The sequence below is a fragment of the Tenrec ecaudatus genome, chromosome 12, assembly GCF_050624435.1.
Source record: "Tenrec ecaudatus isolate mTenEca1 chromosome 12, mTenEca1.hap1, whole genome shotgun sequence".
Taxonomy (NCBI): Eukaryota; Metazoa; Chordata; class Mammalia; order Afrosoricida; family Tenrecidae; genus Tenrec; species Tenrec ecaudatus.
This window is the reverse complement of record NC_134541.1, coordinates 21,368,369-21,440,457: the sequence shown is the minus strand read 5'-3', so window position 1 is coordinate 21,440,457 and position 72,089 is coordinate 21,368,369.

Here is a 72,089-nt window from a genome sequence, read left to right as displayed (position 1 = left end):
TGGAAATTGAGCCATGGGGGACGGGGGTTTCAGTTCTAGACCTGAAGGTCCCAGGAGTCTCTATTAGGCCATCACTTGGATGGCTTTGAGTTTTGTTCCACCGCTGCTCCCATGCCGTCCAAGACCCATGCACTGGTGTGCCTGCTATGAACACGGCGCGCGGGGTTTGCCACCGCGTGCGAACCTAAAGTCTGACCGTTGAAACACATCAAGCGGCCGCGTGGAAGAAGGCCCTGCCCTGTGCTCCTGCAGAGATCATGCTCCAGAAAGCCCTGTGGAGCAGTCCTGCCCTGTCACACACATGCTGATTGGCTGGTGTGTGTGCTATGAATGTGGGGATGGAGAGGAGCAAGATGGTCACCGGGCCTCTTCTCCTGTGTCTTGGTTTTCCAGTGCTCTGGAGGCAGACAGCAAACAAGGACACGAATATGATATTGCAGCTGGTAGTCAGGACCCCTGGCGGCACAGGGGCTGTGCACTGGGCTGCTAACTGCAAGGTCCAGACGTTTGAAACCTGTGCTGTTCCATGGGAGACAGATGGGGCTTTCTACCCCAGTACAAAGTCACTCTCTCAGAATCTCACAGGAGCAGTTCAACCCTGTCCTAGGGGGTTGCTCTGGGCCAGCATCGATTCAATGACAGTGATTAAGGGCTACCGAAGCCTTGACTAAGTGCCCAGCTGCTAACTGAAAGTCTGGTGGTTGAAACCCACCCAGAAGCTCTGCAGGATAAAGACCTGGTGATGGACTCGTGAAGATTTTACCAACCCAAGCTCATTGCCATCAAGCCAACTCGGTCGCATAGCAACCCAATAGGGTCTGCCCTTGGAAGCTCCTGTGGGCTTCCAAGCCTGTACATCTTTATGTGGGTAGAAAGCCTCATCTTTCTCCCACCCATAAAGATTACAGCCTAAGAAACCCTCTGGGTGCAGCTCTGCTCCAGGGGGTCCCTGGGAGTTGAAATGGTTTCGACAGCACCTCTCACCACCACCACCATGAAAGGCTAGGTAGTCAAGAGGGTAATGTGACGAGGAAGGCTGGGTGAGAGGACTTGGGAGGAAGGATGGCCCAGGAGGGTCTCTGAGCAGGTGGTGCAAACAGCTGACGGAAGAAGGGTGTGAAAGGCAGAGGGAAGGGCAGGAGCGAAACCACTGAGGGGGGAAGATGCTGGTGATGCACAAAGCAGAGTGAGAAGACAGGGGTGGCTGGAGAACAGAGAGGGAGAGGGAAACATGGAAGCCAATATGTCAGGAAAGCAGACAGGGATGGGATGGGGTTGAGCCTCGCAGAGCAGTATGGAATTTTAGATGTTTTATTCTGAACGAGCTGGGCATGTTGGAAGGGCTTAAGCAGAGAGGGACATGATGGAAATACAATAGAAGGGGCAGCAGACACTCAGGGCCTTTGGTGCCCACTGAGTTGACCAAGGGAACCCTAGGGGCCTCGTGGGTTCCTTGTCGGGCTGCTGACCGCAAAGTTGCCAGTTGGCACCTACCATCTGCTTCGGAGGAGAAAGATGAGGTGTTTTGCTCCGTAGCGATGGGTTGCATTGGAAACCCAAAAAGGCCGTTCTACTTACTCCATCCTGCGGGGTTACTTTGTATAGGAATCGGCTCAACGGCAGTGAGTGGAGGTTGGCTGGTCCCCACTAAAGTCTCAAGGGCCAGTCCTTTGGGAACTATGACAGAATGTTCCTTGTCTTGTCATGTAGCTGCTCAAAATCTACTTGTCTCACACATGGAAACACTGAGGGAGGTGTGGTCTGTTTGTGAGTGCTGGTTCCCCCTGAGCCAGGATGGTACCCTCACAGCCCAAGAAACCTCACAGGAGCCCAAGGAGGTGAGTGCCCTTGGTCTGGTTGAACGTGTGAGGAAACTGAGGCACCGAGAAGTTAAGCAAATTGCCGAACATCACCCAGTGAGCCGGAACCAGAGCTGGGACTCAAGCATGGGCTGTGTTCAGAGCATGATCCTCCCTACTACCTTCTGCTGCCTTCCCAGTGTGAATCCTCTCCCTGAGGTTGCACAACCCACTCAGACCTGAGCCCCTTGTCTCTCTTGCTAGTGAGCCCCACAGGTGGTCTGGGGGTGGGTTAATCCCAGGCAAACTGCTCAGCATGATGGATAATAAATGGCATGAGCCCCACCACTCAGTGCAAACGCTGTAGCTGAAGTGCAGCATTTGTGCTTACAGTGGGGTGTGCATCCATTCTCCCCTGTGCAAGGGATGGGCTGGGGCAGGGGAGAACAGAAGGGAGTCTTCCCCTTTGAGGACCAGCAGCTTGCATCCTCCCAAAACTAGAATCTTCCTTCTGCATACATATTTTTAGAGACATGCTTCGACTGTGTATACACACACACACACACACACACACACACACACTTCATGGCAGGCACTCAAATGTGGGTCAGATGGAAACTGCTATTTCTAAGAATCCTTAACCAGGGACACTTAAAGCCTCTGAAAACCTTCCCAGGGTCAAGCCCCCTGAGGCAGGCGAGTGGTTGATCCCAGGACCAGCCCCGGGGGATCAAAAGCAGGACCCCGAGCAGAGATTGAGGGTTTCTAGGCCCCCGTCCAAGCGGTGCTGCTGCTGGTTGGTAACCTAGAAAAAGCAGAGGGCAGCCCACAGAGAGCATGGTTCTCTCAGACACCTGTGAGTGTCCTGCAGTCTGGTGGCTGCATGAGACTCTCCCCACCAAAGAGGTCCTCTGCTCACAAGGACCAGAGAGACCAAGGAAAATCCGGGCCTCCAGGGCCCATGCCTGAGACCAGGGCAATGTCCTATTCCTGCCAAGTTGGCCAGATAAAGAGGTCTGCTTCCTGCCACTGTCACTCCAGCTTGTGTGATGAGATCCCAATTAAACAGGCACACCCCCCACCATTCTTCCTCCCTGCCTCCCTTCTCCTCCACCTCCTCCTCATCTCCGTCTCTGGGCTCTCCTCCCTCCCAGACCTGGCCCTCCAGCCTCTCCCTATGTGTCTCTTTAAAATCTCCCCACCAAGACCTGAACCAGTCGTGCATTGGTCAGTAGCAGAGTGCCCTGGAGAACCATCGATGTGACACCACCCCCCCACACTCCCACCTCGAGGATACTGGGGGACCATCCCCGTATGCAAAACAGCAGGCGCCTGGATTCATAATTGGACCTTCCAAAATGTAATTATGAAAGATGAAATGCTCCTCTCAATGAGAAGGCTGTAAATAGAATAATTAATTTTGTGTTTGCTTGAACAATTCTGTATTATGGACCTTACAGTGGAACTGAAATTAATTAAGTGCACCAGGATTTATGGAGGAGGTGAAGAGAGAGGGAGAAAAAAAAAGAATTAATCCGAAGTAAAAGATAGATGAGTTTGGGAGTGTAATGATGTGTTAGCCTGGGGTATTCGCTAACAAATTTACTAGGCACAGCCTGGCTACAAAAGGCATGCGTTGACAGAATTATCTCAACTAATACAGCCCTGGTCAAGGAGCCAGTTCGAGAGAGGTGGATGGGTTGGACAGGCAAGACCCTGATGGAGCTGGGGATGCTGTTGACTCACGCACAGCAGATGTCACCATCCCCACCAGGCAGGGGGAGAGTGCAAAGGACCAAAGGATCACACAGAGGTAAATCACAGTGTGAGGGCTGGCCAAAGGAGACAGTTCCCAGCATCCCTGGGCCCCCAGGAATATTCAGTGCTGCTCAGAAGATTGCGCAAAGTTCATTTTGGCCTGTCTGTCTCTTCCACTGCCCACAAATTCCTTCAAGAATGTAGCCCAGTGCCCACCTTGATAGGTGAATGGATGAAGACTGGGCCACTCCAATGACTAGAGTCAAGAGACTGAACCCCACTTCATCAGGGGCCTGGCAGGTGAAGGGAGAAGAGAAGTCATTTGATTGGTGGACTGATGAATTGGCTGAGCATCAAAATACGTGCTAGGTATCAGGCCACAAGCTATTGGTCAGCAGTTTCTGAACTATTCTTTAGGACCTAGAGGTTGCTCAAAGACTAATATGAAGACAGTGGTGTTACCCAGCTCCTAGACCTGGCCAAAAATAAATCCAGAAATTCAAGGTGGGTAGGGCAGGAGGGGTGGGGAGGGAGGGGGGGTGTCAATATTTTGTAAAGTCCATTATCTTTTCATTCAACTTTTTCAACATTTTTACAACTCATTTTATTGGGGGCTCTTACAGCTCTTATCACAATCCATACGTGCATTCCTTATGTCAAGCACTTGTACATATGTTGCCGTCATCATTTTCAAAACATTTTCTTTCTACTTGAGCCCTTGGTATCAGCTAACTCCCTCTAAGCCTCATGAACTGTTGATAATTTATCTTTTTTTTTCATGTCTTACACCAACCACTGTCTCCCTTTACCCACTTTTCTGTTGTCCGTTTCCCTGGGAGGGAGTTATATGTAGATCATTGTGATTGGTTCCCTCTTTCTCCCCCAATCTGCTCCTTACTCTCCTGGTCTCACTACTCTCATTACTGGTACTGAGGGATTTATCTGTCCTGGATTCCCTGTGTTTCCAGCTCTTATCTGTACCAGTGTACATGCTCTAGTCTAGCCAGATTTGTAAGGTAGAATTTGGGTCATGATAGTGGTAGGGAGGAAGCATTAAAGAACTAGAGGAAAGTTGTATGTTTTATTGGTGCTCTACTGCACCCTGACTGACTCGTCTCTTCCTTGTGATCTTTCTGTGTGGGGATGTCCAATCGTCTACAGGTGGGCTTTGGGTCTCCACTCCACACTCCCCCTCATTCAAATTGATTTTACTTTTTGTTCTGGGTCTTTGATGCCTGATACCTGATCCTATCGATACCTCATGATCACACAGGCTGGTGTGCTTCTTCCATGTGGGCTTTGTTGCTTCTCAGCTAGATGACCATTTGTTTATCTTCAGGCCTTTAAGACCCCCCAGGTGCTATATCATTTGATAGCCGGGCACCATCAGCTTTCTTCACTACATTTGCTTATGCACCCATTTTGTCTTCAGAGATCCTGTTGGGAAGTTTTTACCAACTTTTTGAAGTCCCCTTATGTTTCCAATACCACACACGTCTTCTGTAACCTATTTTCCCTCCCTGTGAGCCAGCAGGGGAAGTGATAAGACATGACTTACAGAACTAGGCCATAAAATGCCGTGTGACATCCACCGGCCTTTCTCTTTTTCTTTTTTTTTTTTTTTAACAATTTATTGGGGCTGATACAATTCTTTTCACAGTTCATACATATACATACATCAACTGTATAAAGCACATCTGTACAGTCTTTGCCCTAATCATTTTTTTCTCTTTTCTTCTTTTACATTTTATTAGGGACTCATACAACTCTTACCACAATCCATACATATACATACATCAATTGTATAAAGCACATCCATACATTCCCTGCCCCAATCATTCTCAAGGCATTTGCTCTCCACTCCTTTCTCTTTTTCTTTGGGTGCTCGCCGTGCTGTGAAGAAGCTCAAATTAGCTCACCTGGGGAGTCTATGTGAAGACATGTGGAGAGACACTGAGACCCCAACCAATGGCCTTTATCAACATTCCTGGTGAGTGAGCCTTCTAACTCCAGCCCCAGTCTTTGAGTCTTCCAACAGATGTCATGAAGCAGGGGCAATCTGTCCGCACTGTTGTAATGGTTGTTAGGCGCTGGCTAGTCAGTCCTGACTCACAGCGACCCTCTGTCCAAAAGAACAAAACACTGCCCAGTGCTGTGCCACGCTCACAAGTGCCCGGGCTGAGCTCATTGTTGCAGCCACGGTGCCAATCCCTCCTGTGGAGGATCTTCCTCTTTTTGCTGACCCTCCTGTTTACCACGCATGAGTCCTTCCCTAGGACATTCTCTGCCCTTGCTTCTAAGGAGCGTCCTGGCTGTCCTTCTTCTAAGATAGATTTGTTAGTTCTTCTGGCACTCCGTGATATATCCACTACTCTTCGCCAGCCTATAACTCAAAGGCATCAATTCCTTTCTCGTCTTCCTCATTCATTGCCCAGCTCTCACATCTTTCTACTGTGCCCTGTCCAAATTCCTGACTCATAGAAACCATGAAAGACAGTAAATCATGGTGCGTTAAGCCACTGGGTGGTGGGAGGGTTTCTTGGGCCGCAATAGATCGCCAGAACAGGCCCCGCTTGACCAGTATGACCCGTCTCATCTGTTCTTTGCTTCGGGACTCCATGTCAGATTGCCTTTTTGCAGAAAAAGGCAGGGATTCGTGGTTTCAAGGATTCAAAAAGCTCACTGGTCTGGCGAAAGACGAAAACTCATTTGGAAGCAAATATCCCTAGGGTTGAATCCCACTTCAGTCACTTCCTGACTACGTGACCTTGTATCATTCAAGCCACCTCTCTGAATTTCCTTCTTTTTGTCGGTAAAGGGGAGCGGCAGAGCACAGACTCACAGACACATGAAGAAGGTGTCACAAAAGCTATGAATGTGTCCAACCCTGGGAGCCAGGGAACTGCACAAGTTACGTGGACGGCTCCAGAGTCCGAATGACCCGGGTTCAGAGTCCAGCTCTCTGCTTTCTGGCTGGGTCATCACCTACAACTCGTTCCTCTAACCCCCCGTTTTGCCATCTGCGTCACGGGGGGAGATGATTGCACCTCCTGCCTGGGGTAGCCCACACAAGATGCGCATAGTAAGTGTTCAGTAAATGAGCTTGTGGAATGATGGCTGCCCGTACCACATTGTTCCTCCACTACCCCTCCATGAGCTGAAAGTTGCTCAACCCTCATCGGCATCAAATCAACCAACAACACTTCCCAAGTGCTCTTCTCTGAGCAGGCAGGCGTGTGGACTGAATGGCACTCCTGTGGAGTCCCTGCATCCCTGCCCCTCTGTCAGAGGCAGATGTGCAGGCAGCTCTGGGTAGCAAATGCCTGCTCCTATTCCAACATCTGCAGGCAGTGAAAACACAAGCAGGAACATCGTCAGTGGGTCCACGTGTAGTCGATTCATAAAGCTTCAGCAACAAAATAGGCAACAGGGATGGTTTCAACCCATAGACATGTAGTGTCTCATAGTTCTGAAAGAAGGACGTCCAAATCGGCCTGTCCATCAGGCCAGGGTCCCTCCCAGCTCTCTAGAGGAAGTCAGACTCTTGTCTCTCTCAGATTCTGCTAGCCTAGGTCTTTCTTGGCTTGAAGATGCATCTGAACCTCTTCGCTTTCTTTACAGAGCCTACACGCGAACTCAGTTGGGACTCCCCCTACATCGCTATGGCCTTCTGTTAATTTTCATCTTCAAAGACTGTTTCCAAGCAAGGTCACCTTCACAGGTCAGGGGTGAGGATCTCAACTTATCTTTGGGTGAGGGGACTCCATTGAATCCATAACTCTATCCCACGTCTGCACCGATGCTGTTTGTCACACCACGTCCCCTGACCATGAACTTGGTGATCATGTTGTGGTGGTTGTTGTTAGGTGCCGTTGAGCTGGTTCCAAGTCAGAGTAACCCTGTGGACAACAGAACCAAATGCTGCCCGGTCCTGTGCCATCTTCCCAAACGCTCTTATATTGGACCCCATTGTGGCAGCCGCTGTGTCCGTCCGTCTCATCAAAGGTCTTTCTCTTCAGCCTCCCCACCCCTTTTCAGAAGGAAAATAAATAGATAGATATTCAGTGCCCCCAACCCTCTGTAAGGGAAACATTTGTTCTATGGCCCTTAAGCCAGGATCAGGTGTAGGCATCTGCTCCTATAGTGCCCCTGATCTTGCCCGTAGGCCCAAGGTGATGGTGTCGCCCACCTTGGGAGACATTGCCAAGCCCCAAACTAGGCAGGCCCCAGGCTGGGTCTACGACCTCCACCTGGCCTGCAACCAAACTCCAAACCACCAGACAGATTCCTCCCAGCCTGGCCCCGCTCCAGGTGAGCATCCCTCTTGCAGACTCCCACTGCCCAAGGTGGTAATAAGCAGGCATTTAGATACCTGCCGTGGAGAAAGGTGATGGATGGCTTTATTAGCCCACCGAGGCGAAGCTGCTGACAGTGAAGGACTCCCCTGTCAGGGGAGCGTCCCTCACCCACAGCCCCCTCACCGGCCAGGCTGACAGCCTGAGCCCCTGACAGATGGGCAGCTCCTAGGAGACTAGGAAGCTGTGTGAAGCCTGGCTGTCCTCCTTCCTCATGTTGTGTCAAGTCTCTTCCCAGGCCCCAACTTTATAAGGCTGAGTCCCACCAAGTCCCCAGGCTCTAAAGACAAACAGCTGGCCCTGCCCACGACCTCCTTTGCCTAATTCTGAAGGCTGAATTCTCCCTGAGCTCGAAAACATGATGCCCCCGGAGCTGCGCAGTGTGGCAGCCCTGCTGGCACCGAGGGTGGCATCAACGTGCCGAGTTCCGTGCCAAGGTTTCCACATGCTAGACCCCATTCACCGCACTAACAGCGGACTTGTGTACCCACTTTGAAGACTGGTACACTCAGGCTCAGCAAGGTGAATGGAATGGCCCAAGGTGACATCTCTGGACTTGAACTCACGTCTGCTCAACTCTCCGAGCCCTGTCCCCATCCCTGCGACCATGCAGAAAGGTGTCACCTTGGGGTACTTCCTTCCCTTCCTCCTCCCTCCCACACTGCTCAGACTAGACTAGGAGACTCCTTCCTTGGCTCTCAGAGACTGCCCCTCCTGTACCATGCTGCCCAAGCACCCTGGGAACTCCTTCAGACTCTCTGGTCTCTCGAGGTCTGAGAGAACATCACCCTCCCATTCCACAGCTCTGTCACCCATCACTGATGCTGGGCCTGTCTGTCCTTTAGAAAGCTTATCTGGCCACCACACCTCCACACCCCCACATACCCCCCAGAGTCGTCCTCCCATCAAACCCACGCTAGATCTGGCCCACCCCTCAGACACCTCAGAATCCACTGCCCTGCAACCTTAAACCTCAATCCCATGGCCAGGCCCACTGCCCTATAGAATCCCATAGCCAGGGCCACTGCCCGACAGAATCCCATGGCCAGGCCCACTGCCCTACAGAATCCCATAGCCAGGGCCACTGCCCTACAGAATCCCATGGCCAGGCCCACTGCCCTACAGAATCCCATGGCCAGGCCCACTGCCCTACAGAATCCCATGGCCAGGCCCACTGCCCTACCGAATCCCATAGCCAGGCCCACTGCCCGACAGAATCCCATGGCCAGGCCCACTGCCCGACAGAATCCCATGGCCAGGCCCACTGCCCTACAGAATCCCATAGCCAGGGCCACTGCCCTACAGAATCCCATGGCCAGGCCCACTGCCCTACAGAATCCCATGGCCAGGCCCACTGCCCTACAGAATCCCATGGCCAGGCCCACTGCCCTACCGAATCCCATAGCCAGGCCCACTGCCCGACAGAATCCCATGGCCAGGCCCACTGCCCGACAGAATCCCATGGCCAGGCCCACTGCCCGACAGAATCCCATGGCCAGGCCCACTGCCCGACAGAAACTGGCCTGCCCACCTTTAGCTCCAGCTCCTTCCCTGGCACTTTTACCCTCCAGCCACACCGGACCTCAGGACCCTTCTTGTGCACAGCCAGGCCACTCAGACACGTCCCTCCGCCGAGAAGGCCCTTCTTCCCCTTGGACACCCTGAGACCATGCGGTTGTCACCTAAGCTGGTGTCAATTTAAGGATTAAGATTGCATGGGGTAGAATCTAGGCTGTCAATCTGGAGATAGCCAATGAGACTTTTGTGTGGGCATGGCCTCCTGAGAATTCTGGGAAATCTGGTACTTCCTCCTTGGAGGTGGAAGATATCTCTCTCTCTCTCTTTCTTTCTCTTTCTCTTTGCTACTTCCTGGGAGACATTGCAGAAGACGAGCCACGTGGACACAACCAGACCTTGGAAGCCAGAGAAGTCACAGAGAGACCCCTGCCAGCACTGAGAGGCTTACAATGCCACTGGACCCAAAGATTTTCTACCCACTGGTTTGTGATAATTCTGCATTTGGCTTCATTGCATGTGTTTTGTGAGTCTGAAGAGGACTTTATCGGCTATATGAGCTAATATCAGACTTATGGGCTTGGACTGGACTGGTCTGGGTTGGGATGTTTGCTCAATTTTCAATTGCTCTTATATATAAATCTCTTTCTTATACATGTGTGTCCATGGATTGGTTTCTCTAGTCTACCCAGACTAACACAGACCACAAGTTACATGTTGGAGAGCTCCAGGTTTCTCTCGTAAATAACTGATCTCTTTCACCCAACATAGTGCCTGCACACTGGCCTTGCTCAATAAAAATGCACTGAACGAATTAATGAACTGATGGATAAGTGGCTGAATGAGTGGGGAATACATCCATGGACTCTGTACTCACCCAGCAGCCAGGCCAGCACCGCTCCTCCACTGTGTTCACGGCAGAGGGATTCAATGGAGGAGTTGGCACGTGACTTCTTGCCCAGCTTCTGCACTGCAGGCCGGCCAGGCCTGCCTGCCAATCACACCGTGGAACGGGAGAGAAGGTGGGGCTCCCACAGCACATAGCTCCTCCCCGTCAGTCATCCCGCCAGCAGCAGAGGGGAGAAGAGTTTCCCTCTTTTCCCAGAGGAGATATGTGGGGTCCCCCTCTCCTGCCCTCACTCGCAAGCTCAGCTCTCCTTTCCTCCTGCATCCCCGCTAAGAAGCTGGCCTTGCGATCAGAACCACCAGGCCGAGATCTGACGCTGAACCAGGCATGTTGCTGGCATTGATTCTAACCCATATCCATCCAAGGCATGGAGTGGAACTGCCCCAGTGAGATCCAAGGCTGCCACTTTGATGGAGCCAGATGCCACAGTTTTCTCCCCGGGATGACCTGGTTTCAACCCATTGACCTTTCAGTTGGGTGCTGAGTGCTTAACCACTGTGCCACCAGGGGTCCTCCTCGGAGGTACTGTAGAGAACCTCTTGTGCCCACTGTTGCCTCCAACCACCTCTGTTGCCTTGGTTCTGATATGGAGTCCTTGCAGTCCAGCTCTCCTGGAAACAGGCTGACCGGTTATCGCTTTCTTGGGGCCTACACACCAAGGTAAAGGTCACTAGAGAAAATCCATTCCAACAGAGCGGGTCTGGAGAGAGAGAGGCAGTCCTAGCAGGCTGCAGCAAGAGTCGCAAACCCACCGCACACTTGCAAAAGTCTGTCCACCAGACGGTCTCTCTCCATTAGCCAAAAGAGATCGCTGACTTTGTCAGGCATCCAAAAACTAAATCATTCTCTTGAGGTTTGCTTTGTTTTCACTCTTGATTGTCGTTTGGGTGGAAGTGTGCAGAGCACACTCATGTCCTTTTCAACAATGTACACACATTTTACCGCACGGTGTCAGCTGTGGCCCCTGTAGGGTAACAATCCTGTTCCCACCTGCCCCCTGGGTTCCCGCTTCCATCCGTCCTTCTTTGCTGCCCTGCCTTCTTTGTCTTTGTTTGTGGGGAAAGGCTACCCTTCGGGCTGGTAGAGTTCATTGTATTTAGAGCCCATTCCACCCCCCACCCCCCTGTGTTTTTTCACCTCAAAGGACCTTCCATTGCTGGGCTAGAAGCTTATCCCTGGGGGCAGCTTCAAGAGTATCAAAGGGTCACAGAGTCAAGGGTCCCGCCCGTCTCTAGCCGACCAGTGAAGTCTGGTCTTGGGTGTGTCTTTGAATTTAGTTCTACAATATGTTGCATCGCGATCATCGCGATCCTGATCAGAGCTGCTTAGTAGTGGCCGCTGGGCACTGCCTATTTCTTCGGCTCTCAGAGTAGTGGGGGCACTGGTTTGCATGGTTCAGTAGTCCTTTGGATGAATTGTTTTCTTGAGTCTTTGATTTCCTTTACTCTTCTTTGCTCCAGATGAGGAGGGACCAATAGTCTCACCTAAATTATTCTTTTCTTCAATGTATTTTGGCAAGAGACCTACTAAGCGCCCCTACAATAGATTGCTGTCGGGTGTCAGTGTTAGAACCTGAGCTGGAGTCTCTGGTGTCAAGTGAGGAATGGAGGGAGGAGAGGGAAGGAGGGAAAGAAGAAGGCAGAGGGGGTGAGGGGGTAAGAGAATCAAAAGAAAGGTAGAATCTATTCGTAGTTTAACAAATGCCACACCGGAGCAGCGCAATTTCCTGCATATTTTTTCATTTGATCTGCATAGCACAGCTGGGAGGTAGTCATCACTTTATTACAGCTAAGAGAGTCCTCATCACATCCAGAAAGCGGTACAGCTGGGTTTGCTTCCTTGCCTCTTGCTCCCACCTTAAGCTTCCTCCCCAGTCTCACTGGAATTGAGTCGCATAATCAGTACCCTCCCTATTTTATAAACCCACGAGCACTCAATTCCAAGAAGGTATTGACAGTAGTCAGAGGCCATTGCTCTATCACTCAGCCAAGATTCCTTCCGTAGCGCTCCGGCTCCCCCTCCCCTCTTCAATATTACGGCCCTCAGGTTTGGCCAGTCTCCACGCCTTACAAAGTGTCCCCCATCAGAAAGCCAAGGTAAGCCTTCTGCATGGCACTTGCCTGTGTCTTCAGAGCTGGTGTGTTTTGTGTGGTGTGTTTTTTTAATGCAGTTATTTTTGCCATAAGGAAAATATGATTAAAACATCTTTTACAGAATGCATTAATTCCCAGGCAAAGATAAAAATTCCATTTGACTCAAATAGATTTTCCATGGTGAGTTAGCACTGCATTGAGGGTAATGGATAGGGGAGGGGGAGGCTTCTAGCCCATAAATCAGCAGCAGGGGGAGGAGTAGATGGAGGGGAGAGGGGCACTAGTAAGATCTCAACCTGTGAGAGTGATGCCCCCACTCTCCCCCCCACCAAGTTCTTAATGACCTCATCAGGGGTACAAGATCGATTCCCACCCTTGTTCATCTATCCCTTTCTGCATTCATTATTTTAATAGCACTCACAGGAAACCGCTCAACGTCCGCATTAGGCGACTGTTAATGGGGAGTTGGTTTGGGGAGCTCAGGAATCCAGGAGAAGTAGTCACCCTTGATGGTGGGCAGAATAGTATGAAAGGAGCAGATGTGATGATTGGGGACATGCAGGAAGAGGCAGGTGACAAGCAGATCCCTGTGACTGAGATGCCCCTTCACCATATAGGGAGACTTCTTTCCAATCAAACAGGCATAAAAACTGAAGCATGAGGATGTGAGTAAGTGGAGTCCTTGAACTGGATGGAACATGCTTTCTCCCCACAAACATTTCCCAGGGACTCGTCTGAGCCAAGCACCGTGCTAGGCTTAGAGGCTGGGGTATGATCAAGACTCGGGCATACCTCAAGGAACTCCAGTCTAGACCGATGAAGAAGCAGTCCCAACACAGTGAACTAAGTGTTGTGCTAGAAACAGACACGAGAGAAGAAGGAGGACATGGTTGGGAGGCTTATAAGAGGTAGTGATGTCTGATGTTTGGGGTGCGACATGAAGGTGAACAGGAATTTCCTAGTGCAGTCAGGTAGCTACTCTGTCTTGGCAGAGGAAACAGCACATGGAAAGAGTGTGAGACAGGCTGGTGTGTTTGGGAATGGCAGGAACATGAGAGCCATCGAGGGCAACGAACCGGCAAAGAGACGGGAGAGACTGAAGAAGCTGGCCTGAACATTGCATGACAGATAGGAGGATGAGGCAGCCTCCTGTGTCAGTGTGAGTCTGGGTCCTTTAGACAAACAAAGCCACCGAAACTCATGTATAACAGAGAGTTTTCTATAAAGGGTAAGTGTGCATCAAGAAAACATTGCAAACCAGCGCTGCCCAAACCCAAGTCCAACATTAACCCATCTGTCCAACACCAATCCACAAAGTCCTCCTCCATCTCACAAAGCACACTCAATGATGCCGACTGCAGGAGGAAAGCTGAATCAGTGAATGTGTAAGCATCTCAGCACTGGCAGGGGTCTCCACATGGCTGCTCCAGCACCCAGGGCTGCCTCAGGGTAGGTCCATGCAGCTTCTGCTTGGGGATGCCTTGCAGGAAGTCAGCCTTGCCAGCTGAAGCAGGGAACTGACTAAGGCAGTTGCACCCTAGTCCGACCATCACAAAGCAAGAGCCCCAAGCACTTGAAAGGCGAGGCTCATCGAGCCATTTATCTCACCATCCTATGTTTATCAGCCAGGTTGGCACAATAAACTAACTCAGTGTGGACAGGTGTTTTAGGCAGAGTAAAACCTCAAACTCAGGCCTGTTCTCAACTTGTGTGTAACAGAGTAAAACTGAGCTCTATATTAAGCAGATTAGAAACATGGAAACCGAATCGCATGTTGAGCAGCCTTATTTGAAATAATAATAATGATATGCTGAAGAGGAAAGATTCGGGGCAGGAGATAGTGAGGATGCTCTTTCAGCAGTCTTGGTGGGAGAGGACGAGACCTGAGCAAGAGCAGTGGGCTTGAGGTTGGAAAAGAGAGGTGGAGCCAAGAGTGTTCTGGATGGAGAAGGAAGGGTCAGGCCCCACAAGTAGACACACCCTGCCCCCCAGGAGGATGAGGAGAAACTGAAAAACAGGAGACCTGAGCATCTCAAGGGCAATAAGCCTGGACTAGGGCTGTGGGGTAGGAGTAAAGTCCTAGGAAGAGTAGTTGAAACAGAAGGCAGTGTAGACATGTCCCAAGGCCCAGTGGGATGTTGTTTTACTTTGGCTTCCCTGGGAAACAGAAGCTTGGGGGAGATGATCCCCATCAGAAGTGAGTTTTCTCGAGCCGGCTATTAGGACAGACAACGGAAGGCTCATTTCCACTCGGGACTCTGCACAACTGGGAGACTGTGTACCTCAGGTCTGTCCTCCAAAGAATAGGAGGCCGGCCATCAATTGACAGATGCCCGTATCCCCCACCCTTGGGACAGGTCATCGGGAGAGAACCAGTCCCTGGAAAAGGAGAGCATTCCAGGTAAAGTAGAGGGGCAGCAGAAGACAGAGTGGACTCACACGTTGGCTGGACTCACAATGGGCTCAAACGTAACCACAAGGGTGGGAGTGGCACAGGACCAGGCAGGGCTTTGTGCCATTGTACATGGGGGCATGATGAGTGAGAACCCACCTCACAACCACACCAACACACTCCAATGGCACAGGGGTCCCAGACTGCTCCCGGGCAGGGCTTGAAGAAGCTCCTCTGATTTGGGAGGCCTGCAGGGGACAGCTGCAAGACATAGTGCATATCTCTTGGGGGTGGGCCTGGGAACCCTTCACCACAGGCCCAGCTGCAGTCAGAGGTGGGACAGGGGGCTGAACCCATGTCAGGAGTAGACCCAGAGGCAGCGCCTTTGATGAAGCTGATGCATGAGGGGCAGGAGGGAGTTCTTGCTGAAGACATGAGAGGCCACGACCTGGTTCTAACCTCGACACTCCCCCCCCCCCCCAATCTCCCACTTGGACAATTCCCTCAGATTCTCCCAGTCTCTTGGATGATGAAAGGGGTGTTATCAGATGGCTTAGCCAACAATAACTTGTCGGACTAAGACAGCCAATAACCATCACAAGGCTAGAGGAGGCAGAGGCAAGGTCTCATGTCATCATCACACACAGCTTTAGTACCAAGGCATTCCTGTGCCCATAAGCCAGGGGTTCTCAGCCTGTGGGTCGCAACCTCTTTGGGGGTCGAACAGCCCTTTCACAGAGTCGCCCGATTCATCACAGTATCAAACTGACAGTGATGAAGTAGCAACGAAAATAATTTTATGGTTGGGGGGAGGTCACCACAACATGAGGAACTGTATGAAAGGGTCGCAGCATTAGGAAGGTGGAGAACCACTGCCTTAAGCAGTCAGAGCAATAATTCCTTACATACTTATTGTCTTCTAGGTATAAGCGCAAATACTTTGTACGTATTCTCTCATTTCATTCGGGGCGGGGGGTGGTGGCAGTGGATCCTATGTGTGAAGCCCTGTTATCCTTGCCAAAAGTCAGTGTGGAATATATGATTTTCCAAAATCCCTGGGCAAAAAAGAGGAGGAGCCAGAACTGGAACGAAGTCTTATAAATTCCAGCCTCCTGCTCCGCCTGCAAAGGCCCTCAGTCCACATTAGTGAGACAACTGAGGAGACATGAATGAAGCCTATAGATTAGGTCATCGTGCCGTGTGGGTGTTGTTCCTGATTTTCAAAGATTCTCCTGTGACTGTAGTTATGGAAGAAAGTGCTCTGGTCTTCAGGGGACCCACCTTGACGTTTCTAAAGGGACCGACAAACGACATGAGCTCAAATGTAACGTGGGGGAATCTGGAAAAGGGTGCCTAGGAATGGTTTGGGTCATTTTTGTTCACTTTCCTGTAACTCTGAAGTGGTTTCCAAATAAAGTTGTTTTTTCAAAGCACCTAAGCCTGCGAGGACTCGTTGTCTCCGTTTTTCAACAGAGCAAGAAAAAGAATTCCAATCCATTGCAAAGATCCAGAAGAAAGGGGCAAGAAAGAGAGCCTAGAAAGAGCCTCTAAGGAGCTGATGAGGGAAAGAAAAGTCATAGCCCTAAGGGCTCTCCTGGTGTCTCTCTCTCTCTCTCTCTCTCTCTCTCTCTCTCTCTCTCTCTCTCTCTCTCTCTCTCTCTCTCTCTCTCTCTCTCTCCTGGGAATCGATGCTTGCCATCATGCCCCTACCAAGGGATTGGGACTTTGAGCTGCCCCTCCCAGCTTGCCCCATGCACAGGAAACTCAGCTCCTAGGATCTTGGCTCTTGTACATCTTAAAGCAGAAGTTGACCTGCAAGTCTCTCCAGATGGTGCCAGTCCTTAAAACTGATGGAACACCATGAGTTTAGTCAACCTGATACACAAAGGATAGGCCCAGTTACCCACTCACTCACGCACATGTCCTGAGTTGACTCCTTGCCTTTCCTGTCTCATTTCCTCACTCCAACTGCTTTTCCTGAAATCAACTCCCAAATAAATGATTGGCCCCACACTCTCATCTCAAGGATTGCCTCTAGGGGAGCCCTTCAAAGATAGTGCTCAATAATGGTGCTTCCAAGGGGGGTTGTAAGCTTCTAAATCCAGGAGCGTCTGAATGGCTGGGCAAACTGCTCTTTTGGCTCATTGCTCTATCCCCGACCCATAGGGCCTGTGACAGATAAGATGCTCAGTATACATTTGTTGGCAGAGAGATTGGCCTTCCTGGCTGGGCCAGTTCCCAAAGGGGCAGACTTTGGAGAGCTACAGCCCTTTTCGGGGCACCAGGGGCAGCCCAGGGTGCTCAGGACTCAGACTCCTGGTCTGTGCACGAAAGAGGCCTGATTAAAGGGGCCAACGTGAGGGGTGCTGCCAACAGTCAGGAAAACGAAGCAGACATGCTGGCCCAGCCAGGCACTCCCAGCACGCCACGTTCTGCTCGACAGAAGAGCCCAGCTCAGCTGGGTACAGATCACCGTGGCAAGTGTGCCGACAGTCACAACACAGGGGCCATTGAAGTTAGTTTAGGAAAGGTACAAGAGCATGACAAATATATGTAATTTGTAAATTGGCCAGTCTTTTGCAATAATTTAGAGGCACTAGTTAGGCACCAGAGAAACCCCCCAATTACTGATGTTTAAGGCGGGCACTGTTGCTGGCTGAATATTTCATGCATAAATGAACTTCCACTAGGCCACCCGCTGCTTCTGATGAGGCTCTTGCGGGCTTTATTGCCCGGCACCCAGCAGGGTCCCGCCAATGGGCCCCATGACGGATGATGCATCATTTTGCAGCTTAAATAATGCAGCGTGGGATAGGATCGGTGCTGCTGCACTTTATTTACACATCAATTGAGTGGCCACTCTGAATATGAAGAAATATGAGAGAGGAAGTTGCTGGCACTGAATATTTCATGTCCGCGAGCCCTGCAGAAAGAGAATGTCCCCAGCCCAGAGCTGGCCTGGCAGAGAGAGAGAGAGAGAAAGAGAGAGAGAGAGTGTGTGTGTTTTGGAGAGGTGGGGAGGACTGGTATTAATAGTCCAGAAGATGAGGCAGGAAGCAGACAGGGAGCTGCTAACTGGAATTGATAAGCCCTCTATCAGCAGGGCATCGCTCAGCACTGGTTTCAAATCAGAGAAATATCTTGCTTCTGGCCTCCATCTTCTGGCACCTGGAAGCTTCTACAGAGAAGGGAGCTTGTTCAAAGGATCACACTCAGGTGCAACAAGCCATGTGAATGAAGCAGAAAGTAGCCAAGAGGGCAGGAAGGGGGCTGGCTCTCCAAAAGAGGCCCTCACCCTTTCTGCGGACATGGTAAAGAGGGACCATCACTGCCAAGCCCGTCCTTTCCCCTCCTGAAGAACCTCTAGGAACACCCCTCCCAAGATCCAATCTTTTCCCGGCTACCTTCTTAGCCTGCTGGAGCCCTGCTGGTGTAGTGGTTGCATGTTGGGCTGCTAACTGAAAAGACAGCAGTTCAAAGCCACCTGCCTCTCCACAGGAGAAAAACGGGGCTCTCTACTCCCCTAAAGAGCCAGTCTCGGAACTCACAGGGGTAGTTCTACCCTGCCCTATGGAGTGTCGCTATGAGTCAGCATAGCCTCAAGGGCAGCGAGTTTGGTTTGTTTTTGGTTTCTGAGCCTCTACCGTGGTCCAGTTCCTTGCTAAGTGCTGAGGATACCAAAGTGAGAAAAACATAGCCCTGTCTTCTTGGGGTTCATGGTCAAGTAGGAACAATACGAAGCTATACTGGGGACAGATATTAGTTATGCCTGATTGCTTAACAAAGTGCCTCAAAACTTAGCAACGTAAAACCACAAACATATACTCCGCTACTATCAAACACAGTTTCTGTGAGTCGAGAATTGGAGCTTTTACTTGGGGTTTCTCATCATGTGACGGCTCGGCTGGGGATGGAGGCTGTGATTCCACTGTGCCTTCCTCATTTGAGTGAAAAAGTGGTGCAGGTGATGGGCCGGAATCCTCAGCTTCTGTGCCCTGGCTGCCCCCCTCGAGCTGCTTGAGTGTCTTTATAACATGGCATCTGGTTTTCCCAAAGAAAGTGATCCCAGAGATCAAGATGGCAACCCACCATTCCATCCCGCCGCCCATTCGATGAGTCACACGGAGAAGCTCTGGCGCAGGAGGGAAGGGAAGCATCAGTACCAGCAGGTAAGGGGACTGGGTACCCTCGTGGAGGATGGGGCAAGTGGAAGCATATTTAGGGAAAGCTAGTCTGGCGTAAGAGCTTTGTGTGGCTTGCTGGAGGAAATGACATCTGGATGAACGCATTTAAGACAACAACTAGCTCCGAAAAGGGGAAGAGGGCAGAGCCTTCACCAGAGGGACCAGCGTGTGCATGGCCTGCGCAGAAGGGAGATTCGGGAAACTCACAAAGCGCTCACATTAACCAGGGCTTCAAGAGAACGCTGACTGTCCTGTTTGTTTATCCAGGGGATGCAAGGGCCCCTGAAAGGGCTTGAGCGGAGAAAGGGCTGAAGCACACCGTTTTTGTGGGTTGGGGAGCCCCACGTCTGATTCATCTCAGCAACTGGGGTTGGAACTGGGTGGTTTTGAGAAGGTTCTCTGGAAAGACGGAGGCATACTCCCAAGTCAGCCCAGGATGTAGCCTACTCTGAGGATTCGGATGAGGCCTAGCATGAACCCAGCATTAGAACTGGAGACCTGGGGAGGGAGAGGTCAGGAGAGAAACCAGCTCTCTCTCAAGTGCCAGCCTCCCCGTCACTTGCTGCCTATGCCATCTTGGACCAGTCATTTACCCTCTGCGGGTCTCCATTTTCTTATCTGAGATTGGGGGGTGGGGTGCGATCATATCACATGCTTCACACTGATTAAGATAAGACATCCAGTTTATGGGAACCATCCCGGAAGTTCCTTTGACATGAACGAGGCAACCACCTACGACAAGTTGTTCTCTCTGGGACCTAGATTCCCACCCTCACCCCCTCTTCCCAACACGTGTTAAACACTGCCTGGGCGTCTGCCCCTGAGTGGGTCTACCGGCCTCTCTGCAAAAAGAGGGCACCACCCCCCTACCCCGGAGCGACAGCCGGCTTTGGACGAGACAGTTGCTCCAACAGCAGCACACTCAGCTGGGTGAGGGTTCCGACTGCACTGTTCTCATTCCCACAAGGCTGCCCTTCTCGTTCCTAGCATGCCTCATGAGTTCTTGCGTGCATTTTGCTCTTCTTCGTCTGTCCGCCAAACGCAGGCTCTGTCGGGGATAGGGAGGGCCGTCTCTTTACTGCTATAACTCAGAGCTAGCACTGCTCTTGACAAGCAAGCTTAGTGGCTATATGTCGGGGGTGTGGGCCAGGCTGCCTGGGTTTGAACCCCAGCCTTAGTTCTGTGTAGCTATGTAGTTTTGGACAATACAATGCCCTGTAGAAGGAGGCCAATAGCAATCCCTGTCTCATTAAGAGGACTACACGCCAGGACCTGTAAAGCACTTGAAAACAGCATGAGACCACCGTACACGCTATAGAGGGGGTTGCGTTAGACATAGGTCTGCCCGTAATGCCCACAGACCGTGGGCTTGTTTGGACAATGCCGACAAAGGTCATTTTGCCATAAGTTGAATACTCTGGGGCTTTTCTTTCTTTTCTTCTTCATTATCATTGCCTTTCATGGTCAATATCTTTATAAACCCATCTCTATTTGCCTTTAGGCAGTGCCATGAGAAGGACAACCCCGGCCAACGGCATGCCGTAGCACGCATGCAGTACACAATGCACACAGAGAAGCAAGCACGGATGGCCCTCGGTGTGGCTCTTCATCAACCGGCCACGCCCTAAGTCGGAACGGCCTGTAGATGGATGCTAGGGTTGGAGCCAACGATAGGAGCTCCCTGGACGGCAAAGGACGATATAGATGCCGGTGCACCATCACAGGCATAACCTCACTAGAGTCGCCTCACTTTATTGCGCTTCCAGAGACTGTGCTTTCTCACAAACGAAGGGTCCGCGGCGGCAGCCGTGCTCGGAGCAAGTCTATCACCCTCGTTCCTCCGACAGCATTTCCTCCCGGGTCCTGGGTTACATTGTGAGAATTCTCACAGTATCTCAAAGTTGTTCAGATGCTGCTGCACACTGAACAGACTACAGAGTGCACGAGGCCGCCAAGATCCTCATCTGCCTCCTTGTCTGCCAACAGTCACGCTTGATGGCAGTGACTGGAACGACGCCTGCAGTGTCTGCGGTATGGCTCCACTAGCAGGTGCTCACCAAAGACCTGGTGACTTCTTAACGTGCTGAGTCTAAGAACATCAAAACGTCCTAGCTGAGGCAGAGCCTAAGGTAGGGGCAAAGACCTTCATCAGGGGGACTTCCTTGATCCGAACAGAGAAACCTTTGAACTTGAAAGAGCGGGGACGTTGAAGGGAGTAGGGGAGGAGTTCCCTAATGAAGCAAAGACTTGGTGGGGCCAAAGCAGGCTGTGTTGGTCTGGGTACTTTAGAGAAACAAATCCACCGAAACTCATGTATAACAGAGAGTTTTATAAAAAGGTTAAGTGCGCATCAAGAAAACATCCCAACCCAGTGCTGCCCAAGCCCACAAGTCCAACATTAACCCATATGTCCAACACCAATCCACAAAGTCCTCCCCCATCTCACAAAACACGCACTATGATGCCGACTGCAGGAAGAAAGCTGAGTCAGTGAGCGTGTAAGCATTTCAGCGCTGGTAGGGGTCTCCACATGGCTGCTCCAGCATCCAGGGCTGCCTCAGGGTAGGTCCATGTGGCTTCTCCTCAGGGATGTCTTGCAGGAAGTGAGGCTTGCCAGCTGAAGCAGGGAACTGACTAAGGCAGCTGCACCCTGGTCTGACCATCAGAAAGCAAGATACCCGAGAACTAGAAAGATGAGGCTCACCAAGCCATTTATCCCTCTGCCCTTCAATTAACCCCACCTGTGTTTATCAGCCAGGTTGGCACAATAAACTAACTACCTCACCATCTGTGGATACCCACCTCCAACACCCCGACCTGGGGTCGCCATCCCACGGACTCACACCCGAGCTGCACAGCTAAGTCATACATTATTGATTTGTCAAACGTATTTGCATATAAATAAGCATGATCATTCATGGTGGCCGAGAGGTGCCGCCTCCCTCGGCACCATGATTGCAGATGGATAGCTCCACTCAGACACAGCCAGGAACGCTGATACCGAGCGGCCAAGACAGGGGCTGATTTAAAACTACATTTACTGGAGCATGTAAGTGTGACAGCCGAGTGGTGAGTTTGGGATAATTAGTCTAAAAGACAAGATAAACGGCTCCTAAAACTGGTATTGTGATGAAGAAATGATTCCCTGCCCCCCTGCCGGCTCAGCCCTGGTGCCAAAAATACAGCCGATGATAATTAACTGGGAAATGTTAACTGGCAGGATTATGTTCCAATTGCATTTTTTCCAAGGGACTTTAGAATTTTATACCCAAGTTGATTGTGTCTGTCCCCCCACCCTCCATCCGCCCCCACCTCTCCACCTCCCCCGGTGGTGATTAGGCAGGCAGGGGAGGGTGGGAGGGGGGAGACCCAACTAGAAGCAGAAGCAGAGTGGAAGGAGGGGGTTGAGTGAGCCGAGCCACTCCGAGGAGGTGGCTAAGCTAAGGCCAGGCAAGCAGGTGGCTTCAGTCAGCCTTCCTGGAGCTTGAACTGAGATGGATCTGCAGGGTGAAGTACGTTGACCCGGGGAAATTATGTCTGCCATGTTAATTCATTCCGCGTGGGAGATGGGCCGTGAGCTGGGAGGCTGGCATCGATGGATCAGGGGAAGCGGCCACTCAGCTAGATGCAGCGTTCTGGACTCATCCCCGCAGGGGATACACATTGCTAGCTAACACTTCCTGGTAATTGTCCTAAATTACACTTGAAGACTTACAGCCCCGCAGGGCCAGCCAGGGAATAGTAAACACTGCCTTGAAGACTTGAAGCTGAGCCTGGAGAGGAGCCCTGGTCCCTAGCTCCGGGCTCCATGCTGTGCTGATGTTGCAGATGGGAAGGATGCAGATGGGGAGGAGGGGGGGGGAGCAGTAGCTCTCCTCCCTCTCTCAAGGAAGGGGTGAAGACTGCCTTGCAATCTCCAAGCTGGCCTATCAGCAGCTTTAGGACTTCTTCCCAAGGAAAGAAACAAATGGGTCCTATAAGAAGTACAGCCAGAAGGCTCCCTAGAAACAAGAAGAGCAAAATTCCCTCTCCCATACTTCTGGCATGTTATCGGGAGAGACCAGGCATGCTTGGTACAGTGGAGAGGCAGCAACAAAAGAGGAAGGCTCGAGCTAAGACAGACGGACACCGTGGTCACAAGCATGGGCTGGAGCACAGCAGCGATAGGGAGGCTACCACAGGACCAGGTCGCTTTCGCTAGGAGTCGGAACCAACAGAAAGGCGCTTACCAACACCAGTCTCTGAGATTTAAGCTTTGTGGGTCTAGACAGGGAGATGAAGGGAGGACACGTGTGAGCCCTTCCAAGAAGAATCCAAAAGAGAAGCAGCCCAGGAGGGGAGTTTTGATAGCCAGGATAATGCGTCCTGCCAAGAGCCCCATGTCCTAATCCCTAGGCCCACCCATAGATCACGTTCGCTGGCAAAGAGAATTGTGCCGACATGATTGGGCAGGTAACACTGGAAGTCCTGTGGAGCACAGCTCTCCTCTGACACATGTGAAGCTGTCGTGAGTCTGAACCAACCCAACCGAGGGATAAAGAAGATCCTGCCATGGAAAGACTCTCCTAGATCATGCAGGTGGGCCCAACGTAATCAAAATGTCCTCATCAAGGGGAGGCGAGGAAGAAAGAAAGAAATTGGAAGATGCCGAACTGCAGGCTTCGTGAATGGGGGGAGGGGTCACTGGAAGCGAGAAAAGACAAGGAAGTGAATTCTCCCCCTGGAGCTTCCAGAATGACGCAACCCTGCCAAAACTTGATTTTAGCCCAGTAGGTCCCACTTGGGACTTCCCAGAGGGCAGGATAGTACATGTGTCTTATTTTCAGCCACTCCACTGCTAAGTACTTTGTCACAGCAATTCTAGGACTGACGCCTGGTCGCAAGCATGCTCAGCCAGCTTCACCATGTTCTGACTGTGACTTTGGGCAAGTGGCATAGCGCTCCTGAGCCTCAACTTTCCGAAATGGGAATAATAATAAAACCTACTTTGTGGGGCTCTTGTAAATATTAAAGGAGCTAATAAGGCCTGAAAAGTGTCCAGCACAAAGTTAACACTCAGTGCCACTGAGTCAATGCTAACTCCAAAAGTAGATGCTAGGTAGGTCATAACAATCCTATGACTAGAACTGTCCCATAGGATTTCTGAGGCTCCAATCTTTGCAAGAGAAGCCAGTTGATTCAAACCACCAAACTTTCAGTTAGCAGCCACTGTCTCTCCAGGGCTCAAAGTTACCCAAACCAAACCAAATCCATGTCGTCAAGTCGGCTCTGACTCATAACAACCCTATAGGGTTTCTAAGACTGTAAACCTTTACAGGAGCAGAGAGTCTCGTCTTTCTCCCATGGTGCAGCTGGTGGGTTGGAACTGCCCACCGTTCAGTTAGCAGCCCAATGCTTTCCCTACAGGGTCACCAGGGTTCTTTGGACTCAAAGTTAGAGCTCAATAAATATCACCTGCTGCCGTGGTTTGGCTTAAAGTTGTTCAAGATTTCATTTTACTTGGCTCCACTCATGGAAACAGCCGTCAAGAAATCAAATAATGTATTGCATTGGGCAAATCTGCTACACAAGACCTCTGTAAAGTGCTGAAGAACAAAGCTGTCACTTTGAAGACTAAGGTGCACCTGATACAAATCATGGTGTTTTCAATGGCCTCCCACGCATGTGAAAGCTGGGCGATGGATAAGGAAGAGCAGAGAATTACAACCTTTAAAGGATGATATTGTCAAAGGATGTGCTGTCTGAAGGACAAAGAAATCTGTCTGGGAAGAAACGCAGCCAGAATGCTCCCTAGAATCCAGGGTGGTGAGACTTCACCTCATGTTCTCTGGCCATGTTTCCAAGAGAGACCAGTCCCTGAAAAGGACATTAGGCTCTGTAAAGTGGAGAGTCAGCAAAGCAGATGAAGCCCCTGGACAAGATGGATGGACCCAGTGGCTACAACAGTGACCTCAACCATAACAACAATTGTGAGGATGGGGCAGGGCCGCGCGTTGTGTCATTCTGCGGTACAGAGAGGATCACCTACTCCATGACGCCAGTTAATGATAACGACCAAAATCACTGCTGTGGTTGTCCTTGTGAGTGTGAGTCTTCACGGTTCTTCCTCAGACCTGGTCAATGATGATACAATGGATAAGAAGGCATATCCCAACACACTAAAATATGTATTTATTCAGCAAATAGTTACTATTAGCCTTATGGGTGCACAAGGAATAAAATGGCGAGCAAAAAGAAACCTAGTGCCCCCACCCCCTGCCCAAATGCCCTTGTGAAGTTTATAACACAGGAGGGGACATTGGGTGAAGAATCTGCCAGACAAGTGCTGAGCTGGCGGGGGCCTGACAAAGCACATAAAGGAAAGATGCATCCTGTCAGGAAGGCTTCCTGGAAGAAGCTGACCTTAGAAGCTTAAGTAGATGTGGTGGAAGAAGCACACCAGCCCGTGTGATCAGGAGGTGTTGATGGGATCAGGTATCAGACATCAGAAGAGCCAAAACAAATAACTATTTCAATGCAAAAGTGGGGGGTTGGAATGCAGAGCCAAAGCCCATCGGTAGACAACTGGACATCCCCTCACAGAAGGGTCACAAGGAAGGGACGAGCCAGCCAGGGTGCAGTATAGCACCGGCAAAACACACAACTCTAGCTCTTTAATACTTCCACCCCCACCCCACCCCTCACATTATCATGACCCCAGTTCTATCTTACAAATCCAGCTAGACCAAAGCATGTACAGATAAGAGCTCTCGACACACAGAATCCAGGACAGATAAACCCCTCAGGACCAATAATGAGAGTAGCGATACCACGAGGGTAGGGGGAAGGTGGGGTATGAAGGGTGGGGAGAAAAGGGAAACCAATTACAATGATCAACATACAACCACCCCCCACACCAGGAGAAACAACAGAAACATCCATGTAGGGAGATAGCAGATAGTGTAAAATATGAAAATTAAAATAATGTCTAAATTATCAAGGGTTCATGAGGGTGAGAGGGTCGGGGAGGAAGGGGGGAAAATGAGGAGCTGATACCAAAGGCTCAAGTAGCAAGTAAATGTTTTGTAAATGATGATGGCAATGTATGTACAAATGTGCTTGATACAATTGATGTATGGATGGTTATAAGAGCTTTAAGAGCCCCCAATAAAATTCTTTATTACTTTTTTTTTTTTAAGTAGATGTGGTCCTTTGGGATCACAAGAGCATGGACACTTCTGTGCTGTGAGAAAAGGGTCTCTGCCTTTATCGCTATATCTCTGGGTATCTAGGAGGAGATCAGGCCAGAAAGAATCAATTCTTTGATATGCCCATTGAATCAATTCCAACTTACAGAGACCCTATTGGGCAGGGTAGAACTGTCCCATAGGGTTTTCTAGGCTACAACCTATTTAGGAGTGGATCTCTTGGCCTGTTCTTCCTCTGAGTCATAGACTTTTTGATTAGCAGTCACCCTGCCAGGGTTCCTCGTGATGGTCCTTGGAAGGCACAATGGCCTACGGCACAGGCATCCTAGACAGAGATGGCATGGTCAAGTGTAGCATCAAGCTGTTTGACTCCATCACTGGAGTGCATGACCCCTACTTGACTCCATATCTCAGGATATAAATCTCACATTTGACCAGGCACGTAAGCCCTAAACCTGGATGCATGGGCCCCTACCTGGAAGAGGTAGAGATCCTACCATGGTTTCCTTAGGGTCCCCAGCCCACTTCCTAGGCTTAGGCTGCCTTCATGAAAGTCATGTCAGAGGACTGGCCTAGCTTTGAAAATCATACTCAACTTTCTAATAAAACCTGCTAGACTATTGAAAGCCCTACTTATGCCTCTCAACCCATAAGAAGTGAAGTTTGATCAAAAAACTCATTTGTGCTGGTGAAGATGTTCAGAGAACAGTAACGCTCAACCCCCTGAAGGAGTATGTCTTCATCTATAAGCTAGGTGGCGTGGGGGACGAATGGGGGAATTATGTAAGATTTGTGCATTTATCAAAAAGAGACACTGGCTGGTCATTGCTCTGTGGTATTTCAGTATCTCCTTCAGGGAATGTTTGGTGCCTGCCAGATCCCAACATGAGCCAACTATTGCTATAATACCAACCAGCCAACCACAAAAATCCCAGTCGCATATGAAAGGGATCCTTGTTTCCCTGATGGGTCTACAGGTCATCTTGGATTCCGTTGCTCTAAGCTGAGATTGGCTGGACTTGGCTCCTAGCCAGAGATGAGGTTCAAGACTGCTCTATATGTCTCTAATTCTGCTTGGGGGCATATTTCAACCCCCCTACTCACATCACCTCCTGTGACATCCCATTGGCCAAAGTCACCTAGCCAAGGGACAAAGAAATGTAATCCACCTTCCATGAGGCCAAACCACAGCATCTGGATGGTGAAGTCCAATCCAATGGCGTGTGCATACTCTCCCCATGAGTATGGGAGTGAGGGAGAAAGGAAAGAAAGAGAGAGGAGATTTTTGCCTGCCTGCCTGCCAGGTAATCTATCATCTAAATCGAACTCACTACCACCAAGTCTACCCTGATTCATCGCAACCCTACAGAACAGAGTAGAACTTCCCTTTTGGATCTTTAAGATAGCTTCATCTTTCTCCTGTGTGGGGAGTAGCTGGTGGGTTTGAACCGCTGACCATGCCGTTAGCACCCCAATGCATAACCAACTAGCCACTAGGGTTCCAGTCTAGTACGGTCACAAAACACTATCTAGAGATCAAGGAGGTCTCTGTGGAATAGAAATGAAGGTCTGACGCTCTCTTACTTCATACACAAGGGTCTAGACCTATTCTGCACAGGCAAGCCTTTGTGTACACCACTTGATTCCCAAGATGACTTCCAGAGTAGACCGTGGTCCATGAGCCTCTGATCAGCCCTTTTTTTTCCAGGTTTATACGAACACCATCTACACCCTCAGACCTGAGCAGGACAAGAGACAGAGAGCAGATGTTGCAGAGTCATTTGTTGAGTGAATGAATGAATGAGTGGGTGAATGGAAGACGAGCCCATCCCTTGGACACCAATCATTGGTCTATTGGAAGTCCTCTATGTTCTCTGCAGCCCACCTCTAGTGGGGCTCGGCACTCTCCTTGGGCAGTGGATACTGTAGCAGATTCTGGAACCCACCCATTCAAATAATGATTATGCAAGCTTCAGACCCACTCTTTCTCAATTCTTACAACACTGCCCATGCCGTTGGCAGAAATTCCAAAGCAGTCTACAAAATACGGACGTGGGAGACCACATCCCCAGAATGTTTCACAAAAAGCAAATATTGTGACAAACAATTGGAAATGTGGTGCACTTATCTGCACTCTCGGTAGCTGCTCATATGTTCGCATTAAAACAGTTGAAAATGTATAATTAAAAATCTGTTTGAAAATGCAGAGAACATGTAAAAATAATTTATCCATTCACAGATGAAAAACAAAAAGTGTGAGCCATGGGGGTGGGGGGAACCTAGTAGAAAGCCAACTCCATAAAGATGCATGCCACCATGACTGGCGGCTGACACTATCCTTAAAGAACACCCACTCCCTGTACCCCTAATGTGGAATCCAAGGGGTTCACGAGTCTGGATGTCATTAGACCCTTTGGTCCATGGCCGTTTCAAACCACTTGTGATGGTCAGAATTTATGTCAACTGGACCTACCAACTGGGTGAAGGAAGGGGTGAAGTCCAACCTATCAATCAGGTCCCAGTCTGATGCCACCTTTTGGGAGATATGGCCTTTTGGATAAGACCCTGAGCAGAAGCAGAAGTAAGCTTTCTTACTGCTTCCCCTTCTGCAGGATCTAGATTACAACACACACACACACACACACACACACACACACACACACACTCAGGAAAAGAGACGGATCTAAAAGAGGAAGGCGAGTAGGAAGTCTAGAGCTATGAGAGGTTTCGCTTAGAGAGTTTTCTCAAGCCAAACTCACTGCCACTGAGTCAATTCCGACTCCTAGTGACCCAATGGCACAGAGGAGACTTTTAAATCTTTGGGTCTCCACGACTTTTAAATCGTCACGGGAACAGACAGCCTCATCTTTCTCCCAGAGTGCCTGGTGGGCTGAAAGCGCTGACCTTGCCGTTAGCAGCTCAAAGTGTGTCCCACGGAGATGCCTGGTCTCCCTGATGCCTCATCTTTATGGAGAGTTGCATCCTGAGGGAAGGCAGCCGGGGTGGGGGGGGCGGCAGAGGGAGGGAGAGGTTGGAAGCAAGAGCAAAGAGGATGGGGCGCAGTGTGCTTTGAACCATGACTTGCTTTGGTTCTTCAAGAAGGCACCGTCTGAGATTCAAATGGCTTCCAATGCCTCTGTGGCTGGGGCGATGCTGCAAATATGACTCCATGCTGAGACTGGACCCCCCTGGGCCCTTGGGTTTATAGGGATTCTAGGAGTAAATGTGCATTTAGCATACCGGTGCGCATGCTCCAAGAGAGGTCTGGGCATGGCGCTTTGGGACCATGGCGAAGTAGGACATCCCAGAGACCCCCAGAAGAGGTGCTATTGGAATGGGATCAATGTCCCCCTCCCAGGCAGTCATCACAACGGTGTTCCTGATTAGAGGGACGGCATCTGCAAAGACCTGGGGTCTCCAGACCAACACTTTGATGAGAGAAAGAAAAGACCCAAGAAGTTAAGGGGTGGGCAGGAGCCCCACAATGAAAGAACTCAAATGGCCATCAGAGGAGCTTGGTTGTTATGCCGGAGGCAGCAGAGAGCCAGGGTGTTGGGCATGGCAGGGAGTGGCATGGTGCTTCACTCGCTCAGCACCCTAGCCCCGAAGACTCTGCCCATGAGACCAGCATCAGCCTTTTCTTCTGAATCCCACCTCCAGGGGTGATGAACCAGAGGGAGACGTAGGCAGGCCCGGAGGTGACCCCAGAGATTACCAAGACAGTTGCAAGACATTTCCAGTGAAGAGAAAGAGGTACTCTGGGTTGTTTTGTTTTTTTTACTTTAAACATTTGTCATCATCTGAATTCATGTGCTGGGTACGCATTTGTTTTCTGTGAGCGTGCATCACAAACTGGTTTGAATGGAAAGGGAGTTGATTCCGGGGGAAATGCAGTCTTGGTGGCAATCTGATGTTTTATTTTATGGTTTGCAATTAGTGACAAGTGAGGAAAATATCCAAATCACAGAGTGTGTGTGATCTTAGCGCTGATGACAGGAGAGAGGAGGGGGAGGGGAGAGGCCTTCGGTGGTGAAGAATTCGAACCCTCAGAGAGGAGACTGACACGCCTGGCTCTGTCTAGAGGAGTTCTTTAGAGTCTGAAAGTCACAGAGACCCCTGAGTGTCGGAGACACCCCAGGACGGCTGCTCTGCAGAAGCAGCTTCAGGGGAGAGATTTTCTGTGGTCTTATGAGAGAGTCCCCTGACTTCTCCCTTCACCAGCTCTGATTGGTCAAGGGACAGGGGCCCCTGGCCAGTGTTGCCTAGGACAGGGGATGGCAAACTTGTTGAGACAGAAGAGCCAGTCCTGTCCCTCACAAACATTTAACAATTATTCGAGAGCCATAAATATAGTCATACCAGCAAAGGAAACCACCGTTGTCTGAATAATAAGCTTTAATTTTTGTTTACATTTTAATTCAGAGCCACCTGTATGTACCCAAAGAGCCGCCAATGGCTCTCAAGCCACAGGTTGCCAACACCTAGCCTAGGGCAGTATTCCTCTTCCTGGGCACCACTGGTGTCTGGTATCAGGTTCTTCTATGTTGGGAAGAGTTCTCCAGTGCATGATAGGGCGCTTCGCAGCATCATTGATCTCGACCTACTAGACACCAGTAGCATCTTCCCTCTACCCCTCAGGTTTCCATCACCCGAAAGATCCGAAGATGTTACCACATGTCCCATCAGGCACAAATGGTCCCATGTTAAAAACCCACTAGTCTAGAGTTTCCATAGCCAGTTCTGAATCTGGGCTAAGCTGGAGCAGGAAGCCTGGACTTGAAATAGAAAGGTTTGCTTGACCACTGCCCACCTGCAAGTGGCCCAGAGGTCCAGAGTCCCTCAGCTCTGATCTTTCTGGGACTTCCAACCAGGCTGAAGAACTAGTCTGATCGCATGGGCTGAGGGAATGAACCTGGATGGGGGCTCTGCAGGCCTGGGTTGGTGTTCAAGAGCCTCGCTGTGTTAGGTGTGGTCTGCTCTTTACTGGACCTGGATACTCCCTCCCGTCTCCATCATGCCCTGCCACCCAGCTGGGCTAGGAGCACCTCAGACATCAGCCTCAGGGCCTTGCAGCTGCTGTGACCTCGGCCTAGAACACCCAGCACACTAATCTATAAGCATACGGACAGCTGGCACATCTGCATGTTCACGGTCACCTTCCCTCTGCTGTGGTACAGAACTAGCCTTGCCCAAGCTCCAGAGCCGAATGATCCTACTCCATGTTCGTATCAACCTGCGTGACAGGAACGGTGCATCCCTGTTTTATAGATGGGGACTTTGAGGCTGGGGAATGTGTGGAACTTGCCCAAGGTCACACCACCAGTGAGGAGTAGAGTCAAAATGTGATCCCAGGTGAACGTGACCCCAGACCCGGAGCCCCGCAGGCACCTCCGGCGTGAACTGAAGGAGCTGTACCACCATAGAGAGGAGGCCTGACGCTAGCTGGAGGGGGAAATAGAGGGGGGGTGCACAAAGTCAACGGTGAGTAAATATTTCCTGATTGCCTGGACCGGTGGGGGCACGATTCACTTCAGGGAAACCTTCATCCAGTCCTACATGCCGAGACGCTCCACCGCTCCCCCTCCAGCCCACTGCCCCACCCTGCCCCCACTCACTTATCACCACGTAATTGAAATAATGCCTATCGACAGAGACTCACAAACAACTGCTCAATTTTCCTCAAAATTCAATTAAACTTCGTTTATTCTGGGGATCGATCCAATTAAAAGAAGGGAAATTTCAGATGGTCTGAGCAACACCATCCATCTTCAAAGCCAGTGTCTACCCCAGTGATGTAATAATTCGCCCAATCAATGCTTTCAAAGCATTTAGCAGCCTTGATAATGAACTTTTGTCAAAACAGCCTTGCAGAGCAATAAGTGCCGGCAGATTAATATGGAGTCATAAAGAGCTAATGCCTTTGGGGTGGGGGGCATCGACGTGAATCAGGGGAGACACTGAGCTGGGCTGCGTTCTTCCTTCCGCACCTTCTCAGAACCAGACAGCATTGGCCAGGCCTGGAGAACTGCCGACTGCACTTCCCTGTCTCTGTGGCGGGCTGTGAGTTCTTTCCATGGCCTCCGGTGGCCCCACTCCACCCGCCTGGGCCCTGGGACATGGCCGACCCTGGTCCCCGTCCTCAGAGTATCTGAGGTTGCCTGCTCCCTTGAAGGAAATGTCCACATCGAGGAGACTGTGCTTGGAAGAAGAGCTTCCCCATGGCCATTGGCCATCTCTGAAATCTCTAGCTTCAAAGGTAGTCTTTGAGCTGTAAGAACCTCCTCTTCTCCTCCAGACCTTCACCCTCTGCATCAGATGTCCAATGTACATGAGCTGTGTGACCCTGAGCAAGTTGCTGAAGGTAGAGTGGTAGTATCCCCTGAAGCCTGGGGGACGGTGGGGGGAGGCATTGGATGGGATTGCTGGGTGATAGGAATGCAAAGACTAGTGTAACTCAGGCTCTACCCTGGAGTAAGTTCCCCAGATGGCACAAGTGGTTTGTCATGGGTTACTAATCTAAAGGCAGGTGGTTCAAAACCACCCAGCAGTGCTGTGGAAGAAAGGCCTGGCTGTCTGCCTTGGTAAAGATAACAATAAAGAAAACCCATTGGTGCAGTTCTACTCTGTAACATGGGGTCTCCATGAGTTAGGATCTACAGCAATGGGTTTGTTGTTGTTGTTATTTTCTATTCTTGAATTGCTCAGAGACACCCAAGGTGTCAGAGACACCCAAGGGTGACAGGTACCAACAAGGCAAGAAGTTGATACTGTTGGAGAGACCTGGACCCACTACCTGACAGGCCAAGGATGGTTCCACCAAGGGAATGATCCTCAAACTGGGTCTTGACCAATGAGCAGGAGTTCTCCAGGTGGAGAGGAGGAGAAGAGCGAATCGAGGCAGCGAGGAACGCACGTGCAAAGGCACAGTGGCATGACAAGGCGAGGACTGGGAGATGCCCAGCATGCCCAAGACAGAGTCAGGAAGTGGGCGGCTGGCAGCGTCATCAAAGGTAGTCTGAGGGGCATGGGGAGGCTTGGAAGGTCGTTAGCAGGAGATGAATAGGACACGATTGGAAGAACTTGATGACACAACCCAGGCGGCGGGGGCAGGTGGAACCATTAGTTGTCAAGGATTTAGGAGACAAGCTGGGGGGAGGGGCGGGAAGAGATGGAAACCAAAGCAGCGATGAGATCTCATTTCCCACCAGCAAACGTCGGGGAAGCAGAAAACCGCAAACGCTGGAGAGGGTATGAGGAGGCTGGACCCCTCAGATGGGCCGGTAGCATCTAGAAGGGTGCAAGCACGGTGGAAACAGCCTGGCAGTCTTAAAAGTTGGAAGGAGAAATTCACAATAAAAAGCTTTTTTAAAAAAGATTATGATGGCCAGGATGGTCCAGACACACAGCCCTTCTTCTCTAGAGGTCCCCCTACGTGCCCTCTCTCTGCACTGGACACATTCAACCTGTTTGTGCCCACCGCCAGTGTCCCCATGGCACCAGACAGGGAAACCAGGCATCCACTGCACAGCTGCCTTACACACACACACCATCCCTGTGACACACTCAGACAGCTTCGCACAGAGCACCGTTCAGGGCCATGGCGTCTCTCCCCAAGGACTTACGTCCACTTTAACTAGGCTCCTTTAACACCCTCTGCGGAGAGTCAGGTTACCGCCGAGTCCCTTACAATCCAAACACGGGCATGCCTGCGCTATCTGTGGTCCTGGCCACCTTGGCTCAGGAAACAAACAACCAAACAAACAAACAAACCCATTGGCACCAACTCAGTTCATTTCAGCTCCTATGGCCCCAGTAGGGTCTCCAAGACTATAAATCTTTACTGGAGCAGACAGCACCATCTTCTGCCCGCAGGGCCGCCGATGCGGTTGAAGCACCAACCTTGTGGTTAGCACCCCAGTGCTTAACCCACTGCATTACCAGTGATCCTTTTGGTCCAGGAAAGGGAAAGGGAAGAATGTTGACTTAGGTAAGAAACCCTTGTGAGGCTGGGGAAAGCACCGTTTTCAGAATCAGGGCAGCTGGGCCAATCTGAGCTGGGACAGTCAGGAGGAGCTGAGCTGAGTAAATCCCTGGATCCTGGGCTTGAGTCTGAGGGCTAATTCTCCATCTCTTCACACAGTCACCTTGAGTGAGCGGAGGCCACCTTGAGTGCTCTGTGTTCCCACGATGGGAAACCAGGCTGGGAGCTTCGGCTGTAGCACCAGCAGCTCCTCCAGCATCCCCTCTGAACTGTCCCTTTAAGGATGCAGAAAGGATTCTAGGGTGCTTTCAGAGTTGGGGGGTCTGGGTGGGTACAGGAATGAGGCTCTCCCAGAAGCCACTGCACCCCTATAGGATGCAAGCCCTTGACCTGCCATCTTGGAGGCCCAAACTTTGGAAGGAAGAGGAAGATTAAGAATGAAAGAAGGGGAATGGAGGGGAGGAAAGAGAGAGAGAGAGAGAGAGAGCAAAGTCTTGTGTCGCTAGATCAGGAGAACGTATTAAATGATCCCAAGTCCAGAAATGCCTTTTCAAAGACTTCTGCTATTAAGACTTAGTATTAAATTTACTCCTTCTGTGCCTTAAAAAATAGCAATTTTTTTTTCAAAAGGTGCTTTTGATGCCAAAGGTATGGCTTAGGCTGAAAGGCATCACGACATCAAACATCATTTGGGGTAATTTCAAAGGGCTGTTTCTGCAGGGTCCTGTTCTCCTCATCGCCCGCCCCTCGGCTGATGAAGTTTCTGAGCCCCCTGAAGTCGGGTCTTGTGTTCTTGGCTATCAAAGGGCCCCCGGCAACATCTCGTCCGTCTGTCTGTGCGTCCCCGTGAAACTTTCCCAAAGAAAGCCTGCCTTTTACACGGAGATCTGAGGGAAGAATAAAAAGGATGCTGATTTGTGAGGAAACAGGGGCAACCCTGCTGAGTCGATAGGCATCTTTGGACTTCAGGCCAGATTTGAATACATTTGGCCCAGACAAGGGGGGTGGGGGCGAGGGGGGGGGGAATCCATTACTGTGGAGAAAAGCCACACAGGGGTTCAAAGGAAATATGCTAATGTTGGGAGCAGCCCTGTGTGTGAGGTGGTATGTGTGTCTCAGCTGCCCCCAAGCTGAGCAGCGTCAGTCAGGAGCAAACGTCCAAGCCGTGGAAATAAGTGGCTGTTGTGGGGTCTGCATGTGAGCCTTCTCTGGAAGGCTCTGGGGTCTCAAAGCCCCCAGGGGCCACCCTCATCAGGAATCCCAGGGTGAAGCCCTCCACCCAAGGGACAGTGTTCAAAACAGTCTCTGTTCCCCCTCAAGACCCCACTCTGAGACTCCGGGCTGATGCTCACAAAGGAATCCTCCCGGCCCTGTGTCACCCTGAGTCCAGATGGGAAGGCTGTGGCCTGAGGGCCTTTGACCGGAGCCCCCATCTTCCCTGCAGTCAAGCTGAGCCTCACAGACCCCAGCGCCTGTCCTGCAATCTGCAGGCTGCCCTGGGTGATGTTTCAATCCACGGCCTCCACCCTCCATTCCCCCCGCAAAGTAAAAAAGAAGACGCAATGCTATCCAGTCCATTCTGACTCATGAAACCTCAAAACCAAACTCACTGACCCTATAGGACAGAGTAGAACTGTCCCCCGTGGATTGCTGAAACTGTCAGTCTCTGTGGGAGCAGAAAGCCTCCTCTTTCCGCCATGGAGTGGCTGGTCATTTTGTCAGGTTTCCCAGGTGGGAAATACCTCGGTTCTTGGCTTTGCACACGGCTGTGATCCAAGTGGGTTTTTATGGACGGAAGTGAGTGAACACGGGCAACCTCATGGGACTGCACACCCACACCTGGGGGCCTGAGGCCAGAGAGAGAGAAACCAAATCACAGCCAAGCGGAAGGTGGCGGAGGAGCCAGTGGTCTCAAAGTTCCGGCCTTTAGGGCCTTGGCTGAGAGGCATGGTCGATGTCCTGGTTGACCCCATTGGCTGAATTAAGCCCACCTGGCCTAGTATGGGCCAACCCAGGTGTTCGGGCCAACCCTGAATTGGGGCATGCCCCTTAGCCTTTATTGGCTTCCAACCTCCTGTAAGAGGGGTCTCCAGGCATGGAGAGGGGCACCCCTGGTCCCTGTCTCTAGCTACCTAACAGTTTCAAACTACTCACCTGCAGTTAGCCATCCAGACACCCTAAAAATGAGGTGCCCGTCACAGCCAGTCCTGGGGACAGGCAGCCCTGTGGTCTAAACTGGCGCAACCCCTCAATTGATGGGGCAGTTACATCTGATCAGAAGGGAGAGTCCCCCTAGGTCTGGGGGGAAATCTTCCCCGGTGACTTCAAGGATGCCTGGATTAGGAGTCTTGAGTAGGGGCGGGGGGTGCACAGAGCAGGCAGCAGGAGGCACGCCCGGTCCTCCAGCAGATGACCCCCGAGGAAGAAGGAAGTAGGTGGCCCGAAAGATGGTACTGTGTGGTCATTGAGACACACCTGAGTCCCCAGGAGGCCCTGCTCCCCACCTCAGCACTGGGATGTTCACAGGAGAGCAGCAAGCCAAACTCAGGGAAGGAGAGAGCTCGAACTAGCTACAGGAGGTGGCCTGGAGGGGTGGGGTGGGGTGGGGGTCTGGAACGGGGGCTTCCTGAGGTGAACTCTGGTCCTGAGCTTGGGAAACAAGGAATCAGGAGACAGGAAAACCCAGCCCCTGGATCTGAACCTTGTCGCCGGCGCTCAGAGAGGCACGAGAGAGGGAAAGGAGAGGCAATAGTTCATCATTAATGGTCCTGAATTAATATAAATTAGGGGCCCCTTGGTGGCTGTGCCCAGGCGGCAGCGAAGGGGGCAGCTGGGGAGACGAGCTGGCACAGGCTCCCTTTCACGGCACCTTCTCCGGACCATCCATAAAGTCACTGCTGAGCGTGCACTCTTCCCTCCTCCGCCTCCTGCCCCCCCCACCACCTCCTCCAGCTCTGAAGGGTGTGAAACCCAACCAGAGACGCAAGACACCCCCCCCTCCCGAAATCTCACAGCCTTTGAAGCGACCTTTGGAACACTGCACTCCAGGGGGTCGCTCTCTGAGGAACTGGGGGGTTATCCCCACTCACTCCCAGACTGGACTCCCGCCTCTGCAGTCCCACTAGGCTGGGGTGGGAGATATCCCTACTCGGCCCCAGGCCAGACCCCCACCTCTCCTGTCCCATGCTCTCATCCTGGACCCAAAGGAGCTCTCCGGAAAGAGAGGGCGGATCAAACAGGAGTGGAGGTCCTAACCCTAAAGCAGCGGTTCTCAACCTGTGGGTCGCAACCCATTTGGGGGTCACACAACGCTTTCACAGGCATCGTCCGATTCAGCATGGTAGCAAAATGACAGTTATGAAGTAACAACAAAAACAATTTTATGGTTGGTGGGGTGGGATCAGCACAACATGAGGAACTGTATTAAAGGGTCATGGCATTAGGAAGGTTGAGAACCACTGCCCTAAAGAGTCCCTCAACATTTGATACCAGCACAGTGCACAGCCGCCTGCCTCCCAGGTCACTGGGCTCACAAGCTACCCAAGTTTCATGGATTCTCTCAGTGAGGAACTGGAGCCAGGCTGGGTTTAGGCAACGAGAATGCTTAGTGTTGGCCCTAGAGACTGCCCCTCCCTCCCCCTACCCCCACCCCAGTTACTGCCCCCTCCCATTCCCACATGTGTTCAGCTATCTTCAAGAGACTCAAACCACCCAGGACCAGGCCAGTCTGCTACCCGCAAGGAGCAAGTGCTGAGAAGCTGTAGGTATCTGTGGATCACCTGACTAAGGCATGACCTATTGGGACACCCTGGGTCCCTTGGCCCGGGTCTGACCTGCAAAGCCAACCTCGGGCCCCTTGTCCCTGGGATGGCCCACCAGGACCCTCTGGAAACCCTTGACTCAGAAATGGCCCTTGGAAGTGCACCGGGAGCCCAGGGCTCAGGATGGCCCGCTAGGACACACTGGGACCTTCCCAGAACCAAGCAGAACATAGAGTCCTGGCCCAAGGTTCAGAAGTCAAAGGCCACTCCCAGAAAGTACTCCTGTGAGATAAGACTAAACGTATCCAGACAAGGAAACTGGTACCAGATTGGCCAAGTAGGTGGGTGAGAGTCGCAGCTCCCCCACTCACCAGCTGTGTGGCTCAGTGCGCTCAGACACCACGAGCGTTCATGGTGGTGGGTGCTGCTCTGGGACTACACTCATGCCCTGCCCCGACACGACACGACACGGCTCAGCTAGTGAACACAGCACTGATCGGTGCTGCTGAGCGCTTTCTGCGGGATTCCTCATATCATCCCCACAGCTTCCGGAAGACGGGACCGGGATCATCCCAAGGCGCCCTGGTAGTGTAGTGGTTACACATGGGCTTTCAACCACAAGATCCACGGTTTGAGGCCACCAGCCAACACTACAGGGTATTCGTGAGTCCAAATCAACTCCTGACGTATACAGGCCACTGCCGATGTGCCTGGCGTCTGAGCCACGTGGAGTCACGCAGCTGGCCAGCAGGGAAACCGGGCCCCTGCCCCTCGGCGCTTTGGTTCCGGGGCCCAGGTTAATGTGACAAGTGGGTAAGTGGTCCGACGCCAGAGCCGGCTTTGACAGGTTCTGCAGCCGCTTCTCTGAACCTCAGCTTTCCTATCTGCGAAGTAAAAACGAAGCCTCCCAACATGGTAACAATGACAACGCTGTCACTGCCGCCCGAACCTCCCCACTATGCGGTGTGTTTGTGAGATTGATCTTCTCTCTGGGCATCCCGGCTCCACTTGTCTAGGCAAACCGGAGTGCTGTCCTCTCCTGCCCATCCAGGTCTGGGGCGAGGGGGGCAGGCAAGGGGGGATCCACTCCCGAAACGTGCCGCAGACATGACATCCGTAATGCTCCTGTCAGAGCCAACGAGGCCATTAACTGACGAGCTCGGTGATGGAATTGTCCCGAGCGGTATTTATTATAGGGTCCTTTCCCTGACACCTCCCAGGGAGAGAATATTAAATATTTAATGCACACAGGGCTGCTCGTTTTTCATCCCCGCTTCAGCCCTCAGCCCGGCTCTGACTGGGAAAGCGCCAATGTCTGCCAGCCCGGCACTCGAATGCCTTCCTGCCTCCCTCTCCTGGCAGTGCCTGGCTTCGGCTGGCTGGTGGCACCTGAGTCAGGCCTGTGATGAAGACCGCACCCAGGTGAGCGGGGACTCGCGGGCTGCCGGGAAGATGCACAACATCTCCTTTAAGGAGGAATGCATCATGGGCCACCAAAACCTAGAAGCATCTCCCCAGTCCCCCCTGCCAAGAAGTTCCTCCGCACTCATGTCTGAGAGTTCTGTACACCTGTGGCTGCTTGCTGCACCTCTGCCCGGTGGCTTTTTTCCAGCCAGGTCCCAGGAACCTGGAAGCGCCAGCAGTAACAACTCCAGAAAGAGAACCTCAAACGATGATGGACAAGGAGCTGCTGGATAAAGATCCTAGCTTCTTTACCTCTTAGGGAGCCCTGGGGACATAGTGGGCTATGCCTTGGGCTGCTAACCACAAGGTTAGCGGTTCAAAAGCACCAGCCTCTCTACAGGAGAACGATGAGGCTTTCTAATCCCATGGAGAGTTACAACCTCATTAACCCACAAAGGCAGCCCCATAGGGTTCTACAGGGTTATTGTGAGTTGGAATCGACTCGATGGCAGTGGGTTTGGGTTTGGGAGTTTGTCCCTCCAGATGGGATAAGGCTGAGTTGTGACTCACAGACATCCCAGTAAAATGACGCTCCAGTTGCCCACAACAGTAACTACTCAATACCCACCACCATCGAGTCAATTTAAGCTGTTGCGAGGCAGCAGAGCATCAGTTCCGACCCATAGCTACCTGGTGCACAACAGAAGAAAACGCTGCCCGGTCCTGCTCCATCCTCACACTTTATTCTGTGCATGAGCCCATTCTGTCAGCCACTGTGTCAACCCATCTTCTGGAAGACCTTCCTCGTTTTCAATGCTCCTCAACGTCACTAAGCACGATCCAGGGATAGTGAGTCCCCTGCCAACAGGCCCAAAGTACATGAGACTAAGTCTGGCCATCCTTGCTTCTAAAGACCACTCAGGCCGTACTTCTTCCAAGACTGCATTGTTTGTTCTTGTGGAAATCCCCGGTACTTTCCAGATTCTGCACCAGCACCAAAATTAACACATGGAGTTTCTTCTTGAGGCCTCCTTGTTCAGTGTCCAACTCTCACATGCATATGTGTCCATTGAAAATGCCAAGGCCTGTCAGGCTCATCCTAGTCCTCAAAGTAATCTCCCTGCTCTTCAACACTTCATGCGGTCTTGTGCAGCAGATTTACCCAATGCGGCACATCTTTTGATCTCATGGCTACTGCTTCCAGGACCCTTGAGTGTGGATCCAAGCAAGACAAAAATCCTTGACAACGTCAATTATTTCTCCAATGATCACGATGTAGCCTACGATTGTAGTTGTAAAGATTTTTGTTTTCTTTCAATTTCGTTGTAATCTCTACTGAAGGCTACAATGCTTGACCTCCATCATCAAGCGCTCAAGTCCTCCTCACTTTCAGCGAGCAAGGTTGTGTCATCTGCAGATCACAGGCTATTAGCAAGCCTTCCTCCAATCCTGGTGCCACACTCTTCGTCATATATTCCATCCTCTCTGGTGATTTGCTCAGGATCCCGATTGAATAAGTATGGTGAGAACATACACCCTGGCACACACCTTTGAGCCACACCTTTGATCCACGTGAGCAGAACACAGTGTTCTGGAATTTCCATTCTTTGAAATACTACCCATAGTTTGTTGTGACCTACAGAGTCGAATACCTCTGCACAGTCAATAAAATACAAGTAAACTTCGTTCTGCTTTCAGCCAGATCCATCTGATATCAACAATGACATCTCTTGTTGCATGACCTCTTCTGAATCTAGCCTGAAACCTCTGACAGCTACCTGTCAGTACACTGCTGCAAATGTTGTTGGATAATCTTCAGTAAAATTTTACTTGCATGTGCTATCGATGATAATGTTCTATAATGTGAGCGTTCCATTGGGTCCCGTTTCTTTGGAATGGGTACAAATATGAGTCTCTTCCAGTCAGTTGGACCAGCTGTCTTCCAGATGTCCTGGCATCGACGAGTGAGTGCTTCCAGTGCTTCATCAGCTTGTTGAAACACTTCAGTTGGTATTCCATCCATTCCTGGGGCTTTGTTTTTAGCTACTACTTTCAGCCGCTTGAACTTCTTCCTTCAACACCCTTGATTCCTGCTCATAGGCTACCTCCTGAAGCGGTTGAATGTCAACTCGATTTTAGGCAGGTACCGTGACTCTGAGTGTTCTTTCCATCTTCCCTTGATGCTTCCTGCATCATGCAATATTGTGCCCATAGACTCTTTCCGTGTGGCAGCTCGAGGGGCATGGCCGTCAGCGTTACAGCAAGACACAAGCCAGCACAGTACCTGCCACAAGCTGAGAGACAAGTCGGGTGGGGGGTTTAGTATGGCATGCTTAGGACACATACTGCATGACCCCACTTACTTGGAATATCGGTGGTGGCGGCAGTGGAGGAGGGGGTGGGGTGGGGGTGGCGGCAGAGGAAGAGGGGGTGGTGGTAGGGGTGGTGGCTGTTGTCACTGAGTCAATTCCAGGCCATAAGGGCCACATCCATGATCGTATGTGCAGAGTAGAGCTATACTCCATAGGTTTCTCAAGGTTGTGATCTTCCAGAAGAAGGTCCCAGACCTGCCTTCTAAGGCCCTTCTGGGTGGATTTAAACCTTTAAGCTTTCAGTTAGTAATCTAGTACTTAATCCTTTTCAATACCTGGGGATTCCTCATAAAATATTGCCTCAACCTGAGTGCAATGGAATCGATTCTGACTCATAGTGACCCTATAGGACAGGGTAGGACTGTCCCTGTGGGTTTCCGAGACTAAATCTTTAAGGCAATAGAAAGCCTCATCTTTCTCCCAACCAGGGGCTGGTGGTTTCAAACTGCCAACCTTTCTGTTAGCAAGCCAGCACATAACCACTATGCCAACAGGGCTCACGAAATATTTGGCATATTTAGACAAATGCATAGAGACAAAGTTTACCCAGGCCTCCCAGGGGCGTGGAGGGCGGTTGTTACAGAAGGGGTGTTACTGCTGAAGGAGTGCCGAGTTCCCAGTTAGGAGGCTGAAGAGCCTTTGGAAATGGGCGATGGCGGTTGTCGCACAGCGCAGGTCATGCCTCTCATGTCACCGAATGGTGCGCGTACACATACCTCAAATTACGACCGCTTTGTTGTATTTTTTACCCTAATTATTAAAATGCAGGTGTGGAAAATGAGAATGGCAAGAGTTATTTTCCAGGCATTTGTTTTTCTTTTTTTGTTTTTGTTTGTTTAACAGAACTTCCTTTCCTTTACAGATGCTAGGCCACGTTCTAAGCATTTTACAGATTTCATCTCATCTAGACCTTCTAACAACACTGGAAGGTAGGTCCCAAGCTTCAGATGAAGAAACTGAGGCACAGGCCATTTAAGGATCCTGTGTCCCATTGCAATCCATAGTAAACAGCAGAAAGAGAATTCAAATGCAAAGAATTGAACTCCTGGCCTGAAGGTAGCAGGTCTCAAATCTCGGGGGACCTTGGAGAGAAATACAGTGTTGTTCCCAACCCCCACCCTCATATTCCAGCTCAGCGAGCTGGAGTGAATGCTGGGAATCGACATTGTTAACAAGTCTCCCAGGTAATGCGATGCTGGTACCCTGACGCCCACCCTCTGATTAAGCAAGGCATGGTCGTTTTAAGGTGTCCCTGGGTGGTGTACAGAAGAAAAAGGAGACTTTCTTTTCCCTTAAGGAATCAAAGTCCTAGAAACCCACATGGGCAGTGCGACCCTGTTTTTAGGGCCTTTGTGAGCCAGCATCCATTTGATGGCATAAGTTTGGTGTTTTGGTTTGGGGGGCTATAAAGAGTCAATAGCTAACACAGAGGTTGATGGCCTGAGCCACCCAGTGGTACCCCCAAAGGAAAGACCTGGTGCTCTACTTCCCAAAGACCAGCCATTGAAAATCCTATGGCACAAAGTTGTAGTCTGACACATCCACGTGGGGTCAACATGAGTCAGAATAGGCCCAACAGGTTTGAGGGATTTATTATCTTTGGTTTTGTGTTTCTTTTGGTTTGGTTTTGCTTGGTTGGTTGTTTAAAAGTCGGTTCACAAATTCTATGATACGACCACTCTCTCTGAAAGCTGGAGCCTACTTCTCCTCCCCTTCGAGAATGGACAGGACGTGGTAACTGGCTTCAAATGAAACAAGGAAATAAGATAGCACAGTAGGTGAGGCGTGACTTTGGAGAGGATGGCGCAGGACAAGGGCCCTTTAGCCAGGTGACACCTGAGAAATCACAAGCAGCGCTGTGAGAGCTGTAAGAGGCATTGCAGCTTGCTCGCTCCTCTCTCTTTTATGCCGCTGACCCCCGTGATGCCATCTGCCAGGCTCTGGGGTCACCCAAGCAGCTCTCGGCTGAAGCTTACGTGGAAAGGAACGGAGACCTCCCACCAACAGCCAGCACCATGGTGCCAGCCAAGTGAGGGACCCATCTCGGGATTAAATGCTCCAGCCCGAGGCAAGCCTTTGGATGACCACGACCCCCTCGACCTGCTTGATGACAACCTCATGCAAGACCTTGAGCTACGATCACTAAACCAGGCTCCGCCCAAATGTGTGACTCACAGAGACTGCAAGGTGATCTGTGTTTGTTGCTGTAAGCTGCTGCCTTTGCGGGGTATTCATTGTGCAGCAATAGATTAGGAACACACCAGGGAGCCATGCAAATCTAGGTGTCCCGGCAATGGCATCATTGCATCGAAGCCAGGGCTCAAAGAATACAGGGCAAAGTGGAGGGAGAGCGCAGTCATTCCAGGTAGAGGGAACTAAGGCACAGGTGACAGGTGAAGTAAGCTGGCTGCTGGGGGCTTGGTCGGCAGCATAAGAGGTTCCGCAGTGAGTGCTGGGAGGCTGGCCAGAGGGCAGGCTGTGATGACAACACATCCCGGTGTGGGTCTGTGCCTGGATGCTGCACAGCACACACAACTTACTGTCATCCCTGGTTAGATGATGCGTTGTCGGACTACTCTGGTGGCGAGCTTAGCGCACCAGGTAAGGCATTAGGATTTTGTCCTGGAAGGCTCTTAAGCTGGAAAGAGATCAGCTCTTCCTTGTGTCTGGATCAGAATAACCTGCCTGGAGGGTACCCTGGGATGGAGAATGGGTGTGGAGGCTGGACAGGGGTGGAGAGGAGACAGGCTGGCCTGAGCTTTCCGTGGCCATGACAGCCTGCGTGGACAAAGGAGCAGCAGTGATGGGGTGGAGGGGAGAACAATACAGAAAAAAAACAAAGCAAAACCCTACCATCAAGTCGATTGCGATTCCTGGTACCCTGTGCCAGGTTTCCGAGGCTATAAATCCTTATGGGAGCAGACAGCCTCATCTCTCCCCCTCAGAGCGGCTGGTGGGTTTGAAACACCAACTTTGTGGTTAACAGTCCAACGTTTAGCTGACAGAGCCAGCAGAACTCCTTTAAACAAACTTGGCCGCTGTCGGATGTGAAGGAGCAGCAGCCAAGGGTGACTCTGAGGCTATCAAAGGGGTGTGGACCCTTCTGTTTAAAAATAGCTCCCAAATGAGTCACTGCCATCCCAGCCCATGAAGCGTTTGGCTGGTTTGCCAGGGGATTGCAGGAGATTTGGGCCAAACAAGCTGCACCCACGTGGAGTCTTGGCTGCCACTGGCCCCACTGGTGCCCAGTCTATGGCACAGGGCAGTGCCGAGGCCAGGATGTAAGCATCATCTCATTTCCCTCGCCCAGCAAGGGCACCCTCAGCTATTTCTTCTGTGGCAAAGGCTCCCTGTACCAGTGACAGGCAGAGCTGCCAGCATCTAAACTCAGGCCTCCCCAGACTCTCAGCATCCACTGGAAGGAGGTTTCGGGGTGAGCTCCCTAGAGCTGGGGTACCTTGGCTGAACCCAAGTCACCCTCCTAATAAAAATTCCATGTTGCATCAGCAGAATGCTTCCCGCCCAATTAGATCAATTTTCTCTAAGTAGCAATAAATGTGTTTGCCTTTCAGAGGCCAGCCCGACACATTAGGCCCGGCTGAGGGCAGCCATTCCCCAGGCCGCTGGCTTCCAGTGTGTGGGGGCAGGGGTCATGGCGCCGCCGCCTCCGGCTCATTAGTGGGGCGCATTCATCTTTGCTGGGGACACCAGCGCTCAACATGGTGGCAGGGCTCAAGGCGGGGCGGGTGGGGGGGTGTAGGAGGGGGTTTGGCAATTCATCAGGGAATGCCAGCTCACCGGAGACAAGACCAGAAAAGCAGGCCTGCTCAGCGGCCAGCGGGAGCCCCGGGCCCAGCAGCAGAAGATCCGTGGGTCCTGGTTAAAGGTTAACCAGGACCAGGATGTCTGTCTGCGGGGGGGGGGGGGGGGGGGGTGAGGATGCAGTGCCCTGGGCAGGCCCCTTTCACATGCATCTGGCTCTGTCTGCAAGCTGGCTTCCGGCCACCCCCACCCCCTGCCCCCAAATCCATCCCTGGGGCTGGAGAATGATACTGTCACTCGGTGCCCCTGCCAGGGATGTGGCTGGAATCACTTTGATCTGCAAATCCAGGCTCCAGGAATGGCACTCACTGTCGCCCTGTCCAGCCCTGCCAGAGCTTTCAAGGAAAAAAAACATTATACTGCTCGGTCTCCACCTGTCTGTGAGCCCCCCGCACAGCCTGCCCTCCTGAGCCAGGTGGAGGCCATACCCCTGGGTGCAGGACTCCGCTTGAAATTCACTCCCTGGCCACACCTGCCCTGCACTGCAACCAAATCGCTCTGGGGGGTGTGCAGAGTGGCCACCACGCCAGGGGAACCCTGAGATCATGGCCCTTCCACACCCGTCTTCAAGCCAGGAACTGAACTCACCCCATGCACACCTTTCAGCCAAACGGTAGACCGGTCTCTACGGTGAGCAGGGCCATCCGGAGGCAGGCACTCCTGAGGACAGGCAACCATAGGCGATCCTAGAGAAGCAGCGGCCCAGGGAGGCCGCGCCTGATGGCAGCAAGGTCCGGGAAAGAAGGAGGAATGCACACAGGAGCCACACATGAATTACCATCCATGTCGGGAAACAAAAAGTGTGTGCATCCTTGATTGGAAAACACACTGGCTCTGTAACCTTTCAGCCAAAGTACAGTTTCAAAAATGTTGGCATTTAAATAACTACATTTGATAATTAGCCAAACAACAAGCAATACTTTCCCTCCAGAAAAGCAAAGCCCAACAGGCCACTCCCTGGGGCTCTGTCCTGATCCTGCTGAATTAGGACCTCTGGGAATCGGAATGTGTTCCATAGTCTGCTCACCCACATTTGAGACCCACCCACTGTCCTTGAAGAAAGAGACCACAGCCCTGCCTTGAAGGATCTAGGGAGGGACCTGACCGTCCCTCGAGAACACAGAAAATATTCTAACAAGGAGGCCTCAGAGGTGGAGGCGGGGGGGGGGGGGTCAGTGGAGAAGGGCAGGACATTAATTCTTGTCACATAAATGACAAGCAAGAAGGACAGGGCACTCCAGGTAGAAGAACCGCCTAAGAAGAGGCCCTGAGGCCCCGGACGACAGAGGGTGAGCGCTGGGAGGGCTGAGTGACTAAGGGCTGAGTGACTAAGGGGGGTGGTTGATGTCAGGGGAAAGGAGATTGCGGTGGTGCCAACAGTTCACGCACTGACCTGCTGACTGAAAGGTGGGGAGTTTGAGTCCCCCCAGAGGCTTCTTGAAAGGCAAGCCTGGCGATCTTCTCTAAAACTCAGCCGTTGAAAATCCTGCGGAGCACCGTGCCGCTCCGACGGAAGTGGGGTCATTGTGAGTCAGACTACAGAAACGCCACAGTCACTAACTGAAGGGCCTGTTGATCACTGGGGGGATGGGGGGGGAGGAAGTCGATCCTCCTAGCAACCCCATGGGGCAGAGTAGAACTGCCCTGGTGGGGATCCGAGGCTGTAAATCTTTACAGGAGCAGACAGCTGCATCTCTCTCCCTGGAAGCGGCTGATGGGTCCCCAGTGTCGACCTCGCAGTTAGCAGCCTAACTCCTAATCCACCAGGGCGCCTGGAGTGAAGAGGGGGTCCCATTGGAGCCAACCATCCAAGCCCTTCCTACCATTTGGGCTTGCTCAATCCCAGGGTAGATTTCCCACATTCACACTTTGGGCCGCAGGAGAGGCAAGCCTCAGCAAACACTTGGCAAGTAGGTCTCCAGCACCCAGGTGCTGGGAGCCCAACGCAGAAGCAGTACTGACTCCAAGAGTCCACAGGTGACAGAAGAATGCGTTCACCCAACTCCACCTCAGCTAGCAGCCAGGCGCAAGCCGGGTGGATGCTTTGAAGGAGAGATGTGTCTAACACGGCAGCTGAGGGGTCAGCTGGGGCTGCTGCACTGGCTCTCCTGATAGTTCAGCCCAGTGGACCCCTCCCATGGGACCCTCTCCCTCCTGCCTTGGCTGCCTGCTCCCTTGCAGCTCCCGCCCCAGCCCAGCCCAATGTCTTTCCTGGAAGTGGGATGAATAGCACGGCCATCTAAGAACCACAGCTCGGAGTAACGTTTCTGCAGAGCCCAGGAGGGAGGCCTGACAGAGCTCCCCCTGATTTGCAGTGACTCGACCAGCCCTGTGCGTCTCCCTTCTGAGCAGAGAGCGTCCCAGGCAGAGCCGGGTCTGTGCCACCCACCCCCAACCCCAAGTCAAGCTCGAGGGGAGAATCCACACGCCCAGTCCATCCTGGCCCAGACGCCCCCCTCCTCACAGAACACTCTGCTGACCCACCTCCTCAGTGACCCCTGCAAGCAGAAATGAAAGAATGGGTAACAAAATGGGCCCCTGGATATCTGGCCCCCACCCTCCGCCATCCACCTCGCCCTGCTTCAGACTCCGCGATTCCCAGTGTGTCGGAATGGGACGGTGCTGCTCTGTGGTATGTTAGTCCGAAGTAACCCGACTGGAGTGTCTTCTAAAGTACTTCTGGGTGGACTGCGACCACTGAGATGTGGCTTCGAAGCCAAGTTATGAAACAGGTGCACCACCTGGGGACTCCTCGTCTACCTCAAGTATCCCCACAACCTAGCCCCACGCATGTGATGTAGTGCGGTTCTATAAACACTAAATGAGGAAATGGTCCAAATAACTGGTGATTCCATCGCCCTTCTGCTTGTAGCCAGACCCTAAGATGACCAACAGATTGACCCCAAGCTCGGGACTGCTGAGAGTCCCGGGAGAGGAAAGACAAGGAATGGAGCGATGGGGGGGGGGGCCTAAAACGGGGGTACAGAGAGCAGGGTACAGAGAGCAGGGTACAGAGAGCAGGGAGCATTTAGCTTGGTCCAGAGCAAGGTCTCGTCTTCTGTTGCAACTGTTGGTTGTCATTGTTGTTAGATGCACTCAAGTTGATTTCGACTCACAGAGACCTTATACACAACAGAAAGATACACCACCCAGTCTTGGGCCATCTCGTCTGTTCGAGCCTGTTGTTTCAGCCACTGAGTCAGTCCATCTCATTGAGGGCTATCCTCTTTGTTGCTGCCCCTCCACTTTGCCAAGCACAATGTCCTTCTCCGGGGACTGGTCTCTCTTGACAACACGTCCAAAGTACATGAGATGAAGTCTCTCGATACTTGCCCCTGAGGAGCATTCTGGCTGCACTTCTTCCAAGACAGATCTGTTTGTTCTTTTGGCCGTCCATGCTACTTTCAACATTCTTTACCAGCACCCTAGTTTAAAGGCATTGAGTTTTCTTCAGTCTTCCTTAGTCAATGTCCAACTGTCACATGCCTAGGAGGTGATTGAAATACCATGGCTTGAGTCAGGCGCACCTGCCTCCTCTCAAAGTGACATCCTGCCTTGTCAGCACTAACAGCGGTCTTGTGCAGCAGATATCTGTGCCCAGTGCAGTGCGTCGTTTGGTGTCTTGACTGCTGCTTCACAGCCTTTGCTATGTCAGCATCATTCTCATGTACAATTCTGCAAGACCAATGGCATGCGTCGTGTTTTACAACCATGCCAATATCCTTTGCCGAATGTTCCGTCCCCATAAACAACTCCGTGCTACATAAACAATGGTGGTTTTCTTCCTCTTCCCTGCCACTGACAATCACTCTTCAGCTTGGCGCTCTGTAGATTTGCAAGGCTTCATCTGGCAGAGCTCAGCTGATGGAGCCATGGGGAACCCCTGAAAGTTAATGAGGTGATGAAAATTGGGTTGTGCCCTTGGGAAGGTCATAATGGGGGTGATGGTAGTGAAGGAAGTGGTGGTGGTGGGAGTAGTAATGGAGATAGCAATGGTGGTGGTGGTCATGGTAGAGGTAGCAGTGTAGCAGTGGGGTCGGTGGAGGTGTTGGTGGTAGAGGAGGTGATGGTGGTGGTGATGATGGTGTGATGGTGGTGGTGGTGATGGTGAAGATAGCAGTGTTGTTGTTGTTGTTGTTGGTGGTGGTGGTGGTGGTAATAGAGGTAGCAATGGTGGTAGAGATGGTGGTGGTAGTCATGGCAGAGGTAGCAATGTAGCAGTGATGGTGGTGATGGTGATGGTGGTGGTGGTAGTGGAGGTAGCAGTGTTGTTGGTGGACGTGGTAGTGGTAGAGAAGGTGATGGTGGTGATGGTGGTAGTACTGGTAGTGGGGGTAGTGGTGGTGGTGGTGGTGGTGGTGGTGGTGGAGGAGGAGGAGGTATCAGCGGTTGTGGTAGAGGAGGTGGAGGTGGTGGTGATGGTTGTGGTGGTGGAGCAGGAGGTAGCAATGATTGTGGTGGAGGTGGTAGAGGAGGTGGTGGAGGTGGAGGTGGTGGTGGTGGTGGTGGTGGTGGTGGTGGAAGTAGCAATGGTTATGGTGGAGGTGGTAGAGGAGGTAGCAATGGTTGTGGTGGAGGTGGTGGTGGTGGTGGTGGTGGTGGTGGTGGTGGAGGTATCAGTGGTTGTGATGGAGGTTGTGGTAGAGGAGGTGGTGGGGATGGAGGTGATGGTGGTGGTGGAGGAAGTAGCAATGGTTATGGTGGAGTTGGTAGAGGAGGTAGCAATGGTTGTGGTGGAGATGGTGGTGGAGGTGGTGGTGATGGTGATGGTGGTGGTGGTGGAGGTGATGGTGGTGGTGGTGGAGGTGATGGTGGTGGTGATGGTGGTGGTGGTGGTGGAGGTGGTGGAGGTGGAGGTGGAGGTGGAGGTGGTGGAGGTGGTGGTGGTGGTGGTGGAGGTGATGGTGGTGGTGATGGTGGAGGAGGTAGTGGTGGGTGGTGGTGGTCGGCATCGTGATGGTAGTGGGGGTAGTGGTAGTGGTGGAGGTAACAATATTGGTGGTGGTGGCAGCAGTAGTGGCAGTGGTGGTAGTGTAAATGGTGGAGATATTGGTGGTGGTGGTAGCAGTAGTGGCAGTGGTGGTAGTGTAAATGGTGGAGATATGGGTGGTGGCAGCAGTAGTGGCAGAGGCGGTGGTGTAAATGGTGGAGATATTGGTGGTGGTGGCAGCAGTAGTGGCAGTGGTGGTAGTGTAAATGGTGGAGATATTGGTGGTGGTGGTAGCAGTAGTGGCAGTGGTAGTAGTATAAATGGAGATATTGGTGGTGGTGGTAGCAGTAGTGGCAGTGGTGGTGGTGTAAATGATGGAGACATTGGTGGTGGTGGCAGCAGTAGTGGCAGTGGAGGTAGCAACATTGGTGGTGGAGGTGGAGGTGGTAGTGGCAATGGCGGTGGTTGTGGTGGTGAAAGATAGCTGTCTTGTGGAGTTCTCTGAGTGAATCTTAGACAAGGATTTCCCCCTCAGTGGACAGAAGGAGTCTTCCCCTACAGCTAGTACCCCATAAACTGAGAAAAATAATTTCTGTTCATTAACATCACCCACTTGTAGTACGGCTATTGTAATTCACCTAAGGCCAATCAGAGAGAGGTGCCTAAGAGGTGGTGAAATGCCCGTCGGTGACGCTGACACGCTCCTGGTGCTGCTTCTGGAGACCCAGCAGGGCCAGGCTCGGCCACCTCCTGCCTGCTCAGCCCACACATGTCCCCCTCAGCTCCACGGGAAGCCTGGCTGCTGGGTGACTTGCTTTCAGAGTCTTGTCGTGAGGCCACCTTTCCGGTGACTCCACTTCACAGCACTTAACTCCAAGACAGGTATTGATGGTGCCTTGACCTCCCCTAATTTATTGCCACAAGGTGACGTAGGCCAGGCCTGCAGGCCCCGGCAGACCTCAGCACCTCCCTGGGCCTGAGCACAGAACACGGAAAAACCATCAAGCTAGGCGGGAGGTTTGGGACACAAATGACAGTAGGCATGTTGTTTTCAGAAGGCCCGTGGTCCCCCCCACACAGAGATGAATGTCCACCGTAGCTTCTTCCCCCTCTCCCTAGCATCTCCCCTCCCCCACCTCACCAAGGAGCTGGCCCAGCTGGAATGCTGGTTGCCCCACCACCCCCCAACACACCCCACCCCCACCGCCCTTTTGCTGACAGTATAACCTTCAGGAATCTGAAATTCCTGAGCGCTCCCCAGAGCTCAATGCATCTTGAAAGGAAATTTGTGTAATGTCATTTCAGGCTGTCCCTAATCCAGAATTATTGAGGGGGGGCTGGGACCTGGGAATTGCCTCTGACACTTGACAAATACTTGGCTTTGTGTAAATGGACAGGCTCCTGAAATAACTGCCTTTGGATGTCACATGAAGAGAAATTAATTCTTTATTAACTTCCGCAATGATAATCTAATAAACCCATGCGGGCCTCCCGGCCCCAGCATTTAAAGAGCTTGGTGGTTTGGATGCAAATGCCTGCCCGACCCCCATCCTGGGGGAATGCGCTGGAGGGGAGGGAGGACAAGGAGAAGGGGTCCCCTGGAGAGGTCAGGTGGCAGCTGAGAATCCACAGGGAAGGCTCTCTGGGCTCCAGCAGACCTGGTGTCAGGAGGCTTAGCCATCGCGTGGTGTCCAGCTGCTCAGGTTTTCTGGGTGGGCCTCACTTGCAGGTAATCTGCGCCTTTGTGCCCACAGGAGCATTCCTGCTGGTCAGAGAGCTGTCTCTGATTAACACTCCACTTACAAGGGAGGGCACCGGGGCCCTGGCCCACCAGCCCTAAAGGACCATTCATCCTCCCCGGCTTTCTGCTCCCAGCAGCCCGCCCGGCAGCAGGCAGGCACTAGGACAGGCCAGTGAAGGTGACAGACAAGCCCGCTGTGCTCAGGGCACACAGTCCGGTGGATTTGTGATGAAAGATCGGGAGACATGCCACAAGGAGAAAGATTGCTTGGGGAGAAAGATAAGCTCCATGTCTAAGAGCCAAGCCTGTCCCCTGTCCCGTGAGATCCGCTGAGGCAGGCAACCCAACTAAGAGGCCTTAGGTGAAATCCAGGTCCCCAGAGCTGACAGGGCCTGTGGAAGGAAGTCTTCCAGGACAGTGGGGGGGGGGACGGGGGGGCAGGGGGGAATCAGAAACTCCCACAGAGCCAAGGCAGAAGGTCCTCACCTGGTCCGCTTGCACACACTCCGACACAGGCCACCCGCCACCGCTTAACCCTGGAAATCTAGGCACTGGGCCAGCTTTTCGTTCGCAGACTGGGGTGTGGAGGAATGAAATTGTTCCGGGTTGCCTCCGACTCACAGCGTCCGTCGGAACAGCAGAAGAAAACTGTTATTCCGTTCTGTGCCAGCTTCACAAGCACTAGCTGGTCAAGCCCCCTGCTGTGCCTGGGTGGACTGCGGGCCTTCTAACCAAGACTCATCTTCCAACCAACACTCAAAAAAAGGAAAAGAGAAACCCTCACTGCAAGTTGATCCCAGCTCAGAGCGAACCTGTAGGACAGGGTAGAACTGCCGCTGAGGGTTTCTGAGCCTGTCACTCTTTACAGGATTTGCAAGTCTCATCTTTCTCTCTCAGAACGGCTGGTGGTTTCAAACTCGTGTCCTTGCAGATGACAGCCCACCATGTAACCACAAGTTCAGACCGTATTCTGTTGTGACCTATAGGGTCTCCCTTGACTAACGTTTAGAAGTAGATAGCCCGACTATCCTTCCTCGTCTTAGTCTGGAGGTGTTGATGAAACCTGTTCACCACGGGCACCCTGCTGGTATCTGAAAAACGGTTGGCATAGCAGCTTCCAGTGTCTAGCAAGGCCCAAGCACCACAATACAACACCCTGACAGGTGGATGTGGACTTTGTGAAATTAGAGCAAGATAAAAACATGCCAGCAACTAGGGGGGAAAACAAGGAGTATTCAACTCATGATGCTAGATCAATGGTCTCGCTCTATGAGGTTCCCAGTGGAGACACACATTCCATGAAAAAGAAGAATTAAGCAAACTGGGAGGCAGGAATCAGGCGAATGGTATTTTGAAGGAAGGCAAAGGTTTTCTGAGCCTAGAAACAATGGAAGAATTAACAAAGGGAGAGACAATGAATGGGACTGCACACGAATTTTAGATTTCTCCAAGTTATACACTCAAGCATGATAATCAATACCTCTTCTTAAAAGGGGCAAGGGGCAGGTCATTCACAAAAGAAGAAATATAAACAGCTAATATGCATACGGGGGTTCCATTATGCTCATGGCCTTCGGAGTTCAAGTTAAAGCAGCAGGGAGATGCCATTTTTCACCCAGCAAATTGATTTTTCCCATCTTAATGATATTCCACACCGATGATGAAGAGATGGGTCCTTACATCTCCAGCCCCAACACTTTGGAAGCTCGCTTTTCAGACTTGTATAGAGACCTTTAGTTGTTTTGTTTTTAATCGTTTTATTGGGGGCTCTCACAACTCTTGTTACAAACCATACATCCATTGTATTCGACATATTCGTACGTATATTCCATCATTATTTTCTAGACATTTACTTTCCATTGAGCCCTTGGGATCAGCTCCTCTTTTTTACCCTCTCTCCCATCCCCCACCCCCAACCCTCGGCACCCCCTGATAGGTTGTAGATGGTTAATTATTTTCAAATCCCACACCGACCGCTGTCTCCCTTCCCCTCTGGTTTCTGTTCTTCCCCCTGGATGGGGGTGTGTGCTGATGTGCCATTCATTGCGATCGGTGAGGCCCTCCCTTCCTACCTCTCCCCGCCTTCCCCCTACCCTTTTGGAGACCTGGAACAAACAGACCTGGACCTATGTGGGGGGGGGGTTCTTTCTTTTCTCTCATCTGTTTCTCTTTCCTTTTCTTCCTTTTCTTTCTTCAATTGTACGTTTTCTTATTGTTCGGACTAGGACATGGATGGGTTGCATAATTATATGGGTTGGACCATGGAAGGAAGCTTGGGGAGAAGGCAATGGGGCCAGTGGTCCTGGAAGGGACAGGGGGAAGAAGGAAGTGGGGAGAAGGGTGTGGTGAGCGGATGGTGACATGGACAAGGGAACAACTAGGGAAGCGGAAGCAGCATCCAGGAGAGGGTAGAGATGCTGTGAGTAGTAGAGCAACACCAAGCTAGTGGAGAGGAAGCACTAAGAGGTGGAAGAAGGGGGAAAGTGATGGAGGCAAAAGGAAACAGAGGCAAGCTCTAGGAAGCAAAGGCATAGATAGGGAGATTTAATAGAGGTGTTTTGTTTTTACTATCTGAATCATCTATGCACAGAGCATTGTTTCCAAAAGGAAAGAGAGATAGAGGTGTAGATGGCAAGACTTAGAAGATGCACCAGCCCACTGCAGACAGTGTGGATCCTGATTCAAACAGGCCAACTGTGTAAGGACAATCTTGAGCTCACCGGAGAAAACCGAACCTACCGAGAGAGTAGATCTGATATTCAGGAATCTGTGTTCCTATTTTAGGTGTGCTGAGCCCTGGTGGCACAGTGGTTGCACGTCGGGCTGCTAACCATAAAGTCAGCAGTTCAAAACCAGCAGGCTTTTCACGAGAGAAAGACATGACTTTCTGCTCCTCTGAAGAGGTATAGTTTGGGAAATTCACAGGAACAATTCTGCCCTGTCCTGTAGGGTCCTTATGAGTCAGCGTCGACTGGGTGGCAGTCGGTTTTCAATAGCCTTCTGGCCGTGTTTTAGGCTTTCTTTTCTCTAAGTTAGGCGTAAAGCTGCAGCACTGGTAAGGGGCATGATGCGAGCCTTTGGGACTGGCTTCACAACACTTCAACAGTGTTTTCAGGGGTAGAGCAAACCAGGTCTGAGCACTCATTAGTGATTAGCGTTGGGTGACATAGGGGTGAGTATTCTAGGTAAATATACTAGCCGAATACACTATTCTCTCCTACATATCTGAATTTTTTACATTACAAACTTTTTTAATAGATCAGTTGCGCCAAGCATCCACCTCTAATTCTATCCTGCAGAAATTATCAAAGACGTATGCAAAGACCATACCTACAAAGTTATCAATGGGAAGACTAGTTACAAAGCAGAGGGGGTGGGGGGGAATCATTCAGAAGTAAAATACCCAGCAACAAGCAAAATATCCAGTGACAAGCTATGGCACAGGCCAAGAATGGAATATTAGGCCATTCTTGTTAAAAAGACTATTTTCAAAGCGTACTCTGGCCTTTGGGAAATGCTTGTGTATGAAGTGGAGAGAGAGAAAGAAAGCAAGAGACAAAATTGTCGATTCACTATGATCCCAATTATCTTTAAAATGGATCTATTTGCACAAGGGAAAATAAGGCCAAAATGTTAAACATGGTCACCTTTGGGAGGCATAACTACAATTGATTTTTACTTGCTTCTTTAAACTTTCCTGTAGGCAATAAGGTAGGGAAGAAATGTAATTAGTTCAAGAGCTGGGGCCAAAATTCCTTGTAGTTGGGGGCACTAGCGTGGGGGACTAGATTTGGAGAAACCTTGGCAAGCCACGTCGTGGTAAGCTGGATTACCGAGGGGCTGGCCCAAGGGGAGAATTGATGTCAAGCGCAACTCCATGTTAGGAAAATGTAGAGCCAGGGGCCGGGGGGACAGGGGTTTACGGAGCATGAAGCAGCTGGGCAGGCAGGCAATTCTGGGTGAAGGCTTAGAGAGCCCGCTGACTGTGGAAAGGAGGGGTCTAGCTCATCCAATCTAGAACTCTGGGGGCTGTGCCTCTCTCCCTGAACTCCACCTGGCATCTGAGTAACCAGAGTGACCCCAGTTCTTGGCCAGGCCCAGTAGCACTTCTACAATCTAGGAGAACAAAAAGCCTTCGGCAGCCCCAGCTGGGACCTGCCTCCAGGAATCACCATCTGTGGGTGCCCCTGGCCTTGGAACCATGTACCTCCATCTCACTGCAGCCTCGGGTGTGACGGCAGCACCCACTGCTTCTGTCTGCTCTTGTCCCTCCAGACCTGTGGTTCTCAACCTTCCTAATGTCACGACCCTTTAATACAGTTCCTCGTGTTGTAGTGACCCCCTCAACCATAAAACTATGTTCATTGCTACTTCATAACTGTCATTTCGCTACTGCTGTGAATCCGGCGACCCCTGTGAAAGGGTTGTTTGAGCACCCAAAGGGGTCACGACCCACAGGTTGAGAACCGCCACTCTAGACATGGTCCCTGACAGTGTCATCATTCTGAGTCCTTGCCCCCACCACCACCACCCTTGGCTCAGCATCCTCCTGTAGGTGGGCCCAAGAGACCTCAATCCCATTTAAAGGGAAGTACACATTCTCAAACATAATGGGTCTAACCAATTCAGCATAAAGATGATGGTCGTCTCCCCACAAGGAGCCGTGGTGCCACAGGGGTTCAATGCCCAACTACCAACCGAAAAGTTGACGGTGGAAGCCAGCAGCCTCTGTGCAAGAGGAAGGTGTGGGCAGTCGGCTTCCGTAACGATCACAGCCTGGGGAACCCCATGGGACAGGTCTGCTCTCCTATAGGGTCTTCATGAATTGAAAGTCACTCAGTGGCAATATACGCACCACTTCCTTCAAACTAGGCTCTGTCCCTCTTACGGTGCACCTAACAGGAGCAGACTGGAGTTTTTCCTGACTCTTGGCAGTCACACGACTGTCTCTCAGTCTCAGGTGCTCTGTGATGCTGGACCTGCAATTCCGCAAACCACGTTTCCCCTGGGCCTGGAGGCCCATCTCGGACTCTGGGGGTGGAAGCCCTAGAGGGGAGCTGGAGGCTAGAGGAGGCAGCAGAGGCAGGCTCCTTTGTGTTTGCTCTCTATTCATGTTTGTGTTCTTGTTCTGGCTGCCATCACCCACACCAGCACGCTCCTTCACCCTGCCAGCGCCGGGTGCATCTCAGGAACAGCAGCAGTGGGACCCGGGCTGCAGTCTCTTCAGCTCGTGCAGAAACAAGCCCGTCAGAAGTTCGCCGAGCCTCTCCTTCCCCGGAGCTCTGAGTCCTGGCTCCCTGAGGCTCCTCTTCAGACCTGCTACGTTGTGCCAGACTCTTCCCTCGGCTTCCTAGGTTGCCTCCGCAGCTGCTCCCTTTATTGTAGCTCATAGACACTGCTTTCATTTTCTGACGACTGGTCCACTGTTCTTCAGATTAAATTCTTCCTGTTGAAATACCTGGTGTGGTTTCTGCTTCCCGAATGAACCCTACCTCTATCTACCCCATTGCTAAATCTCCTCTTCTTCAAAATCGGGGGTGGTTTGCTACATGCAACTGTGACGTGGTTTCCCTGTCCTCAGCCGCCGGAGGACATCGTGCTTGGTAGAGTAGATGGTCATTGGACAACAAGAAGACCCTCAAATGAGGTGGCGTGACATCGAGGTGGCAGCATTGGAGTCAAACACGGTGACAATTGGGCTCGTGGCGCAAGACCAGGCAGCGCTTCGTTCTGCTGTCTGTAGGGTCACTGTGGAGCAGAATCAACTGGATGGCACCTAACGGCAACAACAACGTTTGACCAGCGCTCCTGCCGATGGAGAGATTGTTGGGGCCTGAATGTGTCTTCCAACCCACTTAGTCTTCTCTCCCTCGCCCTCGTCCCACGCCACCTACAGTGTGGTTGGCCTCCCTGAGGGCCACCACCCAGATCCCTCATCAGAACACCACCAAGGGCAGAACAGATCGTGGCAGTGGTCGAACAACATGCTGAATCCAGCTGAAACGTCACTAAACACAGAGGAGGTTGAACTAGCCAATCATTTGCTCCTTGTATATTTATCACAATAAAAATTTAAAACAAAAACACCTAAGACAGAGACCTATTGGTATCTCTGAAGACCACGCTCTCTTTCTCAGAGAGAGGCCTTCTGCACACTGAGTACTCCAGAACCACGTCGGACCTGAGCCATCTAGAAAGCCAATCTAAGCCATCCCACAACATCCCATGGGGCACGGCTGGTGTTGGCTGGCACCTCCTGGGATATGTCTGCAAAGGAAGGGCCTCTGCCACATGAGCTGATGTATCCGCAGGAGAGACGTGGCCAAGCCACTGGGCTTCCTTCCCTGGTAGAAGGCTCACCCAGGTCCAATGTTGATGCTGTTGGCTAATTTCAAAGCAAAGCAGCCCAAATAACATCAAAGGTCTATTTTGTAAATTGCATGTAAATTATGTAATTTTTCCCAGGAATGGTTTTTACATCTAATTAGCATGAATTGTCCAAAAATAAATAAATAAATAGGAAGCTGCCTCCCAAAATAGCGCCTGGGCTCTGTCACCTTAATTAGAAACACTTCCTTTAACATGGAAATGAGCAATCCTTGCAAATCAAAGAGGCTCCAAGGTCAGGGCTTGGGACCCGAGCTTCTCTTGGGGAACCCAGGAGGTTCTTAGAAAACAGATCTCCTGGGGAGAAAGTGTCTTGATTTGGGAAAGAGATGGTTACTCCACGTGGTGGTGTTGGAGCCGAAAAGCGACATTCATGTCTACCAAGCACATCCTTCCAAGCAGCACCCCTGCACTGGCCCAGACCCTTCCAGTGGCGCTCTCTGGTGGCTCCCTCCAAGACCCTGCTCTTCAGAAATGAGGAAGCTGTGCTCCTTGAGGTTGTCTGTAAACTCGATGCCACAAAAGATGGAAGGATTCGGGCCAGAGTACAACCCAGCATTGCCCTCCTCCCTCCCCACTGCACCTACACGTCCAGTGCAGGGGATGCCAGAGGCCCAGTCCACCCGACAAGCCCCAGGCCAGAGGCAACTTCCACTCTCCCCACAGGAAGATGTCTGAAGCCACATCAGGCTTTACCACTGTGTTACTCGCAATTGCCACAGCGCTCCCAGAATGTCAGTGGCTCAATATAATGAACATTTTTTCTTTTCTTTTTTTTTTTTGGTGAAAATATACATACGCTATACTAACAATTTCTACAGGTATCATTCAGGGCCACTGATTATATATATCCTTCAAGGAGTACAAAACATTCTCACCGTCCTCTAAATTGTTCCACCGCCATGGACATAAATTCACTGCCCACAAAGCATCTCATCTAACCATTCAGGTCACTGCTGTCAACTTGATCTCTAACAGATCATTTTCTCAAAGAGCACGGTGCTCAAAGCAGACATGCTTACCTTACTAGGAGAGGCTATTTCGGGAGATAGTTTGGGTTTTGTGTTGAAAGATGATCTCAGGGCAGTAGTTTCAGGTGTTCATCCAGCCTCGATGGCTCCAGAATGTCTGGATTTCATTAACACAATGAACTCCACTTCTTCATAGAACAGACTCCTCTAGACAGCTCTCCAGACCAATTATCCTCCAAGCAAGAATCCAGGACCCAGGCTCCATTTCTGTCAAGAACTGGAGACCCTCCGAGCCCTGTCCATTCCATCAGCAGACAGCAAAGGAGAGAAGGGCTGGAGCGCCTTCTTCGCTATCTTGGTCCAGAAGCAAGGTTCGTGCCTTCTTATATCCCACTGGGAAGAAGCAAGGGGCACCGGGAACAGAGCTTCCAGCAAACTTGACTCTGGGTAGGGCCACCTGGAATATATACAGAAGAGATAGATACATATCAGATAGACATATCAGAGATCTGTCTCTGATACAAAGCCCACCAGGAAACCTTCCCTTCCTGCATAAGGAGCAGCGACGTGTCCATTATAGAACGCTTGCACTCCGTGTGTGAGAGTTCCATTTCTGTGTTTTATTCCATGCTCGGGCACCTCAAGCTCAGCCACCACATCTATCTGTGGGGATTGCCTGTCCCTATGGTGCTCACCAGGGTTTCTGCAGAGCTTGCAGCCTTTGATGGACCTGAAAGAAAGATCTGTTGATCCATAGCCAAGGAAAGCGCTACGGATCACAATCAGGATCCCCTTATGCATGGCATTGCCAGGAGTTGAGGGCTGGCGCCCCAGCATCGCGCAACCATCCTCCCTGACCCAGAGCTGGCTCACTCCCCGCCCCCCCCCAACCCCCACCACCCCTGCCAACCACTAGTTGGATTCCTAGTGGAGACCAAAGAGAAACTCCTCACATGGCCATCTGCAGGAGACTTCTATTTAGAAATTCTGGCTGCCACAGACCCTCTTAGCCCATCCTTAAAGAGAGCTGCCAGCTTGGCCCAGGCCAGGCTTGCCACAAGCTCTTGAGCACTTGGCAGGGCCAGACTCCTGGCACTCACCCAGGTTGCCCTCCACTCCCTGCTCCCCATTTTCATCCCACCAGTGGCATCCCAGCATGCTTTGTGAGGTAGGCTGAAAATGCCAGACAGTCCAGGGAATCCCCACCTGCCTACAAAGCAGAGAGGAGGGAGAGGCCTCCTCTGAGAAGAGCACTGACCCCCTGCGCCCCCAGCCCCAGACCTAGAAGTGAGGAGCTGTAGGCTGCAGGGTGTGAAGAGAGGAATGGACGCAACACACCTGGAGCCCTGCCCCAACCATAGCTTTGTGGTGGTTAACTGTTATTGATAAAGGTTCATTTGAATCCTTCCGAAGAGCTGCAGCGGGGAGGGGAGGGGGGCTGGCTAATAGCATGAAACAACTCAGAGAAAACCTGCTGGACAGCCTGGGGCCAACAGGCTCCCTCTCACCTCCTGAGGGTTCCGTGCCTCCTGGGAGAGAATCCATGTATAAGCTGAGACATCTTGGGCAGATCGATCACGTCTTCCCAAGATTGCTGAGCATTGCTCCCGAGATGTTCGCAAGCCCATGCAAAGTGAGGGCTCCCCTGCTGGATCATGCAGGGAAGACCTGGACTGGTGCCTTGCTGAAGCCAGAACCCCCAATCACTGCCCCCCTGGATCGGCCCAGTCTGACTTGAAGTTCACACCGCTCAGCGGTGAGGGACCGAAGCAGTTAACTCATGACCGTGACAGGAATGATTCATTCCGTCTCCTGGATGTGCCAACACCATAGGAGGGGGCTGCTATCCTCGCTCCCACTTCACAGAGGAGGAGGCTGGGGGTCCGAGAGGTTCTGCGACTTCTCCTAGATCACACAGCTGGGTAAAGAAAGCCTGAGCGCAGAACTTAGCACAGCGACCGGACTCTGCTCATTAGTATCTCCAATACAGAGTCAGTGACACCTAACATGGGTACAGGGGGTGGTGGAGCTGGTGACGCACAGACACACACTGACATTCAAACAGAGATACAGATAAAGACAGACGACAGACACAGACGAGGATGGATTATCCGAGAAACAAGACACAGACTTGTTTAGGGTATCATAAGGAACAAGGGTACCAGTTGCCCAAAGGAGGGCCCTTGGATGCGTAGTGGACAAATGACAAGGAAATGTGAGCCCCGTGGTGGAAGGAAGCTTGCAGGACACTAAAGGCAATAGATACCTGCATGGGAATGTGAAGACCAGCAATGACGCCACACAGCGTCACGAGGACGCCCACACACCAGGTTGTTTAAGCTATGAGGCCCCTATCACTTCCACACCTCTTTTACCTCGGTCTCCTCCTGTGAAATTCTCTCTCACACGTTCCACCATCTCGTCCATGCTGACTCACAGTGACTGCATAGGACAGGGAGAACTGCCCCTGTGGGTTCCGGAGCCTACAACTCCTTACTGGAGTTGAAAGCCCCTGTGTTAGTCCATGGACACATATATAAGAAAGAGATTTTATATACAAGAACAATTGAACATTGAGAAAACATCGCCCAGTCCAGATCAAGTCCTTAAGTCTGATATTAGCCCACATGTGTGATACCAATCTATAAAGTCCTCTTCAGACTCACGAAACACATGCAATGACACCAAATGTAGAAGATCACAGGCCAGTGGGTAGAAAGTCTTTGGATCCAGTGGCATTGGAAACATCTCAGCGCTGGCTGGGGTCTCTGCATCAGGGTGGGTCCATGGGTCTTGTCAGCTGCTGTCTCCCAGGGTGTGGGCAGAGTCTCCCACATCCAAGGAGGAAGTACTGGATTTCCCAGAAGTCTCAGAAGAAGGCCATGCCCACACAGAGGCCTCATTGACTATAATCTGATTGACAAGCTAGACTCCACCCCTATACTCTTAATCCTCAAATTGAAGAATGATTATTTATCTACCACAGCCCCATCTTTGTCCACAGGAGTAGCTGGTGGTTTTGAACTGTTGATCTTGCCATTAACAGCCCAACATGTAACCACTATACCACCAGGGTGCCTTTCTGACTAATTGAAACTCCTTCATCTCAGTGAGTCTCTTGGAATTATACTATCCCTTTCTAATAAACAAGAGTAGGGGTGGGTTGATGAGTCTTAACTCTGGCTGCATTCACCAGCTCGGTTACAGTGCAAGGATATACTATGTTAATAGATGGCAGGTCACTGATGCGTTTAGAGAGAACCGTCTGGTACATCCACGTCTGCTACTCCAGCTGTGCCAGCCAGGAGGGCCAGCGGTTCTCTGGTTCTCTCTGACATGAAGCAAACGCAGGATGCTCTTGGGCAGAGCCTGGGAAACAAGCAGTGGGAACCGTGGGCCCAGATAACGAGTCACAGAAACAGGTCCCATCAGGTTACTTTTAACTGGACAGCGCTTGTGTCCCGAGTGATGGCCTACTATAATACTTATCACTCTCAATGTAAAAATAGTTGCCACCTCACGGATGCACGTTAACAAACAGCTCACATAATATGAGCATGGGTAATAATTAAATGTCATGCTAGCAGAGCAGACATCTAAAAACACAGGAAATACGAACACTTATCTAACATGAAAAGTTTAAACGTGCGTATAAAGTGAGTTTCATGTTTGCTGTCTGTTGCACGGGACACCGGGCTGGATATCGTTCATTTGTTCGCTCATGGCAGGGACACGTATTGTGAGACCAGGTTCAGGCTGGACGTCTGAGCTGCTTCGGCAAAACTGGCTCACGTCGACGTTGCATTGTGGGCGATCATTAGAATTTCTGAGCATTGATTGTAGAGACAACTAGGTTCATGATTCGTTTTCTTTGTGGGAGGATAGTATAATACTCTCTGTGTACAAAATGTGGGGCGATGGTAAAAGTATTAGTACCCTACATCCACAAAAACTTTCACTATCCAGCCTACCCTATTCTACTACAATGGCACCGTCACTTTTGCATTCCGTTTCTATTGTTATAGTTGCATTTGTAAAAGAAGTTCCATCACCCACGCTAAGACACACACATACCTGTATCCATGTGAACCCGACTCACATGTCCCATTCAAAAGTACGAGTAAGCAGAGGGAGGCACTCCGGATGATCAATGCGTAAGGCCCTCACATGCCTCAATCCAGCTCTGGATACAGACAAGAGAGGCAGACCGACACACAGACACAGGCAAGAGACAGACAGACACACAGATGAGAGAACATCAGACAGAGGCATGGAACGACAAGAGACAGACAAGCACTGATAAGAAAGACAGACACAGAGACCAGACAAGGGAAAGAACAGACAGACACAGAGACACAGACAAGGAAGAGACAGCTAGACAAGACCAGGTTCAGAAGGCAAGGCAGAGACAGAAAGACAGAGTCACACACAAGAGAGAAAGGCACACAGACGAGAGAGAAACAAACGCAGATGAGAGAGAAAGAGAGCTACCATAGAGAGAGACAGGTAGACAGACAGACATGGGTACATGCAGAGACCAACACGTGGTGCTCACACTCAGGCACTGCCTGGCTCTACCACGTCCCGAGAGGGCCTTCACTCCCAACCTGCCCGACTCCCCTGTTCACTTGATGCTCCCAGAACCTCCCCTTTTGAGATCCTCGGCAAGTTTATATTTGGGAATAATTGTAACATAATTTGATACATAATTAGGGCAGACTAGAAGACTGCGTTTTTAACTACCCATACATCCCCATCTCATTTAAATAATTCCTAATATATCCGAGCAGGCTGCCTCGCGCAGCACCGATGTGCATTGAGCTGAGGATAATGAAATAAGGGATGGGAGAGGAGAGCTGCTATTTCAGAGTCTGAAGATCGCCAATTAATGACATGAACAACTGAGAGGGGCTCTGTGAGCTTCATGGCCCTCGGGCAAGGCCCCCAGGCAGGCGGGGGCTCCCTGGGCAGCTGCCCCAAGGCCATCAGGCCCAGTCAGAGGGATGGGCAGTTCTGGAAGACCCAGCTGGTGCAGGGGCTGCTGCCTGGGCTGCCGGAAGGACCTACTGCTGCCCACCAAGATGGCCATTTTGACATCCCCCACCCCCCTGGGTCCTGACCTGGCTGTCCCCCAATGCCTCTGCTCCTTCTCCAACAGACATCAACCAGAGACCTACTGTTTGAGGCTCACTCTGAGCTCCAGGGAAGGACACTTAGGTCTGTCCTAGTGGAGGAATCCAGCCACTCTGCCCTTGTGCTCCTCTCCGCCCTCAGACCCCAGAGGGCCGCACTCGGCTGCCCTCTCCACACTGGCTGGCCCCTCCATTATCCCAGTATCTCATTTATCTACTTGGCTCCTGTCTGGCCCCTGCCTGGGCAGACACGGCAGGTGTCAGTAAAGGTGCTTCGGGTGTGTTGGGAGGCTGTGTGGAGCAGGAGAGAGAGGGATGGTGGACAGACACCGGTGGCGATGTAACTAGATGCAGGGATGGAGACAGAGCCTGAGCTGCTTCCTTGCTCACAGCCAGTGGGCCCCCTCCTCATGGCGATCCTGTGCACAGTGGGGCAGATCAAACCGTAGGATGTTCCCTGGGGGGTTTCTACAAGACTTCCACTGGTTGATTTCTGAAACTTCAGAAATCCAGGCCTTTCTTCCTACCCTGACATACTAAACAATACACAACGGTATTTTTAAGACATTTGAGCTGACCATCAGTCATACCACCAGCCAAACTCATACCTTCACTGTCCCCGTTCCTTGTTCTCCACCCACCACCACCACTCCGCCTGACACCCCCAGAGGCTCATAAGATTGATTTGGGGACAAGCTCTTCATTCAGTGCCTGCATGAGGCAGACCCCTTCCCCCATTGATCAGGAACACCTGGAGGGTCCCCTGCCCCAGGAAATGTCCTGTCCCATGGCCTCCTCCCCCCTGTTCCCCAAAGAGATGGTCTCCAGAGGGGGCTGCCCAGCAGCCTGGAAGGGCCATTGGCCAGACCCTGGCCCCTTTCACACTCAGGTAAAACTTTAACCAGAGCCTTTGGCAGCAACGCAGGGCCCTGCGCTCCCATTGAGGATGTGATAAATGACTGCTGTCACCGAGACATGAATGCTCATATTGAAAAGCCCTGCTTTCTGTCTCCCTCTCTTTCAGGCCGCCAACTTCTTCTCTCTTAAGTCACCGAGCGTCACTCACGTGTCACCCTGTGCTGAATGCCCCCCAGTCAGGGACCCTTGCTCCTTCTGCCCCTCGCCTCCCACTTGCCCCTCCCCCTGCCTCTTGGGCCTCCCTCCTCCCCTTCTCTATCCTCTCCTTCTCCCCCTTTCCTCTCCCCATAGTCCCTCCTTCTCCCACCCAGGTCCCTTGTCCTCCTTCTCCCCCTACCCCACTCCCTGCCCCAGCCTTGGTTTTCCAAGTCCACTGTCTGGACCAGGGACAGATGCACACTTGTGCCCACCACTGCCCAGGCAGCCCCCACTGTCACACCACACGCGATCACTCTCCGGCCACCCCAGGTCTCAGGGGCTCATCAGCACTTAAAGGGAAGGCAGAAGCAATGACGGACCGTTTCTGTTTCTGCTGAGCAGCCTCCCAGTGTATCAGAGGGAAGCCTGACTGCATAGGGTTTCTCCGTGGCTAGACTTGCAGGCGAGACTGCCAGGCCTTTCTTCTGAGGCCCCTCTGAGTGGACTTGAACCTTCTGTTTAGTAGACAAGCACATGAGCTATTTTCACCCCCTAGGGTGTCCATGAAGCTAAGCAGGGGTGCCTTAGAAGTAAATGAAGAGAGAGTAGGTTCATTCACTCACACACACACACACACACATCACACACCACACACACACCACACACACACCACACACACACACCACACACACACAAGCAACTCTGTGGATTCTGACTGCTGGGGACTCTCTCTATAGCACAGAGTAGAAATACCCCTGTGGGGTCTGGAGATGACACTTCTTTCTCCCCAGGAGCAGCTAGGGACCTCAGACCCCCCCCCCCCCGCCCCATGTAACGTGCTGGGCCTCCAAACTCAGGGCCAGCAAGTCGATGCTGAGTCACAGTGAGCCCAGAGGACAAGTTAGAACTGCCCCTGTGGGTTTCTGAGGCTGACCCTTTCCTCAAGTAGAAAGTCTCATCTTTCTTGGGTGGAATGTCCAATGGTTTAGAACTCCTGACCTTGAAGTCAGCAGCCCAATAGGTAGCCACTATGCTACCAGAGCTCCAGCGCTCCCTAAAATGCAAGGTTTTCATGCAGAAAGCTGGGTGAGTATGTCTCTGTGAGTCTGTGCTGTGTGTCTGTTTAAAAAGAAACCAAAGAGCTCATCAGATACCCGAACTGGGCCAAGAACCACTGCTGTGCCGCTCACCTCTTGCCTAGAAGGCTCAGACTGGGCCCCAGAAGCGAGAAGGGCATTGAGCTGAACCATGGCTGGGCACCAAGGTGCCGCCCCAACTAAGCCCTGATGGTGGTGTTAACAACATGCTATTGGGCAGAAATCTCCCAACGCCGACGCCTCAGCCCCAATGAATCAGCACATCCCCCAAGAGTAGCCACAATTGGACACCATGGGGCTTCACGGGCCAAAACCCACCCCAGAAAGGGGCTGCATGACAGTCTTGAAGCCCCGAGAAACTGCTGTATTACTTGGGGGGGGGGGGTGACACCTGAAACTGAGGAGAGGGGATGGAGCTGGGCAGGCCTGTCATTGTCCCCGTGTTTTGCGACTCTCGCGTTCTTTTTCTCTGGTTCTAGACAGCACAGTCAGCTCAGGAAGCGGCCTCCCTGGGAAGGTATCTTTCCTTCCGGGAATGGCTGCTCAGGTAGTCATGGCGGCGCCTTCTGGCATCTTTCTTCTTGGCAACAAACAGTGTGAGCCAAGAGCGTGGTGGACTAATGTGTTCCCGGGCTCCTGGAGATCCCCATTCCCAGAGAGCCTCCATCTTTATTAGCATTTTTGAACCGCTGTGCATGATGGGAGATACACCGGGACACAACGCAAGGGTGTCGCTAAATCCTCTACTGCCCAGGCAGGAAGGAGGGGCCCTAGTCAATGTGAGCAGAGCCTTCCCCTCCACCTCAGTGGGAAGACCCCACCCGAAGGCTAAGGAAGCACCCACCCGGTACATCAGGTCACAGGGTGCCCCAGCTGGCTTCTCGGGCACAGAGTTGAGACAACAGACAGAGTCCCCTGAGAGACCCTCCCAAATAGGGTTGTGTGGTTACAGGTATTCAGACAACACAACTTTTCAAGTCTCTTTTTTGGAGGGCTGGATTGAATATTAGCTCATTTGGGACTATAAGGGATCCTTTATTTAAGAAAAAGAAAAATAGAGTAGCCATGGGCTTCCCAAACTTACTTGACAGCAAGAGAGTCCCCTTGTCATGCAGAACGGCCATCCATGTTCCTGGAAACAGCGTTCCTTTTCAAGCCATGTTCGGGGCAGGATCTCACTGGAGCCTGATAACTCTAGGTGACTAGGTGATGCTGGTAGTGGTGGTGGTGGCGGTTGGGTGGTCGTTCCAACTCACAGTGACCCCATGTGACAGCGCAGAACTGTCCCACAGGTTTGGGGGGGTTGGTGGGCAAGGGAGGAGGTGGGCTAAAATCTTCATAGAAACAGATCACCAGGACTCTCTCCCATGAGGCTAGTGGGGGCGCCTGAGCTCTTAGTCATTGCATCCCCAGGGCTCTGTATCGCTCTAGGACAGTGGTTCTCAACCTGTGGGTCACAACCCCTTTTGGGGGTTGAATGACCCTTTCACGGGGATCTCCCAATTCATGACAACAGCAAAATTAGAGTGATAAAGTAGCAATGAAAATAATTTTATGGTTGAGGGTCACCACCACATGAGGAACTGTATGAAAGGGTCACGCTTCTCCCCTGATACAGCTGAAGGGGCTGGGGCTCCAGAAGCCGAAGGATCTTGTGTAAGGTTCTACAGCCAGTACTAAGAAAGCTGGGGCGGGCCGGACTGCTAGACTGCTTACATGCCCTCAGTTCCTGAGGCGTGTGAGATGACGCTATGAGAAACAGATACCATCTTCATGGAAGCCCGTGACACTTTCTGGATGTGATGGCCTCCATTGGGTGAGGCTGACGTAGAACACTCCGGTGTCAGGAAAGGAGACAATCGAGGAGGAAAACTACACCAAGGGGTCTTGAACATTCCCATCATCTTCCCCGAAGAGCCTTGCTAGCAAGTTGTCCACATCAATAGTCGCTGCTGCTGCTAAGTCTCCTCCAGATTGTTGGAACCTGGAGATTTACCTCGACCTAAAATGTGGGCCAGACCCGCCTCTCTTGCCCATGGCAGACGAGGCGGTCAGAAGTATCCAGCACTAGAGTTGATCATGAAAGGGGAAGAGGGCTAGGTTGGGCCCAGTCTCTGACGTCCCATAGCTATCAGCTGTCGAAGGATTCACCCAGCCCCTGCCCAGAGGCAGCTGGTGAGCAGCACTGAGTAGATACTGGATAGAGAGATCCTGAGTGCATTTGCCAGTCAACTTTGATTGGTCCAGAAATGGCACATCCCTTAGCTTGGCCCCATTTATCTCCTCCTCTTCACTGGGTATCGAGTGCTAGGTAGCAGGAGACAGAAGAGGCTTTCTGCTCCTTTAAAGTGCCACAGTCTCAGAAACCCACCAGGGCAGGTCTACCCTGTCCTATAAGGTGGCTTTGAGTCGGCATTAACTCGATGGCAGCAATAAACGCCATGTAGCATGTTATCCCAGACCTTCGTGATCCTAAATAGTCATCCTCTTCTATTTCTGAGGAGTGGTCTGGCGGGGCAGTTCTAGCTCAGGATCTCTCAGAAGGGCGGCCTGATGTCTACTGGGGCTGCAGGATCGGAAGGCATTGCCCAGATGGGAGGACGTCTTTCCAAGGTGGCTGTTGGTGGGAGGGCTCAGTTCCTTTCCCCATGAGCCGCTCTACACAGCGACTGGAGGGTCCTCAGAACTGCTGTCTCCCCAGAGTGGGCCACCCCTGAGACCCAGGCCGAAGCTTCCATGTCTTCTAGGGCCCGGCCTCAAAAGTCATAAAGCCAATCCCACCAGATTCTAGCTGCTCAAGACAAGATGGTGAATCTAACATTTGAAGGTAGGGAAAATAGATGCCACTTTTCCAAGGTAAGGGTGTCGCTTGTATCCTTTTTCTTCATTCTCCTAAGTATCCTTTAGAATAGGCATGAGTTTTATCTGTATTTGAAGATGAGAAAGCTGAAACACCCCCCCCCCAACCAACAGTCTTCAGTAAACTTCCCAAAACCCCACAAAGCTTCCAAGTCAAAGAACTGAACAACCAAGGCGACGCCATCTGACACTAAAACCCAAACTCATAGCCATTAGGCTCTATCATCCTACAACATAGGCGCAATTAGAGCAAACTTGAACCCAAAATGAGAATGACTTCATTATTATAAGTGAATGATCACTGCACGTTAGTGAATTAGACTTACAACATCTGTCTTAATCACTAATTAACCTTCAACTGGTGCTTTCAATACATGAAAGTCCCTTTCAAAAGTAAAAATAGCATTAGTAACAATGTGCTCCATGTCATCTCTCTTTCACATGCTAGGACTAATAGAAAGAGTTTCTTTTTCCAAACTTGCTATTTGGGTTCTTAAATGGTAGTCCGGGGTAAGGCTGAGGGGGTGAGCAGGACTTGGGTTATGAAGACCTTTCCAGGGCATGCTATGGAGCCGAGGCAAAGCCCTAGGGAAACAGGAAAAGGAGGGGAAAGGTCGGGATGGATTAAGCTTGGGGTCCTAGTTAGCATGCATGAGTTCTTCCTGACCCAGCTGGCCACATGGAAGTAGTCCAAGCCCCAAATCTAGACTCAAGGCGGCCAGGCCCTCAGCTCATGGCCTGTTTACAAGCTATCCAAGAAAACCCAGCTCCTCCTTCTGTTCCCAGACCTTCACCAAGAGTGATAGGTGGGTTCTCCCACACAACCCCCAATCCCACTCGCTCAGTATGTCTCTGAGGCCTGGGAAGCTCTAGGTGCTGCGACAGAAGCCGCACCATGAGCCAGACCCTCTCAGAAACACCTGCCAGACCTTGTTTCCCACAACCCCGTGATGGTTGAGAGACCTCAGTGGGGCAGGAGCCGTCCACGTGTTCCTCTCACATTCTCCAGCCTCCCTCACAGCTATGTTGGAGTCATTAGACCGAGTTTCAGCCAGCAAGCTGCTGGTGGGCGTGATCACCCATTGCACCCTTAAAACAGGTGGGCCGGTGTGCTCTGGGGAAGCACGTTAGGCCTTGCAGACCAGAAAGTCTCCGTCCCTACTGCTGGCCTCACATGTTGCATTGTGAAGGCAGCCTTGGGCAACAAGTGAACAAATGAATGGGCCTGTGTTCCAATAAAACTTTAACTGTAAAAACTGGCCACTGGCTGAATTTAGTTTGTGGGGACAGTTAGCCAACGCCTGCCCGAAAGCACCCCACTAAACCCTTGCTGGTGCTCCTCCTCCTCGTGCTCCAGATCCAGCAGAGAACCCTCCGGAGGTACCAGCGGATGAAAGAGCCACGGAAGGAAGAGCCTGCCCCTGGCACCCACCGCCAGCCGCACCCCCGAGTCACTGCAGCGAGGGAGCCACTGTTGTACTCCAATGGAAGGAAGAATAACTGTTCTCAGGTTAAGCCACAGCGATTTAGGGATTGTTTGTTTCAGCGGCTGACATTCATCATCCTGACGAATAAAATGGGTTTAATTTTTCCCTCTTGACCAATGAGGCACATGAGGTCCAGAGAGGAAAGTGAGGCGCCCAACATGGCAAAACTAAACAACAGTGCAGCCGGAACTGGGACAACCAACACATCTTGATTTGCTGGGGACTTTGGAGCTTCGATGGGTTGCTGACCACAGTTCAAACACCACTAGCTGCTCCACAGGAGAACACCGAGGCGTTCTGCTCCCCTAAAGATTTATAGTCTCAAAAATGCACGGGGGGAAGCCTACTCTGTCCTATAGGGTTACTGAGTCGGAATCGACTCGACGGCAGTGAATTTGGAGTTTGAATTTTCCTGATTTTGCTCTAAAAGCCCCCTCATCCTGGGAAAGCCCTGGGTCCCAGGCAAGCCAAGACTATTGGCCACTCTAGCCAGGGCTCGAACCCAGGCCTGCCTGGCTCCAGAGCACTTGGCCACTGCCCACTGGGGAAGCTGCTCGTTGTGAGCAGGTTGAGTGAGGCCCAGCTCGGCGTGGCTGGTCCGGGGAGGGAAGAAGGGAACGGTGTCCTCTCCCCCCTGGACCTCGGCCTGCCCCATAAAGGCAGCACATCAAGCTTGGGTTTTAAATGCCGACTAGCTAGGGAGTGGGAGTCAGCCCCGACATCTATAAAATGGCACTCAGCCCTGCTTTTATGAGCTCCTGCAGCATTCTGCTCAGCATTTACTGAGGGGAGTTAATAACCCAAACCTACGGCCCCCCCACCTCTCCCTGGGTTGGGGAGGGCGGGTTCACCAGCCTCCAGCTCTGTACTCAGAATGCCAGCATCTCCAACCTTCCTCT